Source organism: Malus sylvestris, chromosome 11 (assembly GCF_916048215.2).
Source record: "Malus sylvestris chromosome 11, drMalSylv7.2, whole genome shotgun sequence".
Taxonomy (NCBI): domain Eukaryota; kingdom Viridiplantae; phylum Streptophyta; class Magnoliopsida; order Rosales; family Rosaceae; genus Malus; species Malus sylvestris.
The window spans coordinates 27,036,953-27,108,148 of NC_062270.1; the positions used below are offsets into that span (position 1 = coordinate 27,036,953).

At 38.1% G+C, this 71,196-nt stretch overlaps 6 protein-coding genes, 1 long non-coding RNA gene and 2 pseudogenes across 11 annotated transcripts in view; 7 read left to right on the plus strand and 2 right to left on the minus strand.

The window, feature by feature from the left end:
• Positions 1–166, plus strand: part of LOC126588672 (uncharacterized) — a 10,724-nt gene extending 10,558 nt beyond the window's left edge. For both annotated transcript variants that reach the window (XR_007611549.1, XR_007611550.1), the window contains exon 2: positions 1–166. This exon is cut by the window's left edge and continues 440 nt beyond it. This is a non-coding gene — a long non-coding RNA (uncharacterized LOC126588672).
• A 1,751-nt stretch (positions 167–1,917) lies between these two features.
• LOC126589594 (DEK domain-containing chromatin-associated protein 4-like) lies at positions 1,918–9,047 on the minus strand. 2 transcript variants are annotated; one of them, XM_050254943.1, is made up of 12 exons: positions 8,882–9,047; positions 7,343–8,182; positions 7,212–7,245; positions 5,806–5,885; positions 5,586–5,645; positions 5,342–5,452; positions 4,853–4,933; positions 4,679–4,762; positions 3,609–4,074; positions 2,956–3,068; positions 2,677–2,707; positions 1,918–2,382 (listed from the first exon to the last, which is right to left on the minus strand). In XM_050254943.1, exons 2-12 carry the CDS (start codon positions 8,126–8,128, stop codon positions 2,216–2,218), a joined length of 2,013 nt encoding a protein of 670 aa, XP_050110900.1. In that variant the 5' UTR covers positions 8,129–8,182; positions 8,882–9,047; the 3' UTR covers positions 1,918–2,215. The 2 variants fall into 2 exon arrangements, with proteins under 2 accessions (XP_050110900.1, XP_050110901.1); XM_050254944.1 differs by having other exon boundaries at positions 7,343–8,179; positions 8,882–9,043.
• Positions 9,048–17,598: 8,551 nt separating this feature from the next.
• LOC126588366 (two-pore potassium channel 1-like) lies at positions 17,599–20,783 on the plus strand (annotated as a pseudogene).
• An 8,453-nt stretch (positions 20,784–29,236) lies between these two features.
• Positions 29,237–30,145, plus strand: LOC126590339 (uncharacterized). The gene has a single exon (XM_050255817.1). It carries the CDS (start codon positions 29,237–29,239, stop codon positions 30,143–30,145), a length of 909 nt encoding a protein of 302 aa, XP_050111774.1.
• A 6,664-nt stretch (positions 30,146–36,809) lies between these two features.
• LOC126588563 (WEB family protein At5g16730, chloroplastic-like) lies at positions 36,810–40,490 on the plus strand. The gene is made up of 2 exons (XM_050253664.1): positions 36,810–36,984; positions 37,505–40,490. The coding sequence occupies exon 2, from the start codon at positions 37,527–37,529 to the stop codon at positions 40,296–40,298; it is 2,772 nt and encodes a 923-aa protein (XP_050109621.1). The 5' UTR covers positions 36,810–36,984; positions 37,505–37,526; the 3' UTR covers positions 40,299–40,490.
• Positions 40,491–41,638: 1,148 nt separating this feature from the next.
• On the plus strand, positions 41,639–44,489 carry LOC126591078 (cysteine synthase 2-like). 3 transcript variants are annotated; one of them, XM_050256639.1, is made up of 6 exons: positions 41,639–41,930; positions 42,030–42,104; positions 42,614–42,757; positions 42,977–43,360; positions 43,452–43,687; positions 43,945–44,489. In XM_050256639.1, exons 1-6 carry the CDS (start codon positions 41,676–41,678, stop codon positions 44,165–44,167), a joined length of 1,317 nt encoding a protein of 438 aa, XP_050112596.1. In that variant the 5' UTR covers positions 41,639–41,675; the 3' UTR covers positions 44,168–44,489. The 3 variants fall into 3 exon arrangements, with proteins under 3 accessions (XP_050112596.1, XP_050112597.1, XP_050112598.1); XM_050256641.1 differs by having other exon boundaries at positions 41,719–41,925; XM_050256640.1 differs by lacking the exon at positions 42,030–42,104 and having other exon boundaries at positions 41,640–41,930.
• Positions 44,445–46,330, minus strand: LOC126591080 (uncharacterized). Its single transcript, XM_050256642.1, has 3 exons — positions 46,058–46,330; positions 45,077–45,177; positions 44,445–44,933 (listed from the first exon to the last, which is right to left on the minus strand). Exons 1-3 carry the CDS (start codon positions 46,110–46,112, stop codon positions 44,655–44,657), a joined length of 435 nt encoding a protein of 144 aa, XP_050112599.1. The 5' UTR covers positions 46,113–46,330; the 3' UTR covers positions 44,445–44,654.
• A 9,223-nt stretch (positions 46,331–55,553) lies between these two features.
• On the plus strand, positions 55,554–57,524 carry LOC126590561 (uncharacterized). The gene has a single exon (XM_050256018.1). It carries the CDS (start codon positions 57,003–57,005, stop codon positions 57,492–57,494), a length of 492 nt encoding a protein of 163 aa, XP_050111975.1. The 5' UTR covers positions 55,554–57,002; the 3' UTR covers positions 57,495–57,524.
• A 9,792-nt stretch (positions 57,525–67,316) lies between these two features.
• On the plus strand, positions 67,317–68,671 carry LOC126590340 (uncharacterized; annotated as a pseudogene).
• Positions 68,672–71,196: the final 2,525 nt, after the last annotated feature.

The following is a 71,196-nucleotide window of genomic DNA, read 5'->3' on the forward strand; positions in this document are numbered from 1 at the left end:
GTTACATGTAATTGATGCGTCTAAGAAAAAGGCAAAATCTCTCAACATAATCAGTAGTTTCCGAACTCCAATTCTTTACCGAATAATCTTGTAACCATTAGGGATGGTAACAGTTTGGTTTGGGGACAGAAATGATATATATATCATTGGAGATTATCTACAACCATACCTACCGGATAACAAATTTTTCATCGGTTAACGGTTGTGTCCATCTCTGTCAAAAACAAAAAAATTATAATTATTCAATTGGTGCATAATAGTTTAGTAGATATTAATTTCGTCATTAAATAGCCATGTCTAATAATAAAAAACATAACAATGAATGAATTTTGTAGAGTATAAAAATAAGAATATTGAATAAAACATTGACAATGTGAGCTTTTGATATCTCCCATAAGCGTTATGTTTGGTGCATAAGGAATATAGTATACGGTTCAATGAATACTATTATATTATATACTAAATATATTATGTGGTGAATAATGAATATGGTAATAATGGTATGGCTTCACTCAAATAATATATATATATATATTACATATATTATTCGGTTCGGATTCAGAGACGGATACGGATTGCGGACTCTTATAACCATATCCAAAACTATATCTGATTAAAGTTCACAGTTTTTCCTAATATCCATAATATACACAAATTTTCATACCGACATCTGCTCCATTCGAGCGGTTATCCACGATTAATGGGTTTAACGGTTTGAATTGCCATCCCTAACCATGTTGAGAAGCCCACAACACAATCTTCGCTCACCATCAATGAGGGTGGAGGGGGATCTGCAATAAAACACTCTAACGCTCAAGTCAGTCTTTGTTCGTGATGCTTACCAAATATAGAACGATCTCATACCTCCTTTTTTTTTTTCCTTTTATGCTAGTGGGATTATTAGCCTTTTACATGCTTTCAAGTCTTGGCCTCCAAGTTCCACTTTCCTTCTAGTTCTCCATGTCCCATAGAGTGGGTATTATGTTGCATTATTTTATCCTCACTCCCTTATTTTTAAAAGCACGAGAAATGGCTAGTTTTTAGGATGCATTGACCCTTAAGTTTTGCACCCACAGCCTTTGATGCTTGTCTCATCTTTTCTAGATTAGGGAGGAGAGAAAATCGACCCCCACAGTTAAAAAGACGAGAGAAATAGTGATAACAAATTTGATTATGTTGTAGTCTTAACTAGGTTAAAAAGACGAGAGGCATTTCAGTCTCCTCTTGGCCACAAATCTGACTTCCACACCAGCAACGGGTTTCGAACCAAGACCTCCAGTTGCACATAAAATATAATTAACTCGGTCTAGAGCCATTCTATCTGTATATTTTGCTGATGGGATGTTTGGCAAGTGCTCCACTTCACAAGTGAGATTGAAACATCGGATCACTAGTCTAAATGCATTTACAAATAGAACTTCGCAGGGTGAAACATCGGATTCTTGTTTCTACTTCAATTTGGATTGACTTGAGAAGAAAACGAGAGGTACGAGGCTTGGGAAGCAAACAACACGAGTGAACATGTTTACATCTTTTGTAAGAAAAACAAACGTGACGGAATGACCAAATTGATACATAATTAACTTATGGAGGACAATAGAATTATACAACCCTTATTTAAACTGTTTAGTCCTACAAGGAAAGGCGCCGCGTCACGACAGTAAATAGAGGCAGAATCAAAATCTCAATTAATCAGCACTTAAAGTAGAAGAAATCATAGAAGTCGGAAGAACGGTGAGCCAGTTGATCCCAAAATAGATAAACAGTCATGACCTCAACAAAAAATGACCGGACATACCTGCGAATTCAGCACTGAATGACTTCAATCAGTTGCGCTCTCACCCCCTGCAAAGATGTAATCAGTTCAACACAGACCAAAACATCAAGCAACAACATCTGAAAATTGGGGAAACTTAATTGTCATCCAAAAGAGGTTGGTTATATTAGAGAGTAAAATTCATATTATAATTGCGTTAAGGTGTACATAACAAGCTGCAGTCCTGCAGCACAACTTGAGTGTAGTTTCACATCAACTGGTTTAAAATTCAAATTTACTAGTTTACTTGCCAGCAAGCAGAGAGCGCTAACGATAAATTACATCCAGCTTACCGTGACAGACTAAATGGTACATGCAGCATTAAGTTAAAAAAAGCAAAAAACAAAGAGACATAAATAGCTATTACTATGTCCATGCAGTCATGTTCCCTCTAATTGGTCAGGCTTCGACCTTCTCTTCCTTAGCACTCTGGGTTTCGTCTTTCTCTGCATCCCCTTCTTCTTCGTCTTCTTCATCTGCCTCATCAGCCAATTTAGTAAGCTCTTCCTGGATCATGACCTTTATGGCTGACTTTCTCAGGCTGAGATCTGCATTGAATTGCCCCGCTGAAAAAGAACAACGACAGGTAGGAAGGCAACAAGAGTTCACATGAGTATTGATCTGATCAAGCACTAAGTTTCAAAATGATAGCTAATCATTTCTTCAATCCTGCTGCAGATGAATGTTCACAATTTTTCTAGCCAAATTACTAGATGCATCTAGCTTGACAAAAATATAGCCAAATTTCTTCGAATAACCCATTTAGAAGCTGAGACCAAATTAATACAATTGGATTAACTAATGTTAAAAAAAAAAGCCATTTAAATTTTCAATAAAACAATAGAAACGAGAGTGCATACCAAGTTGCTTCAAAATGTCAGTGAAAGTAGCCTGCAAAATATAGAGAACACCATTTGTAAGTGTATGAGAACAACCATCACTTGCCACACACTGAGGTAATATAAAGTATAAACAAAGAAATATGATGGTCTCAGATACTTCTCCTTTTGATTGCTGATCGGTATAATGTTCTCAGTAAATATACGCAAACACCCTTTACAGCCATGTTTACCAGTTCATTCAAGAATATGCCACTACAACCATGTTTACTGGGCAGACAACTGGTACTCTAAGCTTACCGTATTGAAGTCAACTTCTTTGAGAATTTGACATATTGCATCTCTCAAATTGTCATCAGTTGGCCTCAATTTTTCCTCCTTGGTCTTGTCCTTAACTTTAGCAACTTTTTTCCCTTCAAATAAGCAATAGTATATAGTATTATCAACAAGGATGAAACGACAGACAAGCTCCAATTCTTGCCAAAAAATAAAAACCAATACAATCAATTGTTTATGAACAATATGTAGTAAACAACATTATCAAATCGTGCAAATAAAAAAAAGAAAAACCAGTTAAATCACTGTCCCTCAATATTTAAATAAGACGAGAAGACAACAAAAATGTACAATAGAAAGCACAGAAATCTATTAGCTAAAGAAACAAAACCAAGGGAGGAAACAAAAAACTAAAGTTATAATCTTTGAAGAAGTAAAAACAACAAATCTGAAACCAAAATTCCATAAGAAAATTGCTTTTAAGAATATATGCAACAATAAAGGAATGAACTTTCTGAGAGGAACAAATGCAGCAAAGAATTTAGAAAGAAAGATGTACTAGCACTTCAAAATCAAAAGTTAAAGAAAAATGTATTATAACCAAGATGGTGATGATGGTGATGATGATAACAAAAACAATGAGAATATCAAATGAAATGAGAGATTTCAATTTATACCAGTTTTTTCCTTTGAGGCAGATTTTTTTGGAGTTGATGCTTTGGACACTTTCACATTTTTCTTCTTCCTTGAGGATACCTTTGGACTCATATCACTGTCATCATCAACCGGAGTGCGTTTTAATGATGACTTCTTTTGTCTTTTACTAGGTGGTGGAGTAGATTTAGCAGAAACTGCGGATTTTTTTGTTCCAGCTTTTCCAGAAGATTCCTTCTTTCTGGATGATGATGATTTTGACCGTGGCTTTTTTTTTTCCACTTCTTTGTCAGTATCATCGGAAGAATCATGTTTCTCCTCACTTTCCGAATGCTCAGGCATAACATCCTCTGACTTCTCTGGAATGCCATTTTCATTTTCGTCTTCATCATTTTCTTCTTCTTCTTGTACATCTTCCTCTGACTCATCTTCTGTATCTGGTGTACTCTTGTCCCCCAATTTTGAATCATCATCATTCTTTCTACGATTCTGGAAAATTACAGAACAAATGTTCTTTTACAAATAAATAAGATAAAGAACAATAAATGGTACAAAGCCATCAATAAATGGTACGAAGCCCTCTACACAGACTGAAGTGCAAAAATCCAATGCAGGTTGCATGCATGTTTCTTCTCTAGATAAATTCTCATGGAACTTTTTAAATCTCATGAAATTGCAGTAAAATTCACAATCAGTAAAAACCTCAGCAACAGTGTATATAGATGCTCCCATCTTAAGATCCACCAATGCTACATAAACTGGAAAGAATTATGAAGCTACATTCTATACAAACTGAAGCCATGGAATAGTGCATCCATCAGACACTCTAGCAAGTTTGACAAAGGGACAGATAACATTCATTAGAAGACACAAGTTATACCAAAATGGCAAGACAAATGGTTGTCCAAGTGTGGTTGTCCAAGTGCAAAAGATACATACACTACAAACGAATACAAGAACACCTACTTCTGCTGAAGTAAAACTATTTACAGTTACAGCAAGACAACACAAAAAAATTATTCGCCAATTAGGCTATTATACTAATGCTCATGTCACAACTTTATTTATGATATTAGAGGATGAGAAATAGCACCTTTGCTGAGCGCTTTGAACTTGTGCCCCCAGAGGTTGAAGGACTTCCTTTAGTTGCCCTCTTGCGCTTTTTGCCCTTAGTTGGCTGACATTCAAACAGGAAATAGAATGTTGTTAACATACTGTGCAAGAAAACAAATTTCTCCAAGAGTGAAAAATTTGCAAGTAAACAAACCGTCTCTTTTTCTGCAAGGAGGACATCACTTGTAGCATGAGGAGCCACCAAAAACTCAATAAGCTTTGCAACTATATCCTCCTGCATTTTCATTTTACAGCTCATTTAAGCAACTATCCTCCCAAATTTGATAATAACAAAATTTGATTTTTAAATTAGGCTGAAAATTCATTTCTGATATGCCTCGCCTGCTCTCAAATGAGAAACAAAACCAGTGTTTCAGATAAAATCAGATACACTGTTGCATCTGAGGTCCATTCACTGTTAGATTATCAATTCATGTGGAATGTGAGGGCATACAATTTAAGTCTGGACTGAACAATGTGTATAATGTTAGTTAATCAACCGTTAAAAAACATCCCAACTGATGAGATAGTCGCTACTTTAGTCAGTTAGTGAACACGTGATAGATTCGCCACAATGAATAGAAAGATTTTGGGACAAATTTCCAAACCAAAAAAGTAGCTGCAGCAGTAAAAGTTAGCAAACCTTCCTAGTAGTAGCTTTGGAAACTGATACATTGAGAAGATCACAGAAGTCCAATAACTTCTCTTTATTACACTTGTCAAGTTTTTCTTTTACTTTAGTATTTTGCTTGTCCTGCAACAATGACAAAATTTGAACCTCACTATCGTATCACAAGTAAATGAACGCTGTTAAAACTTTAGTGATAACCAACCTCAAAGCACTAAAACATGTCAAATGCATGCATCAAAGATAATGCATCTTTTACCTCATTTCCACGCCACACAAAACCAGAGAACCTGGATATATTACTCTTGACCTCAAGTGCCTGCAAATATTAAAGGAAAGCCACATAAACACAACACTTCAATACTCAATGACTACATATGAAGAATACTAGCTTTGAAATCTCTAGAGAGATTTTATTCATGTAATTTAATTTTGCAGTAAGTACATTCTTGTCACCAAGTTAGCAGTAAAAGAATTACCTTTCCTCTCCTTCCAAAAAGAATAGTATGAAGTAGTTTTAAGTTATCATCGATTTTCCTTCTTGACAACTTGAAAGCCACTGAACGAGACAAACATCAATAATTTGCAGTGCCATGATTAATATTGATCCTAAAGGGGTTAAAACTCACCAATTGCAATATCAGATTGTTATGAATCAAAGGGACAGTAATTTAGTATACACATTGATGTATATAATTAAAAGAATAAGGAAGACAAGACCTAAATTCTTTGTTAATAATAAATTTGATAACATACAATGCATCACTTGGAAGAGTTCAATATGAATTTCTTGTAAGCAACTGGTCAAACAGGATGTACTTACCTGTGATTCCTCCCGCAACTCCTAGAACCCTATTAGTGTGACCAGAGTTTCTGTCTTGACTTTCATTTTTATGAGTCCAGCTTTTCCTTATCTACCAACAATTTACATAACCAAAATGCACCATTTATAAATGAAAGTATTAACTGCAGGTTAATTGTAGTCAAAACCTCTGTACTGTACAATTAGTCTAACTATTCATATTTTGACATGATATGGACAACCTGATACAGGACAAGGAGCAAAATGTGGAAATACAGTTTTGGGCATTTTGGTTATGTAAATTGTTGGTAGATAAGGAAAAGCTGGACTCATAAAAATGAAAGTCAAAACAAAAACTCCAGTCACACAAATAGGGTTCTCGGAGTCGCCTTAGGAATCACAGGTAGGTTTCATCACATAGTCCTAAAGAGAAATATATGCTGCACACTCACTGGAAAGGTCTCTAAATTCATTAATTTCATTGAAAGAAAAAGGGGCTCACAAGCCTTTTATAGAGTTGTACTAGGTTTAGATACTACATGTAATCCATGTTGAACCCATGGATACAGTGAACCAATATTAATTACTAAATTTATGAATCCTAGACACCACACTAACTCTGAACCAACATTAGTTACTATAGGACTACATATTACCCCAACACATGAGGTATAGATTTAGAAGACTCTTCCCTGTTGCAGTAAAGACCCTCTAACAGTAGCTCACATTCACTGGCTTGACCAAATAAGATTCCAGGTAGGAATAGCACCATGATTATATCCTTCCAGATTCATTACCACCAGATCCTTCACGCATCATAGAGAATGTGAAAATATCTTACCAAACAAAAGTGAGCAATGAAAGCTTTGACCCTTCACAACCCTATGAAGCTAAAAATATTTCAATGTAATTACTACTGATTGGAGTTTAAAACAGGAAAAGAATGTGTAAGTGGATTACTGGACTGATATAATGTCCATTTAAAAGAAATTAAAATGTAGAAGATTAACTTTCACAGAGAAAACCAAAATGAGGTTCATTAACAGTAGGATAAAAAAGAAAAGAATAGGGCAGGAACCGTACCATTAGGTATGTCTTTCAATGGCGTACCACGTCCCTACAATGTTTAAGGTAAAACAATAAACAAAATAATCCTCAGTAATACATAACCTGAAACTGATATCTATAGAACAGGAAACAAATAAAAAGAAGACCTTCTCTATATGGAATTCCCTGGCATTATCCTTTTCAATAGTTGCCACCAGCCTTTCAACTGATTTCCGCTCACGAACAGGGCGATCAATAGCAGGAGTCCTTTGCTCTGGCTCCTTCTTTTCTGCAACTTTCCTTTTCTTCTCTTTGGTTTTCTCCGCACTCTTTCCTTTTCCACGCTTCCTTGACCCCTTCTCCATCTTAGCTTCTTCTTCCATCTCTTCTTCCTTCTCTTCTTCCTTATCTTCTTCCTTCTCTTCTTCCATCTCTTCTTCCTTATCTTCTTCCTTGTCTTCTACCTTCTCTTCTACCTTCACTTTTTCCTTCTCTTCCTTCACCTGAAGCCCATCCACCTTCTCTTCTTCCACTTCAATTTGCTTCTTTTCTTCGGTCTCCACTTTTTCATTTGGAGCAGTTTCTTCTTCCTTTTCCTCAACTATGGGATCCTCTGTTTCTTTCACCTTTTCACCTTTGCTTCCATTCTCAACCAGAGCATTCTCATCATCTTTCTTAACTTCATTTGGACCAATTTCCTCTTTTATTTCCTCAACCTTGGGTTCCTCTGCTTCGTCTTTCACTTTTTCATCTTTGCTTCTATGGGTCTCTTGGCCTTCATTCCTTTTCTCTGCTTCATCTTTCTTATCACCTTTCTTATATACATCCATTTCTTTTACCTCAACCTTTTCGTCCCCTTTTTTCAAAGTCACATCTTTGCTGGTTTTCCCTAACTGTCTAGTCCCATTTGCCACCATTTCAGTGTCATTGGCCACCGTGTCTTCTTCACCCATGATCAATTAATCTAAAACAGATTATGGCCGTGGCAAAGTTGATTGGAAAAACTTCTGAAACAAATGTAGTATTCACTTAGGGGTGCATAATGTAGCATGCAAAAAAAACTCTCATTGAAACTTAGGGATTACCACCATAATTTCAAACAAATAAAACGCCATAAGTTTGGAAATAATCAAATATAAATCATCAAGCTTCAAAACTCCGCAGCTACCGCTGATTTTCTCAAACAAAAAATAATCAAAAGAGCAATAACAGAATCTAGGAGAAAAATGCATGACAACTAGAAAAATTAGAAAAATGCATGACAACTAGAAATCCCAAACTAAATCTGGACCAAGTAAGTAACATGCAGAGCCCAACACACAAATTTTGAATCTTCAGCTTCTACACTGCTTTTACAAAAGCAAGAACCTCAGTTTTTCACCAGACAACGTCAATAGAACAAAAAATCAAAGAAATCTGTCAATTCAGTTTGGGACCAAAAGACAAGCGAAATTCAAACTACAAATTTTCAACTTTCTCGGCAACCAAACAGTAGCAAGAAAAAAATTCCAATTTTGCACAGTAATCAGTAAAAATCAAGCAAAATTCACAACGTTTGAAGACTGTAACAACCAGTTGGAAACCCTAAGCTCTGCACCTGAATTATCCCCAACTCCATAGCCAAAAATAACAAAATTTACAGAAAAAAAAATAATAATAATTGGTAATTAAAATTGAATAAAATTTGATTTAGGTATGAAACTTACAGAGATTTGAGTTTTGTGTTGGTTGATTTGGAGCTCGGAAAAGTCTTCGAGTCACACTCTCAGTGCTTCTCTCTCTTACACACAATTATTATTATGCTTCGAACTTCTATTTTTGTTTTTGTTTTTTTTTTAATTTTATTTATGCTGTGGATATACTCGTAGTACTCCGGACTTCAAAGCCGGATTCAAAATGCAGTTAAATACCACGTCAGTTTGAGCTCCAATGCGAAAGTGTGTCCACGGCCCAGATCTGGTTTGGGGTGGCACCCAGCGAATCGACAGCCGTTGATTGATATTCGTTCTTTTTTTTTTCTTTTTTTTTTTCAAGGAAGAAATTTATTAAAATTTGAAGCCTCGATACTAAGGGTGTCCTTTTTTGAGAAGTATTTATCAAATATTATCTTTTAATTTTAAAAATGTCAGCTTTTAAAAAACTTATAAATATATTTAAACCATCACTTAATTTTTTCTCATCAAGGGTTTCTTTTTCTTTTTTAATTTCTTTCATGTTTCAATCCGTATCTTTCTTTGGTTCTTTGATTTTGTTGATTTTTTGGGAAAAAAAAAAGATAATGCTTAAATTTGGTTTCTCTGATTTGTGATTTTTTGCTATCAGTCTGTAAGTATTTGTCTCTGTAATTGTGGTGATCTGCATAGGTACAAAAGACGAAGACACGATGCAATGGGAAAAAATTAGGGTGATAAAAATTGTCAACATTTCATAATATCACTAAACAATTTCTTATTTATTCAAAGTAACAACATAATCACTTTTTGACTTATGTATTATCTTGGCAATATTATACATGGTCATAGGTTTAATTGGAACATCGGTGATTGCTACTGTTTGAGCAAATTAACAGAAAGCCAATCTAATATCATGAATATCCTTCGCCTGTTATTTACGTATCTTATTAGTAGGATGTTAGTTCCCATTTTTTTTACTAAAAAATTAAAACTGAGAAACCTGTGGTCTTTGTTTGACAAAGAAAATATAAAAAAAATTAGAAAAATATAGGTGAGAGCAACACTTGATTATGGCACAAGAATCTTTTAATCAACAACTAATTATTCACACAAATTAAGGGTATTTATGTCTATTTAAGTGAAATTTTATATAATGATTGAAAGTTTTATTAAAAAATGGTATTTTTCGAAATCAAAAGTGAATGTTTTGCCATTATTGATAAATACTCATTTTTTTAGTAAACCGCCAAACCCACCCGTGACAAAATGGGTTGGGTCGGTTTGAAATTTATTCTATTGAGCTCTGAACTACGACCCGGCCGTCCAAGAATGAAATAGTTAAAGCCCGGTTTGTAAACTTCCAACCCGTAGTGGACCAAAACGAAAAATTATTAGATAGTACTGTACTACCACATCATTCATGATACTTCCATTTAAAATTAGCTGGACATATATTTTAGAAAATTAAAAATAAATTAAATACTTGAAAAAGAAAATACAACGAGTTTCTCCACTAGTGGGTAAGACAATTGAAAGTGAGTTTCCTTTCTGATTTCTTTGATTTTCTGAGTAGCCAAATAGATTATGTCGTTTTTATTTGATGAAATTTGAAAGCGAAAATAATACACATGTCAAATCCCCTTCCCAGTTCTCCGCCCCATGGCTCCAAGTTTCCAACCCCTTGCCTGCCACTGGTTTCCATCGCTGTGGACTCTCTGTTTCTTTTCCTTCCACTCTCTGCAATTTCCAATGGTGAGAGACTAATAGTGTAAACTCCCAATAGATTAATCATATTGGTGCTTTGTGGCTTTCAGTGGGTTTTGACAAGGAACACACATTATTATCCAAAATCAAAGTCCAACGTCTACCCGCAAACCCGCCCAACTGGTACGTCCAATCGGAACAAAAGCTAAAAATAGAAAGAATTATAAACAGTGCAGGAAAGTTAAGGAGAATAAGGGAAGAATTTGAGGCAAAGGGAAAAAGAGATTTCATTCATTCATTCATCTTGTGTCCCTAAAGGGCTGATCATTACACATTTATACCTCGACAAAAGAGTAAAACCCTAACTAAGGATCATGGGCTTAAAAATGGGACCAAGCATTTATTCACAAAAAGGACATGTGATGAAAAAGAGGTGTGAGGCCCACTGGCAGGTCCTAATAACCCCTCCCCTATGAGAAGAGGCATGTCCTCAGGGCTTAAAATCTAGGTAGTGAGTGATGATTTCATCAGCCTCCTCCCATGTGGCTTCCTCAGGTGGAAGACCGGTCTACTGGATGAGCCATTTACTAATTGCAGCGTTCTTCTTCTTGAACATTCCCCTATCCAAAACCTTATCTAGTTGCCAATGCAAGAGACCTGTGGAATCAATGGGAGGCAGATTCTGGGTTAGAGTGATAGCATTACCAATCTTCTTATTCAACAAGGAGACATGGAAGACGAGGTGGATCTTGGAGTCTCGAGGCAAATTCAGGTGGTATGCCACAACACCAATGCGAGCCTTCACTTGGAATGGTCTATAAAAATTTGGAGCAAGTTTGTTAAATGTTTTTGTTGCTACGGACTGCTGACGGTAGGGTTGAAGTTTGAGATAAACCCAATCACCAACATTGAATTCACGGTTTGTGCATCCCTTATCATAAATTTGCTTCATACGATTCTGAGTAAGGTGCAAGTTTGCATGCAAGAGGCGTAGCACCTTGTCGCGGTCCTGCAAAGCTTTATCAATTGAGTGAATAGTTGTAGTCCCGGGCATGTAGGCCTGAATTGAAGGGGGTGGCATGCCGTATAACGCCTGAAATGGCGACATCTTAATGGCCGACTGAAATGTGGTGTTGTACTACCTTTTAGCCCATGGAAGAAGGGTAGCCCACTGTGAGGACGATCAGCGGAAAAACAGCGAAGAAAATGCTCCAATGCAAGGGTTGAGGACCTCAAATTGGCCATCAGATTGAGGGTGGTAGGCTGAGTTGCGACAAAGTTTGGTGCCTTGGTTTTTGAAAAATTATTTCCAAAAGTGACTAAGGAATGTGGGATCACGGTCAAATACAATTGACTTGGGCATGCCGTGGAGATGAAAAATCTTTTTGATAAAGGTGTCCCCAATAGAGGCAGCCGTATATGGCTGCTTGATTGGGATGAAGTGGCCATACTTAGTTAAATGATCGACAACAACCAAAATAACTATGTAGCCATTGGATGGTGGCAACCCTTCTAAAAAACCAAGTGCAATGTCCTGCCAAATGCCATTGGGAATGGGAAGAGGATACAGGAGACTTGGCGGTTTAATCGTCTCATTGTTCTACCTTTGGCATTCCGGGCAAATGGACACAAGTGCTTGATGTCCTTACGCATACATGGCCAAAGAAAGTTGTGGAAGACACGGTGGTAGGTTCGAAGGAAACTTGAGTGACCCCCTTGCAGTGAAGAGTGAAATCCAATATTTTTGTACGCCACTATGATGAAAGAGGGACAAAGACACGCTACTTGTAATGAATGATACCATTAACCAGTGAGAAACCTCGAACACTTGAGTTTGGTGTCTGGATTAAGGAAGGCCAGAGATGTTGGACTTATTGGTCTGTCGCATACGATTGCTGAAGTGCAGGAATGCAATCAACAACAGGGGAGGATAACCCCATAAGAGGGAGCAGTTCAAGCTGGCGGGAGAGGTCATCCGGGGTACCATTTTATGAACCCGGTCTATAATCCACCATGTAATTATATCCGAGGAGTTTCACCCGCTATTTCTGTTGTTGAGGTGTTGAAATACGTTGTTCTAAGAAGTGTTTTATGGGTTTGTGATTTGTCACGATACGAAAGTGTTGACCCAGTAAATAATGTCTCCAATTTTGCACAGCGAAGACGATGAGGAGCATATCTTTGTCATAGGTAGGGAGGCCAGGATTACAACCAGACAAAGCCTTACTAAGGTAAGCGATGTGGTGACCTTCTTGACATAGAACAACACCTATACCTATACCCAACGCATCTGTTTCAATTACGAACTGTTTATTGAAGTCAGGAAGTGTAAGAACTGGTGTAGTAGCAAGTGCCTGTTTAAGCTTATCAAAGGCAACGGTGGATTCAGCTATCCAAAAGAAATTACCCTGCTGTAGCATGTTGGTTAAGGGCTTAGCAATAAGGCCATAATGATGAACGAATTTTCGATAATAGCCCGTTAAACCCAAGAAGTCGCAGAAACCTTTGATGGACTGAGGTTTTGGCCAATCAACAATGGTCTGTATTTTGGAATTGTCAACTGCCACCCCCTGTTGCGAAATGGAATGTCCCAAATAATCAATGGTGGCTTTCCCAAAAGAACATTTGGTAAGCTTGACCCTCATGCTGTTAGAAGACAAAATTTGAAAAACAGTCTCTAAATGGGAGAGGTGAATAGCCAATGAAGGACTATACACAAGGATATCATAAATAAAAAACTAATACAAACTTATGTAAGTAAGGCCGAAATATCGAATTCATCAATGCTTGAAAGGTGGATGGAGCATTGGACAAGCCAAAGGGCATGACCAAGAGTTCAAAATGACCATCATGTGTGCGAAAAGCTGTTTTGGGAATGTCTTCTGAACACATCCGAATTTGGTGGTAGCCGGACCGAAGGTCTAGCTTAGAGAATATGGCAGCACCATGTAATTCGTCAAGTAACTCGTCTACCACAGGAATTGGAAAACGATCCTTGACAGTGGCTGCATTTAATGCTCTATAATCGATGCAAAGATGCCAAGAATCATCCTTTTTTTTTTCACTATGAGATCTGGAGAGGAAAATGGGCTACTACTATTCCGGATGACTCCCAAATGAAGAAGGTCATGCACTTGCTGTTCTATTTCAGCTTTTTGGAATGGGGATAACAATATGGATGTACATTGACAGAGGTAGTATTTGGTAATAAAGGGATTTTATGGTCAATGAGCTGTTAGGGAGGGAGACCCTTGGGGATGGAAAATAGGTGTTGATATTGTGTGAGGAAAGATACAATGGTGAGGTGGGTATTAGAAGGTGGGGAAAGTGACGGTTCGGTGGGTGGGGTGTGGTGGGTGGCTGGAAGGGTACTATGGAAATATGGTTATAATGAGTGATAAGTTGGAAATAGTGGGTAGGCAGTGATCAAGCCTTGAAGTGTATAGGTCGTGCCCTGAACATTGAAGATCATGGTTTTGTTTTTGAAATGCGACCTTATAAACCCAAGTGATTCTAACCACTCTGAGACCAAAATGAGGTCATAGGCAAGAATGTCTAGAAGTAGGAATAAGCCCATAAGGGTGTAACCTTGTAGTGTAATTGAGACATTAAGAGCTCTCCAAGTCGTTGTAACTTGTTTATGGGCGGTTGTGGTGAAGTGAACAGGGTCAACTTGTTCAGTTTACAAGTCTAATTGATGGGTAATATCAAGGTGGAACAAATTGCAAGCATCGCCTGAATTAATAAAAACAGAAATAGGGTGGGATTGAATAGAGCCTTTTAATTGCATAGGTTAACCCATGGTAAGACCCAGTATCGAAAAAAGCTCCAGCATGTGACAAGCAGTATCGGGAGGTGGGTGGTCCTCCGATTGGCAGTCATGAAATTCCGTAGTGTCATCATCTGGGCTGGTTGCATCAAGTAATACAATCATGGGAGCTTTGCATTTATGTCGTGGAACGTAAGGTTCTGAGCAATTTAAACATTCCTTTTTTCGTATCTTTTCTTGGACCTTAGCGGGAGTTAACCTCTTAAATGGACCAAGAGGGGGCTGTGGTGATTTAGGGGTGGGAAGGGCGGGTGTGAGTGTAGGGTTGGGTGGTTTTGAAAAAGGTAGAGGAAGGGTATGGTCGAGAGTATGCCGGATGGGACGTTCATTTGGCCTGATTCTTGGTTTCAAAAATTTTTGCTAATTGTTTAGCTTGGTGTAAGGAATCCGGTTCCAGTGCTAAGACATCATGGCGAATGTCCTCCTTGAGGCCACCCAAAAAGACATGTTTCAACTGATTCTCGGTCCAATCAATGATCCGACACGATAGCTTAGTAAAATTAGCAATATACTTATCCATAGTGCCTATTTGTTGAATGTGGGTGAGTTGGGATTCAATATTGGCCCTATCACCTCCACCAAAATGTTGGAGCAACAGGTCAACAAATAAGCTCCAATTATCTCGGCCATATCGCTGTTCAAAATGCCACATCCAAATAGATGAATCAGCACCAAAATTTCATGCTGCCACAAGTACCCATAGTCGACGTAACGTTCGGCCATGGCTAACCAGCCATAAGGGTCATCCCCATTAAAACGAGGGAGTTCCATTTTGATGTTTTTAATGGGATGGGATGTGTTTGTGTAGAAAGGTAGGGTTATAGGTGTGCGGGGTGCAGAAACAGGGGTTAGGGATGGGATAACACGGAATGAAGGAGAAATAGGTGAAAGAGAGGTGTATGAGTGGGGTAAGAAGATGGAGGAAGAGGGTTGTGGCTGCTGGGAGTAGGAGGGTCGACTTGTGATGGTAGATAGGGATGGTTGGGGTCGGGGTAAAATGAATAGAGGTGGGGATTAGGGCGAGATTGGGAGTTGGGGGGTTAGATAAGTCAAGACCTGAGAATATGATGGTTAGACCGAATAGGGAATGGAAGGATGGTTGCATGTTGGATGTAGCAAGGCATGTAGAGGTGGGGTTAACTGGGGAAATTGAGGTAGAGGGTTAGGGAGGAGGGTGAGTTGATTTAAGGAGATGCAACTCATCAAGCATCAAGGATTGGAAAGCTGCGAACTGAGTAGTCATGGTGTTTTGGAATGATGTATTGGAAGTGGTGATCTGATCTAGAGTCTTTTGGAAGGAAGCTTGCTAAGTTTCCAGGGAAGAAAATAAGTCACAGACATCTTCTACCTGGTGGCGAAGATACTCATAACGAACATCAACTGCAGCGGCTATGGCGTCGGGGTCAGAGCCCGGGAAATGGGTGTTTTTACCCATGGGTCGCTAGGCTCTGATGCTAATTAGTACGCCCAATCGGATCAAAAGTTGAAAATGAAATAATTGTAAATAGTGCAGGAAAGTTAAGTAGAATAAGGCAAGAATTTGAGGCAAATGGAAAAAGAGATTTCATTCATTCATCTTATGTCCCTAAAGGGCTGATCATTACACATTTATACCCCAACAAAAGAGTAAAACCCTAGCTAAGGATAATGGGCTTAAAAGATGGGACCAAGCATTTATTCACAAAAAGGGCATGTGCTTAAAGAAAGGTGTGAGGCCCACTAGCAAGTCCTAACACTAACCCACCTGAAAACATATTGGGTTAGGTGGCAAGTTGGTCAAATGATGGCCCGACCATCATGAGTCAGCTTACGATTTAAGTGTCAATCCCGCCCAATCCGAACCCATGCCAACCCAATCAAATTTGAAGGCCTCCATAGCTGAATTTGGTAAACAATACTCCCAGAAATATGAGTTTGTTACTGTAAGGCCAAAGTGAGGTAAAACATCAACCACAAAGTTTGCTTTCTTGAAAATGTAGTTCCATCTTATGCAAAGAAATTCAGAGGCCAGCCTTCTAATATTCATCACAATTGATTTAAAGTGCCAAGGAGTATCCCAAGCGCCTTAATTTTACTAAATAATACTTTGGAATAACATATCGCGATGCTCAATTTGCTAAGAAGTAAGCAATATTTTCGTTTCCACGTTAGCTTGAGATATCAAAGAAATTTTTTCTATGTGCTGGAAACGATGCACAGTACACCAAGTGTTTTATACATGTGGTTGAATTTTTTTTGTAATATCCAACCACCTGTAGTAAAGCATGGAATATTCAGATTCATAAGGGAATGTTGTCTGCAATGGGAGATCCTTATAATATATCCCTAAATCTTAGGACTAAAATATTAAAAAATCATTGTTCATTTTGTTGGAGTATGGCCATTGAAAAAACTAAAAAGTTGTCTCTACTTGATTTCCGAAAGTTTCAAAAATAAGGGAAGCTGCAACAATGACTATAAGCATTCACGTATATGGGTTCAAAAAAACAAGGAAAAAAACCAAAAAAGAGAAGTTGATGTGCAACATTTCCACATGAGTGAGGTTTGTTTTACACTCAAAATCAACAGTGGGTTCATTCTTCAAGTCCTTATATACATTCCTCACATTTGATGGTTTCTTGGTTTCTTTAAAAGATCCGACAAATCCCTATATATTAAGAACTTTGAGAACTCTTACTTTGGGCCATTAAACGCCTTTTGTCCCTCTATTTAGACTCTAGAGACTAGACTTCCTTCAGTATCCTATTAAAATGGCTCTAATGACCACTGTTATAAAAATCCCTGCCTGGGCGCTAGGCGCCTGGCTACCGCCCTGATTAATGCCTAGGCATTTGAAAATTAAGAAAGGGGCGCCTAGACCGCCTAGGCACCTGCCTAGCTTGCCCAGACCCGCTCAGGTCGCGACTCAGTTAAACACAAAATAGATAACTTTCATTTTGCATTTTTTTTTAATAAATTGTAAGAAACTTGTTACATACTTAAATGAACACATATTATATCCTTATTCCCCATGTTTTTGTTATGTTCCAATACTTCATAATATATTATATCATTCTATTTTATAGTTTATAAATAAATTATATATATTTAAAGTATATTTAGATACTTATTTATATGAAATATAATAGATTCACTTAAATCCATCAAAGTGCATAGGTCCTGGCCCGGCCCGCTGCTCGATTAGCACTTTTAGAACCTTGCTAATGACACTTGCCTGCTGAATCGTTTGTCCAGCACATGAAAAATCTCTCGAGCCATAGATCGCAATGCTGCTGAGGCGCACGTCGTACACGACGCACACGGATCAAACACAGCAAAGGGTTTGACGTCGGACGTTTTGGATCTCGTATTGATCCAACAATTCATCCACTTGGATCAGATCAGAATTGTGCTTGTCGGTGAGAACACGCATTCGCACAACCTCCTCTTTCCAAAAATAAAAAATAAAAAAGTACAGTAATGGGACATAAGACTAGCGATTGAGATGTTCCGGACTTTTCCAAGAAGTCTGAGTTGGCTCGACTGAGGAAACCAAAATCCCGACATGCTTATTCTGGTCAGTTTTCTGTTTTGTTTGCTGGTGGTTGTGTTTTTCCATGTTCTGATTCTAGAGAGAGTGTGCGTGCGTGATCATTCTGTTAAGTTAGTTATTTCAGTTAATCCGAAAGCAATCCTCATTCCTCAGGTTGATTAAGGTTGTTTTCATTTCATTTGCGCTTGTACTACTGATTTTGTTTGTTTGTTTGTTTCATTACAGCAGTTAGAATATAGGTCATTGAAATAAATCCCTAGTTGTTTTCATTTCACTTGCGCTTCTACACTGTGCTGCTGCCCTGTGTGTGTTGTGTGTTGTGCCACTACCTTGTGATACACAAGGTGGCCCGAATCGAAGTACATATGAGCGAGAATGTTGAGTATATATGGAAAGTCAGATCAACAAGAGCAGTAGTAGTGCTACATATGACATGGAAGAGACTAATCTAATAGTTTTGGTATGGGGGACTGAGAAATCTGAGAGAGAGAGAGAGAGAGAGAGAAAAAAGGGAGGGGGTGGGGGGTGGTGAGGAGGAAATACTAATCTAATAGTTTAATGTCAGAAATTTAGAATTCAGTGTCGGAGGAAGTATTTGTACAAAACTAGCAAATAGAGCTTGGTTTCTGAGAAAATCTTCCATTATATAACACCTATGCTAACTTGGTTCAAACTTCATTGTTATAAGGCTTCCAGTCCCGCCTGATCTGCGGTAGCAACTTCTTCGTAATCAAGTCGGGTCTCCGTTGTCTTCATAGAAATATAAACTAAAAACCAGCTAGGTTTTATTTCTTAGGCACTGCAACAATTACCAACATTTCAGAAAGAAAAATTTCATCATCTTTATTTTGAACATCCATCATCCGTCATCGTCATCAAATTTGACTCTGTCATTTTTAAAGCTACTGCCCACTTCTACTAGGGCATTATCATGGTAAAAAAAAAAAACATGCACATGTAAACCAAATTAAACCAAAGTTTGTGTTTAATTAACACAATGTGTTAAAAATTATTGCGTATGAAATCTTTAACAAGAAAATACTCCTTATTACTTGCTTATATAGGTTATAAGGTGTGCAAACAACAGAAGCACTCAAAGGCATCTGTAATCTTGGAGCCTGTGACATTCCGTGTAATATAGAAAAACATTTGAGAGCTTTCACACGTTGACTCTCCAGGAAAAAAAAAATCCTGATTCCACCACTGGAGCCTGCAGTAGTTATTTCAGTTGATCTGAAATTAACCCCCAGCTTAAGGTTTTCATTTCACTGCACTGCAACTACTGAGTTTGTTTCTATCAGTACACTTACTTATAAGCTTGATCCTTTGTGCATTCTTTACCAAATAAAATATGATCAGAGGAATTGGTGGATTGTGATTTAAGGGTTTCATATTTCCTTTATAAGCTAATTGTTTAAAGATTGAAACTTGAAATGTCGAAAACTGTTGTCGAATGGAGGTACATCTGTCACGACTTGGCTAAAAGTGTCTAGCTACATATTCCTATGCAGGTCTTCTAGTTTTCTGAATCATCGTAATGGCCTCGAATGAGAGTAGATCCTTGGTTTCAGGACTAATAGACCCTTTATCTCAAACAAATAAAAGGAATGCTCCAAAGGGTAGAAGAATTCGCCGTTGTAGAAGTGCTCCTCTTTCAGAGTATATAAAGTTAGAGGCAGGCTTTGCCTCAGGTCCACGTACTGAATCCTTTTGTTGAAATATACACCCAAACTTTCTCTTTGTAGCTGCATTCTTGACTGTCTACTTAGGCATAGGAACTTTATGTTTCTACCTCGTCAGGCACCAGCTCAAGGGAGAGAAGACAAATGGACTTCTTGATGCTGTTTATTTCTGTATTGTGACAATGACCACTGTCGGATATGGAGACCTTGTACCAAACAGTGTTCTTTCAAAACTACTGGCTTGTGCTTTCGTCTTTTCAGGAATGGCTCTCGTTGGGATGATCTTGAGCAAAGCAGCTGACTATTTGGTAGAGAAGCAGGAATTATTGCTTGTTAAAGCCTTACATATGAGTAAAAAAGTTGGGCATTTTGAAATTCTTAAAGATATTGAGACTAACAGTCTGAGGTACAAATGCATTGTGATCTTTATCCTTCTTTTGCTGCTCATAATTGGTGGCACAATCTTCCTAGCTATTGTTGAGAAATTGAGCCTTGTGGATGCATTCTATTGCGTTTGTTGTACCATCACAACTCTGGGTTATGGAGATAAGAGCTTTTCGACTCAAGCAGGGCGTGTTTTTGCAGTATTCTGGATATTGACAGGTACCATTTGTTTAGCTCAGTTTTTCCTCTACATTGCCGAGCTAAATGCCCAGAGCAGACAACGGGCATTAGTAAAGTTGATTCTTACTCGTAGGATGACCAACGTAGATTTGGAGGCAGCTGATCTTGACGATGATGGCTCTGTTGGGTACGTGAAATTTTTCTTCAAAAACGTTTGTGTATTATGGGATTATTATTTCTGAATTCTTATCTGCTTAGATGGTTTAATAACCAAATTTCGACGTGCTTCCTCCTCTTTCCTTTTACATAGGGCTGCTGAATTTGTCATATACAAGCTCAAAGAGATGGGGAAGATTAGCCAGGAAGATATTAGACTTGTAATGGAGGAGTTTGAAGATCTTGATGTTGATCAGTCAGGAACGTTGTCAACATCAGATATAATGCTTTCGCAATAACCTCAAATCAAGAAGTAACTCTGGCATCATGCTCTGAGTATTCTGAGAGGTGTCTTTGTAAGTTCGTGATTTGTATGATTGCTGACGCTTTCTGTGATGTGAATTTCTTTACTATGTCCAACATATCTCTTCCTATATAAAGACTAGGTTAAAATGGTTCTGTTCTTTACCGTGGTTTTCAGGGTTAATACAGTCATAGACATAAAAGCATTTTATTGCCAAATACTTGGTTCATGGCTTCTAAAGTGTTTTATTTACATGGGGGGTCAAATGCAGTTCAATTTTTTTGCATTAGGATAGATTTGGGGGCTGTGCATACGCGATGTGCGTGCAGTGTGGTGAGGACTAGTGAGAGCAGAGAAGGTTAAATGTGGTTTTAAGTGTACATTATGACATATGCTGGTTAAAATATGGGTTTACTTATGCAAATATTATCTGCTTCTGCATTGATACTTATCAGCATATATGCAATGTTCATGGTGTAGCATGTAGACATTTATCTTTTGTTTTGTTTGAATAATACATTTCTTCTTTGTACTTTTTTTGGGAGAGAGGCAATATGTCACTGTTGAATCTGAAACGAGTAAACACTACAGGACATGATAAATTTAGTTTTTTCGGAAATGGCAAAATCTTTGGCGCAAGGAGTTGACCCGTATCCTCTTGACTTGGTTCTTTCTTGTGTCGACAAAAGTTCATTGATATACAATAACCGGATTGTAGCGGGTATTGTTTAGTGTTAACACTGTGATTCTTCACATGGAATCCTATTACTCGTTTAGAATGTCACAGTGGCGTACTCGGAGCGTAAGTTAGGTCCTCCTTTTTTGGGTTCTTTGAGTTGTGCCAGGCAATAGCAATCCAATTTTTGGATTGTGATTTTGTGGATCAGATCTGAGCCCATGAAAACTCCGCAAGGCAGCTGGAAAATGCCTCTGATAGTCAAAAACTGAAATGATTGTGGGGGCCCACCACCATGTGGTCCCCACACATTTGGATGATCGTGCAATTTCTTGAAATCCTTCAGGTCGGCCAGATGGGAGATATTTCAAAGGATGGATCCACAATTAGGTACCATACCATCACATCACAGGCATCTAATGCTCACTTAAAATGGAAAAAGGATCCGCGCCAGATCCTTTTTCTACGGATCCTAGGAGTTTTGGTGATCATGATTGTTTATCGTATATCATGCGATCAGTTTTTATTAAATACTATTTATATTTAATTTTAAATTTTAAATTTTGAAATAATTTCTGACCGCACAATTTACTATGAACGGTTACGATCACGGACTCACTAGGATCTCTAGGAAAAGGATCCGACGAAGATCGGATTCTTTTCCCTTAAAATGCATGACATGTCCCACATTACACTTTAAAAACAATAATTATTATTATTATTAAGAAAGAGGAAAGAGTTCGAAAATTGAGAAGTTCCGATTCAACATCCTATCCACTAGAATATTGAATAACATGCATAACTTACATTACAATTGATAGAATATAGAGTATACTATACAAAAAATGATTTTAACTCACTTTTTTTTACCAATGCATACTCTTGTTTATTTTTATCTCTAAATTAAATAAAGCAAACAAAAATTAAAAATAGAGATAAAAAAAAGGAACTGTTATCGGTACTAAAAAAATCACATTTTGCACTCTAAACTTTCTATAATTAGAATGAAAAATACACTTGTAAAAAGTGTAGAATGAAATTTTAAAAGTGCTAATGACACTTTCCATAAAAATACATGTGCAAAAAAAAGAAAAATGTGTGCAAAAATCATTTCCGATATCATACCACTAGTATGTAAGCATATATTTTTGTTTTGTGGTATGAAATTATAGCGTGCCATTGATTAGTTTGAAACTTCTTCCATCAACCATTCCTTTTTTTTTTCTTTTCGGTGATCATATGCTATGAGCCATTGTTTGGTGTGGAATCCCCACGAACTATTGATGGATGTGAAACTTACCAAATAGATCTGCATCAACAAGAAAAACTTACCTATAACTGAGTAATGGGATAATTATTTACGTGGTGACTGTTGGAAGAATAATATTTTAATATTGTAAAACACATAAGTTTCACTTTACATGAATGATTATTAAACACCACATGTTTACAGCGGTGGATCCAAACTAGGGCGAGTGTGTGATTATCCTAACCTCATTATTATTACACATGAAAATGTTTAATCTTCACTATTAGTGTTATTTTTTATCATGGCTATCATCGAAGCAAGATGTCGGATAAAATACCTCAAAAGAGGCCGATGCATGGTAAGGAACCAACTGAGAAAAAAAACGGGTTCGGCCTTTATTTTGCTTATAAAATAAAATTTTCTTGAATCTGTCATTACACGTGAATAACTGATTCTAACAAATGGTACTCATACGCTAGACTTGAGTGAAGTAGCACTATAGAAAGGAGTGAAATAGCAAAAACTCAAAATCTTATACCTGAATATTGTAATGGCCCCTAATAGCAGTGATGCAGCGACCAAAATGCGAATTGGTTGATTGATAAATCCGAATACCAATCCTCAATTGGAGAATTGATGATAAAACAAAAATACGCGAACTTCGTAACTTTTCCTTGTGGATTCATTGATTGTCAAGGACAATACCAAACTTCACAAGTCCTAAACCTCTTGTCGATTCACCAAGAATGCCAAGAAATTTACCACACACTTTGTTGATTCTTTGAGCGAGAATGGCCAATGATCGTTGAGGTGTCTATTCCTCGTTAATGTCGTTAGGATATCCAAGTGGATAGAACAACAAGAATGAAAAAGCTCTCTCAAACTGCACTCAGTTTACAACTCAATTCATCATAATCTTCATCCTTCTTCTAGAACATAAAATACTCAATTTATAAAAGGGTAATGCTAGAGAGACTAAATTTGCGGAGTAAATGATGTGTCACCAATAAAAATAAGTACGTTTATCAACATTTATGTAATAAATCAATAATCAATTTTCATGATCTTTAGTTTCTAAAACTTTGTCTATAAATTTAGTCTCTCTAACATTATCCTTTATAAAAGCTCTAACTCCCTCTTAATATTACTCATAATTAATACATCATTACTAGAATGAATGAACTCATTAAGTTAACCCTACTTAATCTACCCACTAACATATATTTATTACATTAAATAAAGATTGAGTTATCCTAAATCAAGTAGATTAATACAACAAAAACGTTTTGTCGGTGTTAATGCGCTTGTAACTGTTCAGGAATCTATGCATAGTACACTGGTCTTATCTGTAAGTACAAGATTTCAACGGAAACGAAGATAATAAAATGGCATTAAGTCCAGGTACAACCTTGGAGAAGCTCCTCACTGCCTCAGACGCAATTCAATCACCCCATCAATCACAACAATTTTTAATTGCACTACATTTCGTTTCGTGTAAGTAACACAAGCAAATATAAAAATTATAGATAAACTAGGTTCTCATCTTTACTTTTACTACTTTATTGATTAAAATTTTATTCCTTTTCAATTTTTGATCAAGATCCTTAGTATTAATAACATTATTAATTATTTCAATAATAAAATATTTTTTATTTCTAAATATATTCATTTAATGTTAAAAATGTTACAATTAGTATATTTATATTTATGGCTAAATTTTTTATTACATCTTTTTATTTTTAGTTTGTACCCATTTTTAATTTATATCAATTTTCTTTTCAGTTTTTATTTGTAGCCATATATTAATTTCTTTTTGTGCCCATACTTTTTAAAGTTTTATTTATATTTGTACCCATATTTTTTTTATTTGTACCCATTTTTATTTTTGTTAAATGTACCCATGCTAATTATATGTACCAATTCATGTAATTTTTTCAAAATTTTAATCTTAAAATGTACTCATTCTTAAATATACCAATTTGTTATATGTAAAATGTACCCTTTTTTTTATATATAAAATCTATTCAATTTTTTTCTAATCCATTTTTAAACTTATATGGGTACATTCTTTTTTCTTTGATTTGAGAATGTGTCCATGTTAAGCTTAATTGAAGAAATTTATTAATATTATTAAGCCTAATATCTTCTCTCTCTTTTTTTGGTGATTTTGAAGAATGTACCCATGTTTATATATATGCACACACACACACAATAGTATATTTATATTTTAATATTTTTAATCCCACAAATTATGATTTTTTTATTTAAAATCTCATTAATATAAACAAATATAAATATAAATTTTTAATTTAAAAAATATAGTAACGTACATAGAAATAAATTATCGCATTAATTTCAGGGACTTGGATCAAAAATTGAAAACCAACAAGGTTTCAGTCAAAGAATATTCATAGATATGGACCGCATATTCTCTGAATACCCGGATAGGCACGTGCTAGGCGACACCCAAGAGTGACAAAAGCCATTTATTGAATATAGGAGTAATGATTAAGAGGAAATATACGTGAATAATCATTAGAATCTAATAGTAATAAACAAGTTTAAGGAAATGTCTAGAGTGCATGGAATACGTTCTAGTTCAGCAAAAATAAAAATGGGTACAAATAAATAAAAAAATATGGGTACAAATACAAATAATGACACACCCCGACCCAGATCGAGGCATGATGGCTGTCACATGAGGTAACGTAGCTATGAGCACAGTGCGGAAGCAATAAAGATAAGGAAATGCGAATAAATAAAAACCAACTAACTATAGCACTAGATAAGGTAAGGTGCAAGATGAGAATAAACGTGAGTTCACAATCAGAGCATAAGTAGCCTAAGTGCAATCCAGCATGACGAATACTAATTATATAACATCAAAGATAATTCTACATTGGTGATAATCTGTTAGAGCTACAGGGAATTCCTCGTAAGCCACCAACAAGTACTCCTAACTAGAACCTGGAGGGGCGCAAAACAGAAAGTGTGAGTGGGTAAAAACAAAGCTTTTCAAAATCATGTCATTTAGCAAAAGTTCTAACCCTTCGCCGTAAAACCTGTATAATTTTCCAGAAAATAGAATGCATATATACATATACATATCTCAAAACCATGCTTAGAAACGATATTCATAAGTATGCCATGCCAAATATCTCAAAATAACAGAATAAGTAGTTCAGGTGAAATAACATATCAGCCGAATCCACCTAAAGTGACATGTACGGTTGAATCTATAACTTAACAAGTATGCATGCACATAAGTCGGAACCACCTAAAATGGTTTGTACGACAGGACTGGGTGTAAATAAATAAATACGCTCTAGTGTTACGATCACGTGAAGACTGTGTGAATAATCGCGGGTCACCTACGAGTCGGAACCACCTAAAGTGGTCTCTACGACAGGACTGTGCACCTAACTTGGATCCAAGGTGAGCATATGGTGCGAGAAGTGAACATTACGTGAAGGCCTGTGCCCTGGCCACGAGCGGGAGCACTAACACCGGGGTGCAGGTTTATAAATTCTCAACACATCTCACATCATCATCAAATTACACATAAACAGTATACAACTTACCTGAGCGTCCACATCGTCAAATCGTATTTATGCATACTATACTAATTCATATTCTAAGTACAAATCAATAGTCATGGCAATTCAAAACATAATTTCATTTAAATGCATTTTCTTGGAAAAATACTAAGTATATAGGTATATACTGAAAACCAAAAGCACACTCACTAATATGTGGAAGGATCGTAACCCCCGAGCCTTGCTTGACTACGCTCGTCCTCATGATAGGTCTCACCTATATGCAAAACAACTATATAAATGTTATTTAAAGAACATACGCAAAACTAGGTAATAACTTCTCACACATTGCTCAAATAGGGTATTTGAATATACCACCAAGACCTACTCAACCTCAGGAACATCCCCATATTTTTAGAAAACTTTTCCGAGCACCCACGTGCCCTCATGCACCGGCCAAGGCACTGCCAGACGCGCGGCCCATGCGCAGGCACGTGCCTGGCACACCAAACGGATTCCCTAACGGCGTTAGGGAATATTCTGTTAAAAATCAGCATATACCGTTATAATTACCTGACGGCGTTAGAATATTCTGTCAACTTTGACGGAATATTCTCCTCCTTCTTCCTTGGTTCGCTAGAGTCCGGCGCCGGTGCTGCTGCTATTCCGGAAATTGGAAAAATCTTTAAAACTTCATATCTTCTTTGATTCTCAACCAAAATTCATGAATTATATACCAAAATGAAACTTAGGATGAGATGAACAAAACCTTACCACTTTTAGGTCCTAAAATCCACGAGATTTCGCCGGAAAAGACACGATAATCCAACCATCTCTGCAACTCACCAAAACAGGGTTTCCCGACGTCCAAATCACTTCAAATTTCTTCCCCGAGCTTCGTGAAGATGTTCTAAAGCTTTCTAGGGTCTTAAAATTCACTGGAAGGTCCACGATCACGATCGAATGAACAGTGCTCCAAAACTGGGTTTTCTGGTTCTCAGGAAAACGAGGTCTTCACGTCCAACTAGGAACATGAATGAACTCTAGAGCTGGCAAGGAACACAAAACCAACCTTCAAAGCCTTGATCCACAATTAGTGAGCTAGGTTCGAAGTGGTCTGTACGGTTGTACGGAAAATGGATGGAAGCAAAGAGAGAAGGAGAGAGAGAGAGAGTCAACGTGTGTAGGTGTATATGTGGTCCGGATTGGTCCCCAACCAATAACAAGAAAATAACTTACGTTCCAAACACTTACGAATAAAAGAAATGGGTCCAAATCCTAAGCTTAGACCCCACAACACCACAAAACGTTCAAGGGCACTTTAGTCATTTCACCATCGATAAAATATATTTCGAGACGGGCTGTCACAAATAAAACTTTAAAAAGTATGGGTACAAAAAGAAATTAATATATGGGTACAAATTAAAACTGAAAATAAAATTGGTACAAATTAAAAATGGGTACAAACTAAAAATAAAAATATATAATAAAAAATTTAGCCATAAATATAAATATACTAATTGTAACATTTTTAACATTAAATGAATATAGTTAGAAATAAAAAATATTTTATTATTGAAATAATTAATGATGTTATTAATACTAAGGACCTTGATAAAAAATTAAAAAGGAATAAGATTTTAATCAATGAAGTAGCAAAAGTAAAAATAAGAACCTAATTTCTCCTATTATTTAACACAAAGCTCTTTATATTTGTGCTATATAAGTTTTTTTTTCCCAAAAATGCCACATTGCCAGCAAATCAAACATCGCCAGCCTTTTTTTCCCCATAGTTTCTTTCCTCCTTTGAATAACAATGGCATATCAGGCGTGGGATTGAGCGGGGTGCCCTCCACGGAGGATCTGTCCATGCTCATCAGGCGTGGGATTGAGCGGGGTGCCCTCCATGGGTTTAGTGTGTCGGCAAATGGAACCCCGATCTCGCACCTGTTTTTTGCTGATGACTCGGTGTTATTTGGGCATGCGAATGTGGAGGAGGCGAGAGGCATGGTAGAGGTGCTGCGAACATATGCCCGTGGCTCTGGCCAAGCTGTTAATCTGTCCAAAAGCTCGATTTTCTTCGGCTCGAAGACCTCGAACAGGGTGAGGATGAAGATTGGCCGGACCATGGGAATCCAATGTAAGTCTGGTTTTGGTAGGTATCTTGGGCTGCAATCTGATTTTGGTCACTCTAAACGAGTGGTTTTTGAAGAGGTGCGGGACAGGCTTGAATCTAGGCTGGCGGGTTGGGCTGAGCAATTTCTATCACAAGCAGGAAAGGAAGTCCTAGTCAAGGCAGTGGCCATGGCTATGCCAAACTATGCCATGAGCTGTTTTAAACTACCCATTGGGGTATGTAGAGACCTGGAGAAAGCTATCCGGAATTTCTGGTGGAGGGGGAGCGAGCAGAGAAAGGGGGTCCATTGGATTTCATGGGAGCGGTTAATGAAGCAAAAATGAGTCGGTGGGCTGGGCTTTAGGGATATCCAGTGTTTTAACCTGGCGTTCCTTGCCAAGATTGGGTGGCGGCTCATCCAGAACCCGGGGTCTTTGCTCGCTACTGTTCTGCAAGAAAAATATTATCTTGGGAAGTGCTTTACTGAGGCGGGAAAGGGTAGGAATACGTCGTGGGGTTGGAAGGGTATTTTTGATGCCCGAAAGGTGCTCCTACACGGACTGCGGTGGCGGGTCGGGGACGGGGCATGCATCAACATTAGGGAGGACCCGTGGTTTCCTAGGCCCTCTACGTTTAAAGTTAAGCCTTTAGTAAGCCTACATGCTACTATGGTAAGCGAGTTAATTGACTCGGAGACCAGCTCTTGGAAACGAGATCTGATCCTGGAATGCTTTCACCAGGATGATGTGGGACCTATTTTAAGCATTCCCTTAAGCAAAACTGGGTGCCGGGATCGGATGGTGTGGCACCACAATGCGAATGGGGTCTATTCGGTTCGATCGGGGTACGGAGTGGCTATGAACCTCATGGAAAATGGTGATATGGGAAAGAAAGGCCGTGGGTCTACCAGCGACAAGCCAAAGAACTGCTATGCTTGAAATCTGATCTGGAAGTTAAAGGTACCTAACAAAATTAAAATTTTTATCTGGCGTTGTTGTAACAATGCTCTGGCTGTTCGTCGTAACCTGAAGCGGAGACATATGAGGGTAGACAACGTCTGTGGAGTTTGTGGTGCCATGGATGAATCGGAAACTCATCTTTTCTTCCGATGTCACCTTAGCCACCTATTCTGGTTCTCCTCTCCGCTTCAGTTAAATTCCTTTGCGCTGGCAGGGGCAGACTTCCTATCTAGCTGGGAGTTGTTCTGGACTCGGGTTAAGGGGAGGGACAACGCGGAAGAGATCATGCAGGAGTATGCCTTTGGGTTATGGAGACTGTGGAAAAACAGAAACGAGGTGGTTTTTAATGGGGTGCACCGGCAGCCCTCGGAGCTTTTAGAGGCTTGGAGTAGGAACATCTCTGAATTCAGAGATGCTACACTCTGCGAGCCTGTGGGAAAGCAGCCTGGGAGCCAGTCGAAGATTGCTCCCCTGGACCGTGGGGCCTGTAGATGGAAGAAGCCGGCGTTTGGGATCCTCAAGGTCAATACGGATGCCTCGTGGTGCAAGACCACCCTCCGCACGGGGGTGGGCTGGGTCTGCCGCGACTTCGCTGGTTTGCTTCAAGGTGCCGGAGGCTCAGGGGCTGCACTGTGTCACTCCGCGGCTGCCGGGGAAGCTACTGCGATCAGGACTGCCCTCTTGGCCTGCATTGACTACGGGTATGATAATGTTGTTATTGAATCTGATGCCAAAGTGATTATTCAGATGATTAAGCATGAAATTGATCTGGATTTCAGTATTGAATGTATTCTTGGTGATATTGAGGTGCTAGCGCGTAGGTTGAGGTCAGTTTCGTTCTCTTACGTGCCTAAGGAGGGCAATGCTACTGCTCACTCGGTTGCTAAGTTTGTTTTCAAGGAGGGTCGTGAATATGGGTGGGACTGTATTGGGCCTGAATTTTTGTTTAATATCCTAGCCCAGGATGTAAACCTTTCTATTCGTATCTAATATATTTCTATCTTCGGGGAAAAAAAAAATAACAATGGCATATCTTCTCCTCATCAATGCCGCACTGCCACCAAATCAAACATTCCCAGCCTTTTGTTTCTCTCTTTTGAATAACATTGGCAGATAAAAAGATGATTTTTGTTTATTTTTGTTTTTATTATTTTTATTTGAGTAAATTATAGCAATGGTCCCTCAACTTTAATCAAATTAGAGCAATGGTCCCTCAACTAAAAATTCATTACCATTGGTCCCTCAACTTATCAAAATGTGTAGCTATAATCATTTTCATCAATTTCGTAAAACTTTTGTCAAAATAAGTTATGTTGGAATAACCATTTATATAATTAGGATCCCTCAACTCATCAAAGTGTGTAATTATGGTCATTTTCGTCAACTACGTCAAAAATTTTGTCAAAACGAGTTATGATGGAAGGACCATTGTTATAATTTGGTTAAAGTTAAGGGATCATTTCTCCAATTGAATTAAAGTTGAGGGACCAATGGTAATGAATTTTTAGTTGAGAGACCATAGCTGCATTTTTTTATGATTTGAGGGATCAATGGTAATGAATTTTTAGTTGATGGATCATTGCTCCAATTGAGTTAAAATTAAGGTATCATAACTACAATTTACTATATTTTATTTCACACACGTTTATTTATTTTTGTTTATTATTATTTTTATTTATTTAATTTGAAGACTAAAAACGAAAGATGCTGAGAGAGAAAAGGATGTGCGAAAATTACGTTTTAATTTTGTTTGTTAAGCCACTCAGCCAGACATTCTGACATTGTTGGCACGAAGATAATATGATGAGCAAAGGAGAAAATAAGTGTACAGAAATGACTTTTTCAAATTTTTTTTGGTAAGCCAATTTAACTCTTTCTGCACACAAATTCGAATGGTTTTAATATTTTACAATTTTGTCTTGTCAATTATACCCAATATCAAAAGATTAAATTCCTTTGAAACTGCTTGATATATCTAGATTAAACCCAATTTCAGGTGAAAATTTTAGCAAATAATAAATTAAGAATGCAAAATTGAAAGCGACCCATATCTCATTGACGACATTATTCTTCCCAGAATTTTACAGGTCGCATTTTTGTCAACCACAAACCAAAGAGAAGGAGTTAGAAATTACAGAGATAATAAAAAATAAAAACAAAAATTACATTTCTGGTTCTTTCTCCTCAACTACTTTACTGCTGTGCGGCAACTCGGATTTGTAACTTTCTACGACATGGTCAGGTTGCCCGGCTACATAATCCAGGAGGCCTTCACCGGGTTTGCCACCGGAGGCGTCGGAGGCCGGTATCGTGGTCTTCCCGAAGATGACGACGGCGAAGAGGAAGAGCGCGGTGGAGAGAAAGAGGGGCCAGAAGTAGGCCAAAAGGGTTAGAAATCTGGGAGCTATTAGGGTTAGAGAGTAAAGGGCAAAGCAGAAAAGGAGTGCAAAGAGGAAGTGGAACTTGAACTTGACAAGCTTTTCTGGGATCTCCATGAGTTGGGTTTTGAAGAGAAGATTGAAGGTTTGAGTTCGATTATGTAGAGAGAGAGAGAGAGAGAGAGAGAGAGAGAGAGAGAGATTGTGGGGAGGTTATCTATCTCTCACAGTGCAGAGATTCTCTGAAGGGAAAATGCTTCGTCCTCTGAGCTTTTGTTTTGGAGCGAGTAAAATTGTTTATTTTTCCACAAAGGGTAAATAATCCTTTCATATTTTTATGGTAATTACCTTGCACCTTGTTTACCAAAATGCCCATCAAGTTTCAAATTCTCTTTCTTCCTATTTTACCTAAAATGCTCTTAAAGCATCTTCAAAGGAGGATGAGTCAAAAAGTCCATATCAACAATAATAGAATAAAAGACAACGTTTTCCAACTCAACTGTCAAATTTCTATATGAGATGACATGGATTGACATCAATGGCGCGTTTACTAATCCGTAATCAAATTGAGAGGAATCAGATTGAGGAGGAATTTGATTGAGAAGGAATTGAAATGAGGTGGAATCAGAATCAGATTCATGTTGAAATTGTTTACTAAAACTGTCTGAAATCGGAATACAATTTCATAAAGCTGTTTACTAATTCAGCAGAATCGGAATATAAACCAGTATGATTACTAAAATGCCATTGTCCCAAATCAAATATTTTATATACTTTTTTTTTAATAAAATTTGATATACTATATAATAGTAACAAACTGATTCTGCATTGAGTAACAAACTGATTCTGCATGAAGTAACAAACTGATTCTGCCTGAAGTAACAAACTGATTCTGCATTGAGTAACAAACTGATTCTGCATGAAGTAACAAACTGATTCTGCATTGAGTAACAAAATGATTCTGCATGTATTTACAGAGTTACTTTAGATCGATTGAATTTACTCTAGGTCGACTGAATTAATCAACTAACCGTTCCAGAACGTTAAGATATTGTAGCGTGAAAAGAGAAATAATAGTCTAGGGTTAAAAGGATAATCTTGGAAATAATGAAAGTAGGTGAGGGTATAAAGGGAAAAAGTTAGTATTCTGATTCCCCAAGCCATCCGGAATCCAAATACCTCATTTATCTTAGGAATCCAAATCAGCCAAATATTGGAATTGGATTCCAAAATTTGTGTGGGACCCACTAAATTTTGATTCCTCCAGATTTAGTAAACACTGGAGTATACCGTAATCGGAATTCAATTCCGTTTCTTGATTCCGATTACTCTTACGTAAACGCGACACAAGAGTAGATTGACATCATTTTTAGTGATTAATAAAAGTTTTTTGCCATTTTTATTCTTATTTTTTGTTCTAAAATACTTATTACATTTGCAGAAAATAAATAAAGCAATAGATAATAGTTTAAAAAAAATCAAAGTGCCAGATAAGACTTCAATTTAAATTTTTTGTGTAAAATTTGACACCTTCTTTGAAGATGTTATTTTTTTCTTTGGGTTAAACTATTAATTGCAGTTTGCACCATATGGTTTGAGACCATTAACAATTTGACTTTAGTCTTTTGAAAGTTAGCAATATACATTATCCACCATTAAAGTTCATGTTACAAAATGTTACACCATTTGTTAATGTATCTGTGTAAATATCAAATTAACTACTATTGTTAGATATTGCAATCGGTGAACTCATTCTGTATTTACATACATTACATTGGTATCACGTGGATTCACAGATACCCTCGACAGTAAATTAGAAATTCCGATACATATCAAGTGATGAAAAATTACACATGCGACACCAATCCAATGCTCCTTTTAGAAAAATCAAACCTCATCCATGATCACATACAAAAATTGTTAGAAAAGAAAAAGATGGAGGATTTCCGAACTTGAGTGCAAAAAGAAACACATTGCTAGCTTTAGTCGGCTTAGTTAATTCCAACTCTGCAAGTATGAGATTATTTTTTTTTTGGCAATAGAAAGGGGTGTTAGGGGTTATTCATAGGGGTGCAACTTGGGTTGGGTCCAACCCAAATCCGTCAGTGTCCAACCTGGTTCCAAACAACTTGCCCAACCCAACCCGACCTCAACCTGATCAATTTATTGGGTGGGTTGGGAATCCTTGTTTGCCCATTTCAACCCAAACACAACCTAATTTCTAGCCTGAATTCTCTCGTGCACATATTACCGGTCCCACTTCATATTATATAAGCAAGGTACAAGTTTATGGATGACTATGAATGATGGTGTTGCTTTTACGTCTAATTTAGTGGAAACTTTGGTATTCTCCTAAAATTTTATTTCAACTTCACATGGTTGACACATTAACGTTTAGTTTAACTTTTGTGTGGTGATGTAAAATTGAAGTTTATAATATATGTTGACGTTGTTTGGTACAATATTTGATTTTTTTTTGCAAATTAAGGAGTATGAACTTATAAGATTGGACTCGATAAAGTTAAGTAAACTCAAACCCAATCCCAATCCAAGTACTCGACCTCAATTTAAACTCAAACTTAAATAAACCCACATGAACCCGAATCCAACCCAAACGTGAATAGTGAATGTTGAGTTAGAATTGAATTGACCATATAACCCACCCAACCCATCCAAGTTGCTCCCCTAGTCACTCATCTTGTAATCGGGCAAGTGTGAATGCAGACTCTTCCTCCCGAAGCTCAATTAGCAAGTTTTAGGATGCATCTTATTTTTTATATTATTGGTTTCTTATGAAAGTAAAAAAATAACAAAGGGTATTAGGGTCATTTTCGAAGAAAACCAAACGTCTGGGTGTTGTTTTTCACAAATAGACAAATTGTTGTGCTGCTTGTTTTGAACCGAAGTCTTTGTTTGTTTCTGTGAAAGTTAAGATCTAACGCATGACTCGGTGGGCACAAAAGTTTTTCAAAAAGACAATAATTATTTTCTACCTTTTGAAATTGGTTCTAACAGTAACAGTAACAGTAACATGGATTAAATATTAGGAAATCCATACAACTTTCTTTTCTTTTCATTTGCTGATTGTGTCAAACAAGAGATATTTTAATGTAATCGGTACATGAGATAGTACATCATATATTACTATATAAATGGTGAGATATGTGTGCTAAAAAGTTAATAACTTAAAAAAATAAAATTTTCCACAATTCCCATTAAAACATATGATATACCACTTGTATTCCCGTCATAACTAAAAATTTCTTGTGTCAAACAAAAACGAGTCAAGAAAAAGTTCGTTTAATTTTCTAAATTTTTAATAGAGTTAGAATTGAAAGGACACAGAGTTTTTGACCCACTTTCTTTGAAAAATTGCAAGAAACTAAGGCTCTGTTTAGTATTTTTTTTTTGGTGTGATATCCACGCACTTCATTTTGCTTCTCACACATTTTTTTTTAATTTTCGACCGTCGGATCGGATGAATTGAAGAAGATCAACGGACATAAATTATCAAGGGGTGTGTGAGAAGTAAAATATGATGTGTGGATAGCACAACCCTTTTTTTTTGGGAATTGTTATTAGCATTCCAAAAATCTCATTTTACACCCCAAACTTTATATATTAAGAAAGAAAAATACACTTGTAAGGAGTGTAGAATGAGATTTTTGGAGTGCCAATAATACTTCCTTTTTTTTTCCATCAAAATCTACTTCACTTTAAATTTAGTAGCTAAAAAGTGTTTGGTAAAAAAATAAAGGGAATTGTTATTAGCATTCCAAAAATCTCATTCTACACTCCTTGCAAATGTATTTTTCTTTATAATTATAGAAAATTTGGAGTGCCAAATGAGATTTTTGGAGTGTTAATAACAATTCCCAAAATAAAATATAATTCTTATTTAAAAAGTAATGACTTCCAAACATCAGCTTTTAAAAGCAGTATATGTATGTTGCTTTAAAAGATGCCTTAATAAAAAGCTGAGTGGTGCATTTAATAAATATTTTCAATTGTTGTAACATCTTCATTAATTTTTTGAAAATAATATATTTACCCTTCTACACATATTTTTATTTCTTAGAGAATAAAGCGGCAGCTATCACCTCCGACAACCATTGTTGCTACTACCACAACCTCCACTAATGTGACCACAACAATAACCACCACTATGACCATTGTCACCATCATCATTACCACCACCACCGCCATCTCCACTATAACGATAACCACCACCATCATTGCCACCATCGCCACCTCTGCCACCAAAACCATAGACGCCACCACCGGCGCTACTATTGCCCCTACTGCCATTGTTAGCTCTGCACCCCGACCACCACATCCCACTATTAGCACCACCACCGTTCCTCCACCATTGCTGCTACCATCACCACCATTGCAACCACCATACCACAACCATTACCACCACTGTCCCCGCCACTGTTGTCATCACCCTCACTCTTAAAAAACAGTTGATCAAATGCTCATCTATTTTACTTTGCAACTGATTATTTATAAAGCACAACATAAGCAATTATTATTATTATTTTTTTAAATACAGCAATCCCAAACTGACCCTAACACTCGGATGCAATTTGAAGAGATGCATTTGTTGACTCTTTAATAAAAAGACTAGACGAGGTTGAAAACCAGGTCTAGGAAGCAAGCACAGGGACAAATCCTTTTCATCAAATGAAAATCTGTGCTCTCGTTTCGGCCCCCAGTCAACCGGTCCAGTCCAACTTTGCTATTTTACCAATGCTCATGTGGTCGATTAGAAACGCGCATGCAGCTGTGGAATGGTAAAGCGGAATACTTGATAAGAGCCGGCAAAAGCACCCAGCCCAGAGACTAACAGTACGGAAATTAGCCATGTTAACGACGCAAGTACGTACAGCAGCATCACAGACGACGATTCTCACTATATAGGCCAAAAGAAAGGACGGCTACTTAATGTGCATGGACATATATGGCCGTTTTGCCTTGTTTACACAGCTTCACCTAGAAAACAAAAAACAGAAATGATGAGTTAGCTACATACCATTTGTGATAAAAGTTCATAGACAATAATGGAAAACTTAACGGAATTGGAGGGTATGGAGATAAACATAAACGACGACTTTGATTGATATATCGAATGGCATAGGAAGGAGGGGCAAAAGATGTCAAATAGTGAGAGGTATTTCTTATTTTTCGGTCAATAAATAGTGTGAGGGTTAGTGATGGCTGCCACGCACAAGTGTTTGATGTTGACGATAAAACGGCCTTGTGTTTACAAGACAATGTGATTTGTTATAATTAAGCTTAAGAAAACACTTCCAACACCCACCAAATAGCTTCTCTCTCTACGTTTCTGCCTTTTCTCCTCATATTTTAGTGGCATCAGAAAATATAGAAATCGCCAGCTCCTACGATTTCTTGATCAGCATCAAACATGGCAATTCAAGGCTAATTAAGGTACGTACTTTGTTTAATTTTTCTCCAATTTCCGATGTTTTCTTTTATGTTCATCTCACCATTTCTTAGGCTTTTGCTGTTGTTGTGTCAAGTTTTTTCTCCACCATTTCATTGCTTTTTAACTTTTTTTTATAAAAAAAAATTTCTTGATGTGTAAGATTTTCTCCAAGGTCGGCCCTGGAATTTTGAGAGTTTTGGGTGAAACTAAATTAAGACCTTCACATGATTTAATACAATTAAGAATAGTAGAATTTTTTTTTATCGTGCATTACGAACGTTGTTTTTGTCTAAAAAATGTCATACAATGATGATTAAAAAAATTGTACATGCAAATTTCCTAATTTTTCACTTTGATTTAGAACAAGGTTTTATTGAATTTTTTTGTAAGAACTTCACATTCATCTGGATAACTATTTTGAAGGATCCAAGGGATTGACCATGCAAATTTTTGTGTAATTTATTTACTTGGTTTCCGTTAAACTTTTATTTTAGTTGATGAAGGATGCTTTTTGTGAAACAGATCACCCTTGGAGCTTTGGGAGATGCAACAACCAAAAATGGAGCAACCCGAAGAGGAGTTGAAGAAGGTGAAGGCGCAATTGCAAGCAGTGGAGGTAGAAAGAGATGGAGCTGTTGATGAACATCGAGAGATGAAAAAAGTGGCAGACGAGGCCAACATGAGGCTTAGTGAAGAATTGGCAACTCAGAACGATGTCAGGAACGACTCAGAATTAAATTTGACGGCGGAGTTGTTGTCGAATGCAAGGCAAGAACTGAAGAGCAAAGAGGAGATTATTGAGTCTTTGAAACTCGAGTTAGGGAAGGCCAAAGATTTGGAGCTCAAGTTGAGTGAGAGAGTGAAAAAGTTTGAAGCTCAAGCAAAGAGTTTAGTGTCTCAAAACGAAGAAAGAATTCGGGAGTTGGAGATCAAAGCAGACCATGCGAAAATCTCGGATGCTCATACGAAAGCTTTACTGTCCGAAAGTAAAAAAAGAATTCGCGAATTGGAGATGAAACTGGAGGAGAATATGAAGTCCACCGAGGCAGAAGCTCACACAAAGGCTTTGTTATTCACATGTGAAAAAAAAGTTCGTGATTTGGAGCTAAAACTGGCGGAGAAAACGGAAAACTCTGATCCTCACATGAAGGCTTTATTACTCAAAAGTGACGAAAGAATTCGGGAATTGGAGCTCAAACTGGCAGAGTATATGAAGTTTTCTAACGCAGAGTCAGAGAATGCGGAAACCTCTGAGGCTCAAACGAAGGCTTTATTGCTCAAAAGTGACGAAAGAATTCAGGAATTGGAGCTCAAACTGGCAGAGAATGTGGAAAACTCTGGGGCTCGTACAAAGGCTTTACTGTCAGAACGTGAAGGAAAAATTCAGGACTTGGAGCTCAAACTAGCAGAGAATGTTAGCGCCTCCGAGGCTCACACCAAGTCTTTATTGTCAGAAAGTCAAGGAAGAATTCAGGAATTGAAGCTCAAACTAGCAGAGAAGATGGAAGCCTCGGAGGCTGACACGGATGATTTATTGTCTGAAAGTGACGAGAGAATTCAAGAATTGGAAATGGAAATAGATAAAAGGAAGCAATCAGAAGCAAGAATTCTTGATTCATTGATCACCCAAACAAACCAACTTGAGCAGACCAAGGCTTTACTTGAAGAGGCAAAGTTTGAGATTGCCTCCTTTCACAAGAAAATGGAGAAATGCGAAGATGAATCCGATGAAAGTAGTCAAGATAGTAGTGCATCTCATCAGCATGATCAATCCGAATGTCATATTTCCATGAAGGAGGAGTTAGAGAGTCTCAAGTCTGAGCTTCAGATGACAAAGGAGAATCTGGGTGATGTCCAAAAAAAGGAGCAACTCTCTACGTCCAAGGTCGAGAAATTACTTGACGAGAGAAAAGTACTTAAACATGAATTAAAGTTGGCAACTGAAGCCGAAGAAAATGGGAAAACGGCGTTGGATGATCTGGCTTTTGCACTGAAAGAAGTTGCGACAGAAGCCAACCAGCTGAAAGATAAACTTTGCATGAGCCAAGCAGAGCTGGAGCACTCAAGAGCACAAGAAGAACATCTAAACGCGATGTTAAAAAGCAACGAGGAAAGTTATAAAACACTACTGGATGAAGCAAGGAAAGAAGCCGAAAGACACAAAAACATTGCTGCCAGGTTGAAAATAGAACATGAAGAGTCAGTTTTAGCATGGAGTGGGAAGGAAACCGGTTTTGTTAATTGTATTAGAAGAGCCGAAGAGGACAGATGTGCTGCACAACAAGACAACTTCAGATTGCATGAGTTGGTTCTAGAGACAGATAATAGAGCCATGTTATCGAAGGAAGAAAATAGAAAGTTGCGCGATATACTTAAGCAGGCGTTAAATGAAGCAAATGTTGCAAAAGAAGCTACTGCCATTGCTCAAGCCGAAAATTCTCGACTCGAAGATACTCTGGCTGGAAAAGAGGAGGCCTTGAATTTCCTTACTCAAGAAAACGAAAATTATAGGGTAAATGAAATAGCAGCTCATGAAAATATCAAGGAGTTAAAACGGTTGCTTATTGAATCGTCAAAGAATGAGGAAAAAGAGAAAATACCAACAAAGGAAAATGATTGCAAGAAAGAGGAGAAAGAGAAACCATTGTCAAGGGAGAAAGACTGCAAGAAAGAGGAGAAAGATAAAACACCATCAAAAGAAAAGGAGTCGAAGAAGGAGGCTAAGGAGAAAACATCATCATCAAAGGAATTGAAGAAGGAGGTCAAGGAGAAAAAACCACCAAAGGATGTGAAAAAGGAGGATACGAGTAAAGAGAAACCGCCATTAGCGGGGGATGCAAAAAAGGAGGATAAAGAGAAAACATCGTCCAAGGATGAGAAGGACGCTACAACATCTCAAAATGGAAGCATATTTGGCAAAGTTTTCAGTTTCAATCTTAAGGAGCTCAAAATTTCAAACACGCATGAAGAAGAAGTTGTTGACGGCGATGATGAGATTGAATTAGACGAGGCTCTCAAAGGGTCGATATTTGAGGTAGCCTCTCCGGGGTCAGCTACACATCACCGCGGAAACTCTTCTTCTACGTTCACAGACGATGGAGAAGGATTCCATTCAGATGATTGTGATCATCTAGATGGACCTCAAGGTGAAAATTCAAGGAAAAAGAAAGCTTTGCTACGAAGATTCGGAGATCTTATAAAGAGAAGCACTACTTATAGTACCAAAAAGGAACCATCCCCGGATACGAAAAAGGAACCATCACCGGATACCAAAGAAGAAACATCACCAACCAAAAGGGAACCTTCACCAGAATAGCTAAAGCTGTATTTTTTTGTATTGTTCTTCTAGTTTTGATACTCAGTAGTTTAATCTGATTCTTTCTGTAACATATACATCTAGAGTTTCGTTTAGATTTTCCGTACATATTCATCTAGTTTGTATGATTTCTACTTATAATTTGTTGTAATCATATAACGTATTTAGTTTTTTTTATCACAAAATATATAATTTTCTCATTTCCACCACAATATTATCTCTAACTTGAAGTGCATACAAGTCGTTGTTGTTTCTTAGAGAAATTGACTAACTATTATTCACAAGATTATACAGTGATACAATGATTCTTATGTACCAATGATTCAATTTTTAAGAAAAATGTAACCGTGTTTACGAAGAAATGGACCCAATTAATAAAAAATCTAAATCCTAAACCCTAAATCCCAAACCATCTCAAATTGTGTGTCATTTCTTTGTCCACATAAGAAATGCTAAGAGAACATTTTCAAAGTGAGACTCTTCAGGAACTTTTTATCACCTTACATTTTACGTCAATTTTCGTGCCAATAGGGTAAAACATTTGGCACAAGATGACAGAGTAACAGAGAGTTCATGAAGAGTCCCACTTTTGAAGGAGTCTTTTTAACATTTCTCTTCTCTACACTCAAAAGGAATCCGCTGTGAATATGTTGTTGAAGAAAGAAGTAGAGAAAGGAGGGGAGAGAGAATAAGAGCATCTCTAAAGGAGATGTCAAAACTGTCACATAGACGTACAACATTAGAAAATGGCAGCAAACTCTCTCCAACAGAGCCTTCAGTTTTTTACATGACACTAAGTTAATTGAAGGCAAAGCCTTTTGCTATCAAATTTGACAACAACTGTAAAATTCATTCAATAATTTTTTAATGGATGTAATGCAATATATAATAAATGTGTGTGTTTCAAGTATGGAACCAGATCCCCTCTGAACCCAAAGGAACTGAGCCCAAGGATCAAATGATACGGACCATTGAAATTTGATCTAACGACTACAAACGGGGAGATATCTAAAAATTATAATAATTATAACCGTTGAATCAAATTTCAATGGCCCGGATCATTTGATCATTGGGCTCAGTTTCTTTGGGTTCGAAGGGAATCCGGTTCCTTCGAAATTATCTCAATAATTAACCCCACAAAGAGATGCAAAGAAACCATAGAAAGACATTATTATTTAACATATTAGGTGGGGGGCAAAAAATTGTATAAAATGTTAAATTACCACACAAATCATCAAATGTCATTTTGATGTTTAAAATTTTCCTATTTCTCGCAACCGTTAGATATTCCAACGCCAATCTGGACCGTTTATTTCCCGGACCATTAAATGGTCCGGTGCGTTGAAGAAAAATCGCCAGGTTTGAAGTGGTGTCTTTATGTTTTTAGTAGCAAAAGCTGTCAGGGTTCGAACCGCCAACAATGGCGCCTGTGAGAAGCACCGGCGCTGTTGTGGCTGTAGTCTCAGTGTCTATGGCGTTGCTCTCTCTTTTTCTCTACAAGTCCAAGCCGTCCTCCAAAAAGACCGAACTATCCCTGCGCTCGAAGGAAAATCACAGAGATGGCCTCGTTGGTGCCATTGGCAACACCCCTCTGATCCGCATCAACAGCCTCTCGGACGCCACCGCTGTGAAGTAAGCAATAAGAAGCTTTTTCTCCAATTTTTTTTTTCTTTCTGGATTTTCATTTATTTCTGCAATTATTATTATTTTTTAATATTTGGGTTTGTTTAGATACTTGGAAAGTGCGAGTTTTTGAACCCAGGTGGGAGCGTGAAAGACAGAGTTGCTGTCAAGATTATTGAAGAGGTTAAAAAAACTTAGTTGGTTGACAAATTTGACGGAAACTTTTAAAATTTTGCATTTCGTGTATTTGTAAGTTGAAATTCGCGGAAAATATAATTGGCACCAGTGATCATTAACTTAGATTAATTTTTCTGGAAAGTAGGGTTTGTCGAAACTCGAAACTCGAAACTCGAAAGTAAGTTTTGACAAACTCTAACCTGCTGTTATGATCTTCACTACTTTTGTTGTCAAATTATTCAAAAATTAAGGGACCGTTTGAGAAAGTGAAAACTGAAAATAAAATGGTTACCAAACGACGCCTAAATATATTCAATTGCTCATAAGTTTGGTATTCTTCTTATTATCGCTGTTAGTGATACTTGACATTGTTGTTTAGCATTTAAATTGACTTAATATTGTTCTGGCTACTACCTTGTAGCAGTTTAGATAATCAGTTGTAATGAGTTGTTGACTGATTGTAATGGATTGGTTTTCTGGGTCACGCAGATGTTCTGATTTTTGGTTGTATACAGGCTTTGGAATCTGGAGGCCTCGCTCCAGGTGGAGTGGTCACCAAGGGGAGTGCTGGAAGCACGGCTATTAGCCTTGCCACGGTTGCTCCTGCTTATGGTTGCAAATGTCACGTGGTTATACCTGATGACGCTGCTATCGAGAAGGTATTTAGAGATGCATTTCGGATTAGCGACATTGATTCATAAACTATTAATCAGTTAAAGGTGCTGTTGGGGTTTATCTGATATGAGCAAACACCAGAAACCCAGTGGTACCATAAACCATGATCCCGCTGCTTCCAGTTTCTTTTTTTCCATCGAAATTAAAAATTAGGTTCTGCAGTGTGCTGAATTTGACTTCTGTTGTGCCAACATTTCTTTCAGTCTCAAATACTTGAAGCCCTTGGGGCTACTGTTGAAAGGGTAAGGCCAGTGTCAATCACGCACGGGGAACACTTTGTAAATATTGCTAGGAGGCGGGCTACGGAAGCAAATGAATTAGCATTAAAACATAAAAAAGGTGAACCAATGGATGGCCAAGCCCTTGAGCAGGTTAATGGTTTTCAATGTGATGAAGAGAAACAAAGTGCTGTTTCAAGTTATGCAGGTGGTTACTTTGCTGATCAGTTTGAAAATCTGGCAAACTTCCGGGCCCACTATGAGGGTACCGGGCCTGAAATTTGGGAACAGACTGGAGGAAATGTAGATGCATTTGTGGCGGCAGCAGGAACAGGTGGTACTCTTGCTGGTGTTTCCGGGTTTCTCCAGGTCCACTAGTGAAGCAGTTTTCAATTGTTTTATATTACTCATGTTATGTGGACATGTAGTTGTGTTAATCATATTTCTTTTTGTATAACAGGAAAAGAAATCTAATGTCAAGTGCTACCTGATAGATCCTCCTGGTTCGGGATTTATCAATAAAGTTACAAGGGGAGTGACGTACACCAGAGAGGAGGCTGAAGGACGAAGGCTAAAAAATCCATTTGACACGATAACTGAAGGAATTGGAATCAATAGAATAACAAAAAAATTTATGATGGCAAAACTTGACGGGGCTTTCCGAGGCACAGACAGGGAAGCTGTTGAAATGTCCAGGTCAGTGCAACACTTGTTTATATAAAATGGAAGCATTTGGAAATGAATTTATGCCAGCATCCTCTATGATTCCTAGTTTACGTCTAGTATATTTTTCATTTCCAAGTAATCGGTTAAACATTATTCTTAGTATCTGTAATCATATACCAAATAGTAAGATGAAAAATCCCAATTTCTTACATTCACCTGGCAATGTTAAACTAAGAATGGTTAGTTGTTTTTCTTGGCCTCAAGCTTGTTTTTCTGAAAACTGTCAGGTTTCTTATGAAGAACAACGGGCTCTTTTTGGGGAGTTCTTCAGCCATGAATTGTGTTGGAGCAGTCCGAGCAGCACAGTCGCTTGGTCCCGGTCACACAATTGTGACCATTTTATGCGATAGCGGGATGAGACATCTGAGCAAATTTTGCAGCGCTGAGTATCTGTCTCAATACGGTTTGACACCCTCGGCTAGTGGATTAGAGTTCCTGGGTGTTGCATGAGGATCTGCATCTGCCAAGGGCATCCATGTTTCTCTCTGCAGTTCCATCCAAAGGGCAGTAGCTTAAGTAGTTTTTCATTCGGTTGCAGTCTTCGTGAAGTTTTTAGACAGTATTTCTGAATACTTTAGCAATCGCACTCAATAGATTACATTAATTTCTACAGGCAAAGTGTTTGCATCTCTTAGAATGAGTTCATTCGAGAAGCGATTATTCATCTTACGTTGTTGATTTTGGGGGCATTGAGTTCTGTATTGAAATGAATGTTATGGCTCTACAATTTCGTAAGTTAATACATCGCTAATCACTTGTTTAAACAATCAAATTCTATTCCGATAGTTTCTGGAATAATGGTGGAAGATTCAACTAAAATTTTGTTGTCAAGATACATGGCTTCAAATGTCTCCATAGATATAAAAGATCAAAACCTCACACGATCGGGATGCCAAATTCAAATGTTTCGAGCAATTCAAAACATGCGATACTCTAATCACTGGGTGTTCCACTTCTCAAACTGAGACTCGTGACAGTGTGGGTCTAACCAATCCCTGTTAGAACCCTTTGCCATGCTGCTGCTTCCTTTCCCACCCACAAGCTCTCTCAGATTCTCCAACTTATTCTCTCGGCCTGTCCTGGTACTTTTCTTATCTGCTTCCTTCAGTTTCTGCTTGAACTTCTGCTTACGGCTACTAGGGTTTACCTCTTGCTGCTTTGATTGCGAAGGAGGAGCCCCGTGCGGTCCTAAATAGATCCTCTCTTCTTTTTTGGCCTGCATACAAGAAATGCAAAGTCAACAAAAAAACCAGTTCCGAGGTCTCCGAATTAAAGACTTTCTGGGCCATCAGGTACAAACGTGTAATTCCCTTTACTCATTACAAGGAGCTACAGCACTTGTAAGCACTTGTAACTGACCTTTGGAGATGGTGGTTTTGAAGCTTCTACTGTTGGAGCATTGTGATTACTGCTATCTTGCTCTTCAATCACCAAGCTCGGAATCACAAATCCATCAGTGTCTAATGCCAAAAACAGTTCAATATTAATCTCAAAACAGTTAAGTGCGCATCAATCAGAAGAGTACGTTACATTGCTGACACCACTAACTAAAGGTAATTTCAGCACAACCCTTTTCTCCTTCTGCACTCTGTTTAATTTTGACCCTTTGTTCTCCATTGATTTATTCAATCTAAAGGCCAGATCAAGAACATAAGTTGTGCGGGAGGAGAAAAGCGGTTCGAAAATCATTTTCCCTAAATAAATTCACTGCAATCAACCTTAACGTGTTACACACAACAGAGACAAACTTGTGCCACAAAGAGGTTACCCTAAAATACATACGCCTCTAGATAATTGCAACTATGATCAGTTTAAGAGTAGCACTTTCCTGCATCTTGGAGCAAACACTTTTCTCAAATTACGCTAACCGGTAGATACACAAAGAAAGTATATGCGATCCTAAGTTTCGACTCCAAAGTTAAACTTTCTTGCCAATTCACACTAAAACTCACAAGACATAAAATCCAGATACTACAAGTTACAGATCCTGTAGAGAAATCATGTAGCTAACAAATTATGCTGCAATGCCAAAACAACATCTATTTACCCAATAAATCTCCATTTGTTTTCCATTTTGTAACAAGCATATATTTTCTCAGCAAACAAACAAATTAAATGTCTAAGCATAAACCAATACAAGAAATCAAGCAGAATGCAGTAATTGGCTGAGGTTAAGAACATTAATCCAAAACATACAAAAACCCATCCAAATTAGGCAAAAATATTCGCATCTTTACTAGTGATTTTCCACTTTCCAACAAAATTTTCTCAGCAACCAAACAACGGGATTTTATGAGAAGAAGAAGGAAAAACAGATGCGAAAGGTGATACATAACATACCCCACTCATCTTCTTCTTCGAGAGGTGGAGTGGTTCGCACTGGAGAAGGGTCCATGGGACGCTGATGATCATGGATTTAACCAGCCACAGGGCGCAAAAGCCCAGATCAAGGTCAATCCACAAATCCAATCACCACCACCAACACAACTCCCAAATCAGAGGCTTCCGCAAATCTGATGAAACGCAAAACCACCGAGCTTTTCTTTTCAGAAAACCCTATGAAATGGATGCCCAAAAGGTTAAAACCCTAACCCATTTTGCTTTATCCTTCAAAAGAAAAAAAATAAAATTGTTTTCTTGAGTTTGGTGGCGGCTTTGGGCTAAAGGCTATTTTCGGGCTAATGCTAGGTAGATAAAATTTGTAATACATAATTTAAACGATGATAAATATGTTTATTTTTATTTGTGATACATAAATAGTATTGACTCAACCATATCATAATATTTCCACATAATCTCTATCTTTTCTTTCTAGTCTGTACTGCTCAACTTTATTCATCTAAGTTTCTAACTCTCTCTCTCGGTCTACAGTCTCCAGACTCTCTCTCTCTCTATCGGTCTCCCCTCCGGCCTCCCCTTCATTCTAGCCCCTAGCCTCTAGAGTCCAGAGTGCTATAATATGGTAAGAACTAAGATTTATAATTTGTTTTAGTTAAATTTACTTATAACATGAGAGTAATTGGTAGATACTAGATAGGTTTCCGCCCAGTATACACACACCTACACGAATTGAATCCGCCCCCTCCAAGCCAATCAAAAGGTTGTAGTTCACAAGGATCAATGGCTTCCGATCCATTGGTTTTAAATTTACAACGTGCAAGGTCTTTCCAACTATCGGCTTCTCAAGCCCGTTCACAAGTTCAAAGACCTCCTAAACCTTCGGCTAGTAAGTGTGCAAAAGGAAGGGGAATAACAAAGGTTTGAAACTTGAATGATGAAAGTAAGTTGAAACAACAAAACATTTTTATTGAATTGGATGAACAATTTATTTTTCATAATGTCATAATGCATTAGGTAACCATAATAGCCTTTTCAAACACCAAAACTTTTTTATTGAATTGGATGAAATGAGATACAACTAGGTAACCATAATAGTTTTTTCAAACAATGAAACCAAACTAAAACCGTATAAAACCAAACCGAACCGAACCAAATGGTTTGGTTTCATTTCGGTTTTAACCTCAAAATCACACTGAACCAAATGGTTTGGTTTCATTTAGGTTTGAATGATGTCCCTCTCCTTGGGTGATTAGCCTTTGCTTATGCAAAGAGGAATCAACAAAGGTATAAGATTTCTCAACTCACTTTGTTCTTGAGTTGAGTCTTGGTTCACCATAACTACTAGGCTTTGAATTTCATGGGTTAAGTTTTGTTTTTGAGTGTATACAAGCATGAGTCCGCCTTTTAATTGTTTATAGCATGCATAGATGTTGCTCAAATGAACTAGTTTTCACAAATTCTTCCTTAAAAAAAAAAGGCCAAATTTGTTGTGTGATCCTTGTGGTGTGATACCCTATTTTTAAATAGACCCATGTGATGAAAAAGCTATTAATTGTAATCCTGTGGCGAAATTCGTTATCAATCATAGTCCAAATTGAATTTTTCCCCATTGTTCTGCCATTTGTAGGGGCAAAATTGTTATCTTCGTTTTTATTCTATCAACTAATCATAAAAGCGCCACATGGACATAATTTTTTTTATTTTTAAAACTTTTAGAGCTACAATAAAAGAATAAATAAACAATAAAATTACAAGGTTCATATTATCAGACTTTCTCATTTCAAAAGAGCCAAGAGTCCAAATTCAAGATTTAAATCACAACGTGTTTAGATTAGAATATAAGTTATTATGCAAACATTGAATTTAGTTTTATTTTAAGAAGAACAGTTGTGGACGGGATGGCTAGGGTTATGTGAGAGAGAGAGGGGAAAGTGGTGGGTGGTCGTTGTGGCTGTGGCTAACAAGGGTAGGGATTGGGGAGGGATGTTTTTTTCCTTCTATTTTTGTTGATTATAAAAAAATGGAATTACCAAAAAGAAAAGAAAAAAAATGGAATGACCTTTTTACCCCTGCATGTAGATGAGATTTTGATAGAAATTTCAATTTTGACTACGATTGATAACAAACTTCACCATAGGGTTAAGATTAACACTTTTTTCACCACATGAGTCGATTTAAAAGTAGTGTCTCACCACAAGGATCAAGAAAAAAAATTTAGCCTTAAAAAAATAAGCTTTAAATTAATGAAGATCAAACTACCAATTCTATTTTCATTATTCGTAGAGTAAAAAATAATGAGAACACAACACAACACTTGAATACAAGACATATTGGATGTGCTTATACATGATTACATTGGTGCGTGAGGATGTTATTATAAGAATCTTAATGAAACACTTATGGTATTGTTCACTTTTAATGTTAAGGACATTTTTGCTGGAAGTATGCCTACAAAGCCACTCATTTGATGTAATAGCTTTTGGAATTCTTATTATGTTAAACTATTACATGTTTAATGAAGGGCAAAGTTTATTATTAATTACTATTTATTGTATTATGTGTTTAAGTAATAAGGGAATCCAAGGAATGTATTTAATACAAGAGAGAAGTGATCTAAGTAAGTTAGATTAACGAGACCTTTCTCTTATGTTCATTCCTAAAACGTTCACCGAGTAAGGATGAAAGTGAAGAAATATAAATGAAATGGATAAGCAATTAAATGGTTTAATTGAGAATGCTCAAGATTAATTAATTAGTTAATTAATTATACGAAAGGTTTGTATTGGGCTTTGAAGTTAGTTTCGGATCTCGGGGCCTAAAAGGGTTTTTGGTCCACAAGGCCCATTATATTTAAGTTGTATGACAACTAAAACCAAATGGGCAATTAGCCCAATGAACAAAGTCAAAACCAGCCAAGGGTGAGTGGTAGCAAACTTGGGTTAATTGCAAGTTTGCCACTCACATGTGAGGTGGTATAAAAGCAACTTTATAGCCATTCTCTCACTAGGGTTTTTTTGAGGCAAAGATGAGAAACCTTTTCTCTCTTTTTCTCTAAAGAGGCCGGCCACTTAGGGGAAAAATAGCTAGCAATCTTTTCTTCCTTTAACTCATCCATTTCATCTTCACACCTCATCCTTGGTGTGGAGACTTAAAGACACTAAACCTTTGGTGTTCTTGGAGATCCTTTCCTCACATCCTCAAGGAGCAAAGGAGTATCAAAGGGAAGAAAATCACAAGGAAGATCTAAGGAGTTAGGAGGTGACTTGAAGGCTCTCCACTTGGGTGAATCCCTTGTGTAAACAAGGATGAGCTTCAAGGGTAATGAATCTCAAAATCCTTTCTTCTCTTTAATATTGTTAAAGAGTCTTGTGGTTCACCATTCACTAGGTTTTGAAAGTCATGGGTTTTAGAATTATTTTTTAATGCATGCCTACTTTAAAGTGTTATTAGTTTGCTTATGTGTTCAAATGTTCTCAATAAAACAAAAAAAGTGGGGAAAATAGTAGGGTTGATTGCTAATTGCAATTACTTTTTATAAAGCATTTGTTTATTGGCCTAATTGCCTCAGAGTTGTACTCAACATGTAAATATATAAAGAAAGTTGGTTTTGTCTTCTCATTATTCAAATAAACTTCATGTGCATTGTGATGACTTTTTGTTGTCCCATTAGAGATTCGGGATCACGATCTCTCCTTTCTTTTGATTAAAGTAAATGAAAATTTTCTAAACAACTATCATCAATCAAATCTGAATTTAACAACAAGGATTTGGTTAGCGGTACTTGTTTCTGTTTTGTTGAACGAGTTTTCCCCTTCAACTCAATTGAATATAACAATTATATATTTTAACCATATGTAGTGTCTAAATCTTTTAGTGTGGCGGAGATCTTATTAGTGTGTTGTTTTGTAATAACTTGAATTCATTTGCAGATCTAAAATTCTAATCTTGAGAAGTTCTAGTTGCTTGGACCGCGTTAAATCGAAAAGAAGGAAACGCCAATGTAAAACATCCAAGTTTTATTTAAACGAAAACTGTGCACATAGTGCGCAAAATTTTTTCAGTGAGAAAATTTGTCAATCATTTGGTGAGTCTATCGTAATCTCTATTTATGTCGACAAATGCCAAAATAATCTACCGAGTGATGTCGAGACTCTCTATTCTATTTGAGGTACCATGCGAGGAGCAGAGATGATCTGCACATGACTTGGCTTGTTAATTACAAAGTGTTGACGCTGTGAAAAAATAAAAATATAAATGGCAGTTGTCGACTTCAAATAAGAGCACACGCTCTCAGAATCGTCAGGTATGGAAAGTGAATGTTCTTTACCAACTGCATGCACATGTGGTTTGATTAATATATGTGAGCTTTGATGCTTGCCTAGGTTTCATTTGCTTTCTAAGCTTTGAGTTGTTCTTTCCTTTTCTTGTGTTTGGTCCCAAAATAATATTTTGGGTTGAGCTCATGTGTGTCCTCGGTCCAATAAGAAGCATCAGGAATATCCTTATTTTTGAGCCTGTTCCAGTAGAATTTGGCCGTATCCTATCAGAAGATGGTTCTGCTTGGATAAGGGTAAAGTGGTCAGATCTTAGTACAATAAGGATTCTTCTAAAGCTTAAAAGGCTTTGAATCAGAAAAATGCCGAAAGTCAAGGGTTGAATCTGAATGATTAAGGAGCTTGGTTCAGAATCATATAGGAGTTAGAATTGGTCGAGACCAAATTAGATTGGGATGAGGAATTCCAATCCGAGTAAAATTCTAACTCGGTTATCAAGGAAATTGCTACTATAAATAGAGAAGGGAGTGCATCATTGAAAGCCCATCCATTTCAACACACAACTGTCCTACGTAAACCTCTCAAACACCTTGAGATTTTTATTTTCTTTTTTCCCATCAATGCATCTTCAGTTTGGATAAGCAACACTGTGGAGGCAACTGGCGACATCTTTAGTTTGGATAAACAACATTGAAGCCGTAGAATTAGCTGACCTAGGAGCACCTTCAATTTGGATAAACAACACAGCTTCAAGACCGACTGATTATCTATCCAAGTCTCGGTCAACAAGGATTTTCGAGTCCTTGTTGGAAGAGGTCATCTTGTCAGCTTTCTCGGTGAAGTGACGTGTTACCAGGCTCGACATATTAAAAGCCGAGTTTATTTTATGATTGGATATTCACAAGTGCATTTTAGAGTTCAGCATTCAGACGGCCTAACCACATTTACAATACACTAATCTCTTTCGAGTATTTATGTTCGTACAGTCTGGTACTAGTTTGGCGTACTTATATTTGCACAAATATAATTACTGAGACTGAACCCGGCCCGACGATTTGTGAACTTCGAAGAAACTAGCAACCTTGTCTCTAGGCTTTAGAACCCAAAGGCCGAGATGAGTTTTTTCCTCAGCCATAATTGCAAGATGCAGAAGTCAGCATTGTGCCCAATGCTACATCAACATACATTTTACTCCCTGGCCGAGCTCGGCCGACAAGTTGGCACACCTCGCATTCAATAGAAGGACGTAGTTAGCTTATTAATTACTCGGCTTGCGCGCCACGTAGGCTATGTAGTTTTTAGGCTTAACATTTTTGCATGCCCAATGGGACCCAGTGCTAAAGCTACAAAGTTCATGACCATTGATACACTGTCAATAAAAAAAAACAACTATGGGTAAATCGACTACTAGTGTAGCACCTATAATTCAAAGTCCAGTCTAAAGTAACGTGTCGCAGGCACATGATGTTTTTGTTACCGTGACACCTGAAGCCACAGGCACGGTTTATCGAGAAACAAAAATGAATCTCGACGGTCAGAACCATGCTGCCGTGGTCTTCACCCAGACTACCCGGGTGGCAAAACATGATTTTATCGAAGGCTTGGTAGAGGATTGGGATAACGACGAAGAAATTTCTGGTGCATTGTCTAAATATTTTTTTTCCAATGATGGTTAGAAGAAAGAAGTGGTTGTAGCTTTGAAGAAGATGAAGCATAGAAAAGCAGTAGGCCCAGACGATATACCAATCGAAGTGTGGAAAGTTTTGGGAGAGACAGGTATAACATGGCTCACTGACCTTTTCAATAGGATTTTGAAAACGAAGAAGATGCCAAATGAGTGGTGAACGAGCACTTTGGTGCCTATCTACAAGAATAAAGGCGACGTACAAAATTGCATGAACTATAGGGGTATTAAGCTAATGAGTCATACAATGAAGCTCTGGGAGAGAGTCATTGAGCATAGATTGAGGCAAGAGACACGGGTTTCAGACAACCAATTCGGGTTCATGCCAGGGTGCTCAACCATGGAGGCAATCTATCTCTTACGAAGATTGATGGAAAGATATAGAGATGGGAAAAAGGATTTACACATGATTTTTATAGATTTGGAAAAAGCGTATGATAGGGTCCCAAGAGACATTCTTTGGAGGATTTTAGAGAAGAAAGGAGTACGAGTAGCATATATCCAAGCTATAAAGGATATGTATGAAGGAGCAAAGACTGCCGTAAGAACTCATGAAGGACAAACCGAAAGCTTTCCCATAACTGTAGGATTACATCAAGGCTCATCCTTAAGTCCTTACCTTTTTGCGTTGGTAATGGATGAGTTAACATGACATATTCAAGATGATATTCCTTGGTGTATGCTTTTCGCAGACGATATAGTGTTGATAGATGAAACTCAGGAAGGGGTAAATGCAAAGCTTAACCTTTGGAGAGAAGTGTTGGAATCTAAAGGTCTTCGCCTAAGCTGATCAAAGACAGAATATATGGAGTGCAAGTTCAGTGCAAATGGAAGCCAAAATGAGTTAGGGGTGAGGATCGGAGATCAAGAAATACCAAAGAGCGATCGTTTTCGTTACCTAGGATCTATCTTGCAAAAGAACGGAGAATTAGATGGAGATCTCAACCATATAATACAAGCTGGATGGATGAAGTGGAAGAGTGCATCCGGCGTGTTGTGTGACCGCCGTATGCCACTGAAGCTTAAGGGAAAATTTTATAGGACGGCAATAAGGCCGGCGATGCTGTATGGCACAGAATGTTGGGCGGTGAAGCATCAACACGTACACAAAATGGGTGTAGCGGAGATGAGGATGCTTCGTTGGATGTGTGGGCATACAAGAAAGGATAAGATTAGGAATGAGGATATCCGGGGTAAAGTAGGAGTAGCCGAAATTGAAGGAAAGATGAGAGAAAATCGGTTACGGTGGTTTGGACATGTGCAAAGAAGGCCTACTGACGCTCCGATTAGAAGATGCGACTATGGGACAGAGGTTCAGGGCCGAAGGGGTAGAGGAAGACCTAGGAAAACTTTGGAAGAGACTCTAAGAAAAGACTTAGAGTACTTGGATCTAACAGAGGACATGACACAAGACCGAGCACAATGGCGTTCAACGATTCATATAGCCGATCCCACTCAGTGACTTGGATTTTCCAAGTCTCAAACCGAGAAGTTTTCCTCACTCGGGAAATTAAGGGAATACTACCTTAACCTACATGCTCCACTCACAAAGCTTCAACATACAAGCTTCAACAAAAGAAAATTCAGAGAACTTAGCGAAGAAGGCTTTGGTGTATTTAACACAATACGTTGTAATGAAGGAAAGCTATTTATTGATATCCCCGATAAGTCACAAATATGTACATATACATGAGTCAAAATAAACAAACAAGAGGAAGCCTTCACAAATGTTGCTTAGGAGAAGTCTCAGCAGTCGGTAGAGCCCCAGAAAGAGCAGGCACTGGAGGGGGATCATTTGGAGCCTCAGTACTGGACAGAACCCTAGAAGGAGGAGGCAGCAGAGGTTGATCATTTGGAGCTTCATTACGCGGTACAGCCCCAGAAGACGAAGGCAATAAATGCCTTTGGAACAAACCCACAAATCTCTGATGATCAAGTAAAACCTAACCATCAGATTCCTTCATCTGGTCAAGCTTCCTCTTCATGTTTGTAGCATAGTCATGTGCGAGCCGGTGCAACTGTTTATTCTCATGCTTGAGCCCTCTAATCTCCTGTTTAAGACTCATCACTTCAGCCGCCAATGATTCAACTTGGAGGGTTCGAGCAAATAGGCGTTGGGCCATGTTAGACACAGAACTTGCACATTGAACACTGAGAGCTAGAGAATCCTTAACAGCCAACTCATCAGACCGTTTGGAAAGTAGTCTGTTATCTTTGGGAGTGAGAAGGTTCCTGGCCACTACCGCAGCGGTCATATCATTCTTCATCACGGAATCCCCAACGGTAAGAGGACCAGTAGGGGAGACGAAGGATGGGCGCCATATGTTGTCTGGAGAAGGCGTGGCTGCCTCTTCAACAAGGTTCAAGTCAAAACGACGGTCGGAGGGGCCAGACATTTTCAAAGGTGTTGAAGAGAGAAAAGGTCGGACAAATCAAGATCTTAGAAGTGCAAGAATGGAGCTTCTACTGGTGGAGATTCAAGTGTGCTTTGGAACTTAATGCCAGCCTCTATAAAAATCTGCACTCGACGGAGCTTCAGAAATCGAAGAGGCGTTTGCTTTCTCAAAAGCTGGGCTGCTCAGAGACCACGAGACGTTTGCTTTCTCAAAAGTTGGGCTGCTCAAAGACCACGAAGGCCGATCTCAGAAATCGAAGAGGCGCTTACTTTCTCAAAAGCTGGGCTGCTCAGAGACCACAAGGGCCGATCTCAGAAATCGAAGAGGCACCTACTTTTCCAGCCTTGTCAGCACCTGTCAGCTTTGCGGAAATTATGGGCATTATGTCGAAGATTTCTGATGAAGTAGAAAGCACATGAATCTTACTATTCAATCACCCACTTCCCACACGCAACATTAGATCATGGGTACCACAAATAACTTTGCCAAAGTTCTTTGACAAAGTTGAGACACGTGAAGCTTGCAGCTCCCACTACACCGCTCTGACCAAGAAGGGTAAAAGAATAGCAAAGAAACAGCACTAACAAAGTTTAGACACATAAATTTTGAAGGTCTAGCTACCATATTATTACCCACAAGGGTAAAGGAACAGTACCACTGCTGGATAATTGGAAAGTCCCTGTGTGTCAACCTCTGTGCTTCGTGGCAAGATAGACTAGCAAACATGCCCAACCTTTTCCCACATTCGAGAAAACACTCCCAACAAGATTGCTTGCTCCAAAATCGATGAGGCACCGCCCTCCGAATCTCGAGAGCCAGACTCCCAACATGATTACTTTTTCAAAAATCGAAGAGACACCGCTCTCCGAATCTCGAGAGCCAGACCCTTAACAGGATTGCTTTCTCAAAAATCGAAAAGGCATCGTTCTCTGAATCTCGAGAGCCAGATCTCCGACAGGATTGCTTGTTCGAAAACCGAAGAGGCACCACTTTCCCAACTTCAAGAGCCGGATCTCCTTGGATAAAGCTTGTCTGTAATCTTTACACGCAACATCAACTTTCCAGATACCACAGACCACTTTTTCAAAGTGCTCTGATAGAGTTAAAACATGTGAAGCTGGCAGCTCCCACTGCCGTGTTATGACCAAGCAGGGTAAAGGAATATCATTACTACTTGTTGTTAGGGAGACTCCTATATATGTTGACCTCCATCCCCAACAGACAGGCAGACCTGCAAAAATGCTCAACCCTTCCTCATATCTGAGAGGGCACTCCCAAAGAAGCCTTTCGAAATATTCAGCTTTCTTTCCCCCCGATAATACCTCTGCAAACAAGCTATACTAGAGCAAGAATATCTCATATCATCAGGGTTAAAAGCAAGAGTATCCCATATCATGTTTTTTCCCTGTCTTTTCCTTTGGCCTTGTTCTTACCTGCAAGACAAGGAGAAAGAGAGCAATCAGTCAACGCTTGGAATCAAGCTTCCAGTCAGGAACTGACTGCCTGGAACCCCTTACTTGATTACTTACCTGGCATTGCTCTCGAGTACTCATCTTCAACATCTTATGCTTCCAGGGAAGATACCGCATCTGCCTGAGGAACATATAGGGCAAGTGAGAAGGATACAAGGAAGCATGTGGAGACAAGCGTAACAGCACACGTGCCGATACATCCACTACTCTGTCAAAAGCAAAAGTATCCCATATCAGCAGGGTCGAACGTACTATAGATTTGATGGACTTGTTTTGACCCTCAAATTCTTCAGTCGGCCTTATACTCTGGAGGAAACCAGAAAACCCTCCAGCCCAGTTCAAGAATAAGCATGTGGAAAGTTACTTCTTCAAAAGCAAAAGTATCCCATATCATATCTTCTCATTTTTCTTCTCTTTATCCTTCATGCTGCCTGCAAGATAGGGAGAATGTGAACAATCAGCCGGAACTCGAAATCAAAGTTCTGATTTGGGACTGATTGCTTGGAGCTCTGATTGCTTACCTTGTCTGTCACCTCTTTCAGCAGATCCCCTAGCTCGGCGACTTGGAGGACTTCTACTACATGGTTTGTATCGCGCTTGAGCAAGCCTGAAACTACAAGTAAGCTTCAAGTGAAATTGATACATTACCTTGTGCATCTCAACCAGTTAAAGATACCACCCCTGGATGGAGGAAGAGTACTTCCAGAGAAGATGCCACATCTACCTACGAGACAGATAAGGCAAGTCAAGACGATACCACACTCCGGAACTTAGAAGTTTCGTGATTACGAGATCATTCTCCCACAATATTTCCTAATGTCATTTGTATTAAATCATTCACTTGTACTCACTAAAAGAGAGCTTGAACCTATGTACTTGTGTAAACCCTTCACAATTAATGAGAACTCCTCTATTTCGTGGACGTAGCCAATATGGGTGAACCACGTACATCTGGTGTTTGCTTTCCTATCTCTATCCATTTATATACTTATCCACACTAATGACCGGAGCAATCTAGCGAAGATCACAAAAAGTGACCGTTTTCGCTACCTAGGATCTATCTTGCAAGAGAACGGAGAATTAGATGGAGATCTCAACCATAGAATACAAGCTGGATGGATGAAGTGTAAGAGTGCATCCGGCGTGTTGTGTGACCGTCGTAGGTCACTGAAGCTCAAGGGAAAATTTTATAGGACGGCAATAAGGCCAGCGATGTTGTATGGCACAGAATGTTGGGCGGTGAAGCATCAACACGTACACAAAATGGGTGTAGCGGAGATAAGGATGCTTCGTGGGATGTGTGGGCACACGAGAAAGGATAAGATTGTGAATGAGGATATCCGAGGTAAAGTAGGAGTAGCCGAAGTTGAAGGAAAGATGAGAGAAAATCGGTTACGGTGGTTTGGACATGTGCAAAGAAGGCCTACTGACGCTCCGGTTCGAAGATGTGACTACGGAACAGAGGTTCGGGGCCGAAGGGGTAGAGGAAGACCTAGGAAAACTTTGGAAGAGACCCTAAGAAAAGACTTAGAGTACTTGGATCTAACGGAGGACATGACACAAAACCGAGTGCAATGGTGTTCTAGGATTCATATAGCCGACCCCACTTAGTGGGAAAAGGCTTTGTTGTTGTTGTTGTTGTTGTTGATGGTTAGAAGAACAATCTTGGCAATTTGAGCAAATTTTTGGCCTAGAGATGAAAAACGTACTTGAAGCAGTGCGTGAGAACAACTCGGGGAATAATAAGTTGCTTGAAATTCTAGTTAACAAAGCTCATGAGAATGAGCCCGTCGATCAACCCAGGCAGCGCCATTTTTAAAGAATGCCCCTTTGGGAGGGGAAAGGTTGCCGCTGGTATAGGCCAACGTAGAATTCACTAAGCCCATGATGATTAATCTTGAAAAAAAAATATTGTGAGCCAAAATTCATGGATATGGTTGAAGTCTAGAGAATGATCGATTCGTCCTTAAAAAAAGGGCCAAAATTCCCAAAGTCTATCCATCCATACCTAGCCTTTGTCGAAAGGTTTGAATATCCCCGAGGATTCAAGATCTCAGATTGCAGTCTCTTCACTGGGGAATCATCCTCGTCCTCATTAGAACACGTGGCTGGATTCATTGCTCAATGTGGAGATGTTAATAGTGATTTCCATAAACTACAACTGTTTAATTTCTCATTGATAGGCATGACGTTCGCACGGTACATCAACCTTCCACCAAATTCTATACAAAAATCAGAATGAAAGTGTTAGTATCTTATTCGGCTAGGATGGCTCATTCATCTGATGAGTGATAAATGGAATTTCTTACCAGGTTCAAATCAGCTAGGAATTGATGTCGAGTACCCCTGCTCGAGGTCGAATTTTTTAGGCTCGTTCAGAATGGCCTAGATGTGGAATACAAGAAGAAATTCTTGAGGGCAAACTTTTGAGATATGTATGAGTTGGCTCACCACGTCGAGCAATATGATTATTTGCTTAAAGAAGAAAAAATCTCGAACACTCCAACTTATGGTACGATTTATAAGAATATAACAGTAAGTTATGCATCAGCCGGTGAAGGAAAAAATTATTTTAAACTAGTTCATTTGAGCAATATCTATGCATGCAATTAACAATTAAAGGCGGAATCATGCTTGTAGGCACTTAAAAACAAAACTTTACCCATGAAATTTAAGATCTAGTAGTTGTGGTGAACCCAGACTCAACTCAAATCTTAAAGAAAAGAGTTGAGAAACTTTTATACCTTTGAAGCACCTCTTTGCATAAGCAAAGGCTAATCACCCAAAAGAGAGGGCCTTCATTCCTTACTTCTTAGCTCCATGGATTTCTTGGAGGAGGATGGTTGAATGGATTCTCTAAGTTCCCAAGAAAGGGAACCTCTAAGTTTCCACACCAATGAGAGACTTGAAGAAGAGATGAGTGACCTTGGAGGAGGATTGATACTAGTAAATCCCCTCCAAGAGGGCTGGCCTCCTAGAGAGAAAAAGGAGAGCTTATGTTCTCTCCAATTTCCTTAAGAGAGAACCCTGATGAATTTTGGCTATAAAGTCCTTTATATAGTCACTTCACTTAAGTGACTAAAAGAACCAAAATACCTTTCATTCATGATATGGCCAGCCTTCTAAAGGCCTTGGGTTGTTAAGGCTCTTTTTAAGTCTTTAGTCATTAAGTTGTTATACAACTTAAGTTAATGGGCTTGACGGTTCTAAACCCAATGGACCTTGAGGTTCAATAATTACTCAAAAGCTAAAACAAACTTATTCTTTTGATCAATTAACATATTAATTAGTCATAGCCATAAATAATTAAACCATTAAATTATCCTTACTCATCTCTGTTGCTTCTTCAATCTCTACCTTACACAGTGTATGATCAATTAGGTTCCTTTTAGCTAGGTAGTGGGCGATTAGAACTCTTCAAATCGATTGTGAATTGAAACTTACTTTCAATTCTCCCTTTAGTGATTATACACCTTTAGGATTTCCACAAACCATGAGTGACACCTAGCAGTATGTCTGGCTACCCAAGCTAATTAGAAGAGGTGGATAACCTATTCAATTTGGAATTACAATGCAGTACGGTTTTTCTCTAATACAATACTCTTAACCACATTGCTTGGTTTAATAGTTTATTCATGTCTACTATCCAATGTGATTCTCTTACTTATATGATTACCGAACGTGATTTGGAATGACTTCCTAAATCTGATTCATACTTTGGCAAGAGATTCTTAATCATATCATAGAGAATTCTCCCTTAAACGGTTTGAAGGTTAGAGATCCCTTGTTGTGCATTCACTTGCCTCCATGGCTAAGTGGCTTAACTCGAACTATGTCGGGGACACCCTTTGACGGAGTGACTTTGACATAGTCAAAGATCAACAACCTAACCATAAAACAACTATGATGCCTCAGGTCAGATGACTACTTTGCATTATCCCAACCATGAGTTTTCATGTGACATGAGTATGAGAACTCTTTGTTGATCGTGTTCGGTTGACTCATTCTCTATTGAGCACCTATATGATTGTCTTGGTGTTAGTCACACCAATGACTCGAGACTAGTCATTCTCTTTAAGAGAAGACATAGCACGTATTGATCTTAACGTACTGTCAATCCCCAATTGGCAATCCTATGATCAGAAACGTTTAGGATATGTATACGAAAGAGAATGGTCTCATGAATCTAACTTCTTTAGATCACATTCTCCCAATTACATATTCCTTGGACTTATCGTTTAGGCATATAACATTTATATGAGACAACTTTAAACAATAATCTTTGCCCTTTATATTAAACTAGATTAGTTTAACATGTGAAATGTTCGTAAAGTATCATCATATGATTGGCTTTAAGGCACATTTCCAACAGCCGGGGTGACGAATGCCAATATGTTAGTATAGATGCGGCCGAGATAGTGAGTGACAAACTTTATGTATGCAAGGCACTGGCCCACGCTAGTTCTAAAGACATCAAAATGCATTCTGCCTCTGTTGAAGTAGCCGTAAAAACATCAATGGTGTACACTTTTAACATCACCAAAGCTGATGCTATCTTCGACCACTACTTAAATATGCACACGACAAATAACTACGTTGTGTTATGTGATGCCACTCAAAGCTGAATTGACAAAGGCAAACTGAAGTTCCTAGAGAAGACACAAATGTTGGTTTATGTTGATCATTTTCCTTCGGTAATGGTGAGCATGGTAGACGCTCATCTGCTGAAGGATAAGAAAAAAAATGAAAAACTGAGTACATCCCAACATACCACGTTCCAAAGCAGAATCCCTAACCGCGTCTGAAAGTTGATTTCTCATCCCAAAACAACTCGCCTAGTTTATTCTCGAATCCAGCCTATGTTGAGCCAGTATCTGACTCTTGTTCAAATAAGTTTGAAGGCCCAATGATCCTGTGTAGTAGATGCCAATCAAAAGTCATTATACCTAAGCCAAAACCGCAGAAACCTTTGACCGAATCACCACAACCCCCACCTATTGTTTCGGTGAAATCTTAACCAGTGCTCGGCTCAGGTCAACGCCAGCAAATGGTTTTTGACAGACTCAACCCTCAATAGAAAAATTACAAACTGCCTTCAGCTAGACGGTGACTTGATTTCGATGGGCCGTTTTATGATGAGGACTACTATGTACACAACTTTGGAAATTCAAGTACATCCATGACCCAACGTACCTTCAAACCACCTGAGCCACGCAACCATCGTTGGTATAGTTATAACTCTTCTATCGATGCATATACCATTATGTCTAAGTCCCGGAAACATCGTCGACAAATGATAGACTGCATGGCCTGTTGTCAAGCGGCTCAGAAAGTTTCAGTCACAAAATGGTAGCCTAAAGAAACGAGAAAAAAGGATGATTAACAAACTCCGACGATCATGACTGAGTTGCTTCAAGGGAAAAAAGTAATTGATCTTAATTTTGAAACTGAGATTGAAGAATTTGAGAAACGAATCAAACTTTTCCTCTGGCCTAGAGAAATGAAAGTTCGCATCAAGCATTTCAAGAAAGAGGCCGAGAGCAAACTTCCACCATTACCGCCATAAGAGCCATTGATTAAAGTCCGATGAAATCGCCATCCGTCATTTTTTGGTAAGGCACTAGAATATATGCGGGAATTTCACAAGCAGAATTCGGCAAACGACCTATATGACCTCCTAAAGGCATGTTAGAAGTCTTTTGATTTAGCTTGACCGGCCCCGATGCTGACCTAATTATCCAGAAATGGTCAGATTTGAAGATGAAGGCTAGATTCCAACACATTCGTGAGGCCAGTGTTCTCAGCTTCAACGTCGACCCATACACCGATTTAGACCTTAAAGACCTCATATTCTTTTCAAATGATCTGCAATATTTACGAAATCATTTTGAGGTTTTCTCGATCGTATCCTTATTCGGCTTCACGGACGAAGAAATGGAGCAAGTTAAAAGGTTGGAGCCCTATTTGGACACACGGGATGCTTGCATCGCATATCAAGAGCGGGTTTGCAAGGCTTTGCGAACACAGGACCAAGTCCCAGCGATAATCAAACCAGTTGCCGAAGCCGAAGATGAAACGGCCATGCCAGGTACACCAGGTGCACCTATTTTACCTATGGTTGAATGCGACGTAGTTGGTGTGATTAAAGATCAAGATATTCTGCCAAACGATCTAGAAGATGGAGATTGTGATCCAATGGGGCCCTTAGGCCTCAACAACATGGAAATTAGCATGGTCCATGTCCTATATGCAGAATTCTTATCAACATCTTAACCAAGCTTTTTGGATGGTGATGTAGTTGCCAAAGAGACCACATAAGTCGACTGCATGACCATCGAAAAGGTCGAACCAATTAGCAAGGAGGACAAGCTTTGAACAACCTTAGCTGAGATATTTCCTTGCTCTTTGGCCGTTAACCTTTATCACTTGAAGCCGTTGCATGTAATGGCTCATATTGAAGGATATCCGATATCCAAAGTTTTTGTTGACTGTGAGGCAACAGTCAACATCATGCATGTTTCTATAATGAAAGCTCTGTGACGCTCTAAAGATGAACTCATTCCATCCGGCGTGACCATGAATAGCTTTGTTGTTGATAAATCTCAAACTAAAGGAGTTATACCTTTAGAAGTAAATATCGCAGGTCGAAATCATATGACTGCGTTTTTTATAGTTGATCCAAAGATCGAGTACAATGCATTGTTCGGTCTTGACTGGATCCACCAGATTGCCTTTATCCCTTTGTCATTATACCAGGTCCTTATTTTCTAGGATGACAAATCAGCCGTAATTCATCCAACCAATAACAACATGTTCGAAGCCAACATGATTCAAGCCTGTTATTACGACGACCAGGTTGGCTGTATCACTTTACAAGGCTTTAACGAAGAATGAAGGCTGACTAGAATCTCTGTCAAGAAAGACATCGAGGTTGGTGCAGAAACCATTCAATAGGTTTTGGCAAAACTTGTATTGGCTTATTTAGCTGATTGTCCTGATGACTGACGCAACGCAACAGGACGAATGAAGGGTCATAGTTTCATCTACAATGGAATGGCTGCTGGCCCACTGGTACACCATTTTCAAGCAGCCAAATTTTGGCGTGAACTTAGTGGAGTTCCTCGTCGAAGGGAATAAAGGCCCAGAGCTGTCTTTCGATAAAATTTGGGTTGCATTGGCCGAGCTCGAAAATAATCGGCTTGAAGTCAAAGATCATTTAGAAGTGACAAATGTTGGAACAGTCGACGAACCTCGGCCTTTATTTATTAGTTCCTTGTTTCCTTAGCCTATGAAAGGTGAACTTTGTAAATTACTTGAGAAATTTAAAGATTGTTTTGCTTGGAGTTACCATGAGATGCCTGGACTTGATCGAGCACTGGTTGAATACGAATTGTGTATCAAACTTGGATGTAAACCTTTCCACCAACCTCCAAGATGATTCTCGACCGAAGTTCAGCTTGGAATAAAAGATGAACCTGTTCAACATTTAAAAGCCAACTTTATTTGGATAGCTTGATTCGTCAAATGGTTGGCGAATATTGTCCCAGTCTTGAAGAAAAGTGATGCTTTACGCATCTACATTGATTTTTTTAATTTAAATTTGGCAACCCTTAAAGATGAATATCCAATGCCAATTTCAGATTTATTAATTGACGCCGCAACAAACCATGAGATTTTATCTTTCATGGACGGCCACTCCAGTTTTCAATCAAATTTTTATCGTCAAAACATATATTCATAAAACGATTTTTCGATGCCCTAGGGCACTAGGGACTTACAAATGGGTTGTCATGCCTTTCAGACTTAAGAACGCTGGTGCCGAACACATTTAGAGGTTCTTCGGCGAACTTTCCTCCGCATGCGCTAGTATAAACTCAAAATGAACCCTGCTAAATGTGCTTTTGGTGTATCTATAGGAAATTTTTTGGGTTTCCTTGTGCATCATCAAGGAATCGAGGTGGTTAAGAACAAGGCTTATGTGATTATCGTTGCTCCACCCCCGATGACAAAGAAATAGTTGTAATCCTTGCTCGGTAAGATCAATTTTCTTCACCAATTTATTTCTAATTCTGTGGGAAAAATGAAAGCTTTTTCCATGCTCCTAAAACTCAAAGATTCTGACCAATTCGAATGGCGAGAAGAACATCAGGATGCCTTTACATAAATTAAGGTTTCTCTCACTAGCCCTTTTGTTCTCATGCCGCCTCAGCACGGCAAGCCTCTCAAGTTGTATATCTCAGCTGTCGAAGAATCCATTGGTTGTCTCCTAGCACAAGATAACAACACCGGTCGGGAACAGGCCATCCTTTATCTCAGCCGAAATCTAAACTTTACTGAAATAAATTATTCGGCAGTGGAGAAACTTTGCTTGGCTCTATTCTTTGCCGTATCCAAGCTCAGGGATTACATGCTCCCTTTTGTCACTCAAGTCATTGCCCAAATCGATGTTATTCGTTATATGCTTACTATGCCAATAGTCAAGGGTCGCATTGGAAAATGGACAATGGCTTTATCTGAATTTAGTTTGCAATATGTGTCCTAAAAAGCCGTCAAAGGTTAGGCCCTGGCTGATTCCCTTGCCCAACATCATTCTCCATACTGATTTAGGGGCAACGATATAGATATTGACATGGTGTTAACATGCGACAATTATTGGACGATGTATTTAGATGGGTCTAGTACTACGACCTCGGTTGGTGTCGGCATTGTCATCCAATCACCTAACCACTACAGATGGTATTACCAGGCCGAATATGAAGCCTTTGTTATCAGCCTTAATATTTTTCATGACTTGAAAGCAACTCAAGTACTTGTCCTCGGTGATTCAGAGCTTATGATTAACTAGCTCAATGGGACTTTTTGTTGCATGAGTTGTATCTGTCGCCCTATCATATGGTCATCAGTTAGTTAGCCGAATCATTTGCAGGCATTACATTTAAGCATATCTCTCGAATTCAGAATACTGGTGCTGATGAGTTGGCTCAAATTGTTTCTAGAGCACAACTCCTGAGGGACGAGGTGGGTCGGGTCACACAAGTTGATCGATGTCTATACTTGGCATTCCTTAATCAACAAACTCTCAAACTGGATGGTGTAATTCAAACACGAGTGATGTCTTTGCCGTTATTACTCGAATGAGAAGCTCTTGTAGGTATCTACATAGTCAAAATGTTGTCAGATGATTGGAGAAGGTCGATCATATAATATCTCGATAATCCTAGTGGTAAACATGACCGTAAGACAAGGGTACACGCTACAAATTATGTGGTATACTAGAACGAATTGTACCAAAAGGGCGAGGATGGCTTGTTGTTGCTATGTTTTGGCCTAGAAGAGGCCATTCAAGTAATTGCTGAGGTTCATGAAGGAATATGTGGTGGCCATCAATCTGGCTGGAAAATGCGTTGGTGATGTCAAAAGTGTATACCCTATCACATGGTCACCAACTATTTAGTCGAATCATTTGCAGGCATCACATTCAAGCATATCTCTTAAATTCAGAATAGAGATGCTGATAAGTTGGCTCAAATTGCATCCGAAGCACAACTCCAAAGGGGTGAGGAAGGCCGAGTCATACTAGTTGATCGACATCTATACTTGGCCTTGGTTAATCAATAAATTCACAAACCGAAATGTGTAATTCGAACACGAATGATGTCTTTGCCATCATTACTCGAATGAGAAGCTTTCATAGGTATCTGCACAATCGAAACGTTGCCAGATAATTGGAGAAGGTCGATCATATGATATCTCGATAATCCTAGTGGCAAACACGACTGCAAGACAAGGGTACATGCTACAAATTATGTGATATACTAGAACGAATTGTACGGAAAAGGCGAATATGTTTTGTTGTTGCTATATCTTGGCCCTAGAAGAGGCCATTTAAGCAATTGCTGAGGTTCATAAAAGAATATGTGGTGCCCATCAATCTGGCCGGAAAATGCGTTGGTTGCCTCGAAAAATAAGAGCACACACTCTCAGAATTGTCGAGTATAGAAGATGAATGTTCTTAACCAATTGTATGCGCATACGGCTTGATTAGTATATGTGAGCTTTGATGCTTGCCTAGGTTTCATTTGTTTTCTAAGCTTTGGCTTTATCTTTCCTTTCCTTGTGTTTGGTCCCACAATAATATTTTGGGCCGAGCCCACGAGTGTCCTCAGTCCAATAAGAAGCATCAGGAGTATCCTTATTTTTGAGCCTGGCCCAGTAGAGTTTGGTCGTATCCTATCAGTAGATGGTTCTGCCTGGATAAGGGTGAAGTGGTCGAATCCTAGTACAATAAGGGTTATTCGGAAGCTAAAAAGGCTTCGAATAAGAAAAGATGCTGAAAGTCAAGGGTTGAATCTGAAAGATCAATGAACTTGGTTCAGAATCCTATAGGAGTTAGAATTGGCTGAGACCAAATCAAATTGGCATGAGCAATTCCAGTCCGATTAAAATTTTAACTCGGTTATCAAGGAAATTGCTACTATAAATAGAGAATGGAGTGCATCATTGAAAACCCCTCCAATTCAACACACAACTGCCCTGCACAAACCTCTTAAACACCTTGAGATTTTTATTTTCTTTTTTTCCCGCCAATACATCTTTAGTTTGGATAAACATCACTGTGGAGGCAACCAGCGACATATTAAATTTGGATAAACAACACTGAAGCCGTAAAATCAGCCGACCAAGGAGCACATTTAGTTTGGATAAACAACACTTCTTCGAGACTGATTGATTATCTATCCAAGTGTCGGTCAATAAGGATTTTCGAGTCCTTGTTGGAAGATGTCATCTCGTCAGCCTTCTCAGCGAAGTGAGGTGTTACCAGGCTTGGCACATTGAAAACCAAGTTTATTTTATGATTGGATATTTGCAAGTACATTTTAGAGATCGGCATTCAGATGGCCGAACCACATTTACAATCAAGACACTTATCTTTTTCGAGTATTTGTGTCCGTACAGTCTGTTCCAGTTTGGCATACTTAAATTTGCACAAATATAATTATTGAGACCGAACCCAGCGCCGACGATTCGTGAACTTCGAAGAAACTAGTACCCTTGTCTTTAGGCTCTAGAACCCAAGAGTCGAGACGAGTTCATTCCTTGGCTGCAATCACAAAATGCAGAAGTTAACAACGTGCCTAATGCCACATCATCATACATTTTACTCCCCGGCCGAGTTCGGCCAACGAGTTGGCATCACCCGCATTCGACCGAAGGATGTAGTTAGGTAGTTTTTAAGGTCAACATTTTGGCACGCCTAGTGGGACCCAGTGGTAAAGCTACGAAGTTCATGACCATTGAGACATGGTCAATAAAAAAAAAAAAACTATAGGTAAATTGACTACCAATGTAGCACCTATAGTTCAAAGTGCAGTCCAAAGTAACGCGTCGCGGGCACTGGATCTTCATGTTGTTGTGACACTTGAAGCCACATGCATGGTTCGTCGAGAAACGGAAATTAATCTTGGCGGTCAGAACCATGATGTTGTGGTTTTCACCCAGACTACCAGGGTGGCAAAAGATGGTTTTATCGAAGTCCTAGTAGAGGATTGCGACGACGACGATGAAACCTCTGGTGCATCATCTAAATATTTTTTCCGACAATGGTTAAAAGAACAATCTCGGCAATTTGAGCAAACTTTTGGCTGAGAGATGAAAAGCGCACTAGAAGCGGTGCGTGAGAACAACTCGGTGAATAATAAGTTTCTTGAAATTCTAGTTAACAAAGCTCACGAGAATGATCATGTCGATCAACCCAGGCAACACCTTTTTTTAAAGAATGCCCCTTTGGGAGGGGAAAGGCTGCGGCCGGTACAGGCCGAGGTAGAATTCACTTGACTCAGGACGATCGATCTTGAAAAAACATACAGTGAGCCAAGCACCAGTTAGGCCGAAGAATAGAAACGACATCCGTGGATATGGTTGAAGTCCAGAGAATGATCAATTTGGCCTTGAAAAAAAGGCCAAAATTCTCGAAGTTTATCCATCCATACCCGGTCTTTGTCAAAAGGTTTGAATATCCCTGAGGATTCAAGATCCTAGATTTCAGTCTCTTTATTGGGGAATCATCCTCATCCTTGTCAACAAACATTTTACTTCTAGGCCGAATTGGCACACCTCGCTCTTGACCGAATGACGTAGTTAGCTTATTAATTACTCGGTCTGTGCACCACATAGGCTAGGTAGTTTTTAGGGTCAACACCTTGTTACAATCTCAAATTTAGTCCTCTCAACTATTTTACTTCTCACCAACACAAAAATAAGGGTGGTAATTTTGGATGAGAAACCACAACCAGTTGGGATTGGGAATCTCCTCCGTGACCAAGAAAACCTTCCGGATGTGGAGCAAGTCAAAGAGCAGCTGCTAGTTCATTAAGATGTTGAGATTTCAGAGTCGAGTCATCAGCCCATCACTAATTACTCCAACAACGCTGATGCCGGATTTTTCTATTTTCTAACACAAGAAGCAGAAAATAAAAAAATGTTGTAAAAGTACGTCATCAGTTGGTCGAGAATCTCACGGAAGCCAACAAAGCGGAAGTGGTAAAAATTTTGAGGACCAAGTAGAAGTTTCGGATGAAACGTTTGAAGTTTCAGATGATTGTTCAGTCTTTGATGATGATGATGATGATGGCCTCACCGAGATCAACCTGCAGTCCAATTTGCAACCAGTAGGAAAGAGGTGTTAGGAGATATGAGTGAGATGAATGAAAGAAAATCTGAGAGAGATTGACATTTCCGTGGGCTCTATCAAGTTTCCAAGGTTTTAGAGAGAGATTATTCAAGCATGATATATCATATCATATCACCGGCAAATTATATTTATTCTACAGGTCAATTTAATTCATGTTTTAAGTTTTGATACATGGCTAATTTTCTACTCTTTTAGGAGAAACTGATTTTTTTTCTTCTTTGATGTATAAACTCAAGCAATATTTCACACTAATTTATACTACGTTGAGGAGAACACTTGATTGTAAACTTGAAAATGTTCAATTTTTGAATTATTGTGCTTCTTTTGATTTAAAACTTGAATTCTTTTTACTAAGAAATTCTTCTTTTTTTTTTTTTTTTACAATTTATTGAAAATTTGCATTTCTTCTACAATTTTACTTGAGTTTAGTTCTTAAGCTCCGGAAGTTATATGGGATGTTCTCTACCAAAATTTGTATCCTGATTGAGTTTATTTGCAATAAATATCATTTTCTTTTTTAAAAAAGGACAGTACTTGAGTACTCAAATGTGAGTATCTAATTTACTAACCCTTTTAGTTGGCCCAATGACATCATGACACGTTATTTTAAAACAAATTAAATATACCCACTATTCTTGTAACCAAACGTCCTCAAACACCCACACTCCCTCACTTTTAGTTGGACTCTTTTTTTCTTTTCGATTTTGATACCTATTCCACTCACCAATCTCCCATAAAGACATAAATAAAATAACTGACGAAAATACAAACAAACATTTGTTGTGGCAAAACTAAACTTGGCTAATTTGTCCTTTCAGGTTTGACTCTTGGCAGCGAAAAATACTTTGTCTTTTTTTCTTTTTGATTTTAATATCCATTTCACTCACTGATTAAGATATAAACAAAACTACCGAAGAAAACAAAACACATATCCGTTGTAGCAAAACTAATCTTGGCTAAATTGTTATTCCAGGTTTGACTCATGGAGTGGAGAATACTTTGTGGTTTATTTTCTTTTTGATTTTAATATCTATTTCACTCACTAATCACCCATAAAGATATAAATAAATTTACCGAAGAAAACATACAACAAATCTGCTGTAGCAAAACTAATCTTGGCTAATTTTTTCTTTCAAGTTCAACTCTGGACAACGGACAATAGTTTTTGTTTTTTACCGAAGAAAACATAATACAAATCTGCTGTAGCAAAACTAATCTTGCCTAATTTTTTCTTTCAGGTTTGACTCTGGACAGCGGACAATAGTTTGTTTTTTTTTTCTTTTCGATTTTGATATCTATTCCACTCACCAATCACCTATAAAGATATAAATATAATTATAGAAAAAAACAAAACACAAATCCGTTGTAGCAAAACTATTATTGGCTAATTTGTTCAGCCAAGTTTGATAACTAACAACGCAAAATACTTTTTGGCTTTTTTTCTTTCCAATTTTGATAAATATTCACTCACAAATCACCCAGAAAGATATAAATAAACTTACTGAACAAAATAGAACACAAATTTGTAGTAGCAAAACTAAACTTGGCTAATTTGTTCTTCTAGGCTCAACTCCTGGCAATGGAAAATACTTTTTGGCTTTCTTCTTTTCGATTTTGATATCTGTTCCACTCAGTAATCACCCATAAAGATATAAATAACATTATTGAAGAAAATAGAATACAAATCTGTTGTAGCAACACTAAACTTGGCTAATTTGTTCTCCTAGGTTCAACTCCTCGACGCGAAAAATACTTTCGGTCTTTTTTTTTTCTTCTGATTTTTATATCTATTTCACTCACAAATCACCCATAAAGATATAAATAAATTTACCGAAGAAAATAGAATTCAAATCCACTGTAGCAAAACTAATCTTGGCGAAATTGTTCTTCCAGGTTCGATTCCTGGCAGCAGAAAATAGTTTTTATTTATTTTTTTCTTTTTGATTTTGATATCTATTCCACTCACCAATCACCTATAAAGATATAAATATAATTACAGAACAAAACAAAACACAAATCCATTGTAGCAAAACAATTATTGGCTAATTTGTTCAGGAAGGTTTAATACCTAACAACGTAAAAAGTTTTTTGGCTTTCTTTCTTTTCGATTTTGATATCTACTTACTCACTAATCACCCATAAAAGATATAAATAAACTTACTGAAGAAATTAGAACACAAATCCGCTGTAGCAAAACCAAACTTGGCTAATTTGTTCTTCCAGGTTCGAAAATCGTTTTTAAACTTTTTTCTTCTTTCAAATTTTGATATCCATTCAACTCACTAATCACCCATAAAGATACAAATAAATTATTCAAGAAAATAGAACACAAATCCACTGTAGCAAAACTAAACTTGGCTAATTTGTTCATCCAGGTTTGACTCATGGCAGCGGAAAATACTTTTGGATTCTTTATTTTTGTATTTTTTGTTTATATATCCATTTCACTCACTAATCACCCCTCAAGCTATAAATAAAATGACTGGAGAAAAAAACGCAAATCCGTTGTAGCAAAACTAAACTTGGCTAATTTGTTCATCCGTGTTCGAATCCTAGCAGCGGAAAATACTTTTGGATTATTTTTTTACATTTTTCGTTTTTTGATATCCATTCCACTTACTA

Bases quoted from the DNA above. Each gene is read 5' to 3' on its own strand.
- LOC126589594 (XM_050254943.1), bottom strand. From the start codon at position 8,128: ATGGGTGAAGAAGACACGGTGGCCAATGACACTGAAATGGTGGCAAAT. The intron at 7,246-7,342 runs GTCTTCTTTTTA...TAAACATTGTAG, and splicing joins GGGAATTCCATATAGAGAAG to GGACGTGGTACGCCATTGAA. The intron at 3,069-3,608 runs GTATAAATTGAA...GCTTATTTGAAG, and splicing joins TGCCTCAAAGGAAAAAACTG to GGAAAAAAGTTGCTAAAGTT.
- LOC126590339 (XM_050255817.1), top strand. From the start codon at position 29,237: ATGAGGGTAGACAACGTCTGTGGAGTTTGTGGTGCCATGGATGAATCG.
- LOC126590561 (XM_050256018.1), top strand. From the start codon at position 57,003: ATGAAGTGTAAGAGTGCATCCGGCGTGTTGTGTGACCGTCGTAGGTCA.
- LOC126591080 (XM_050256642.1), bottom strand. From the start codon at position 46,112: ATGGACCCTTCTCCAGTGCGAACCACTCCACCTCTCGAAGAAGAAGAT. The intron at 45,178-46,057 runs GTATGTTATGTA...TTTTGGCATTAG, and splicing joins CGAAGAAGAAGATGAGTGGG to ACACTGATGGATTTGTGATT. The intron at 44,934-45,076 runs GTCAGTTACAAG...TCTTGTATGCAG, and splicing joins CAAAACCACCATCTCCAAAG to GCCAAAAAAGAAGAGAGGAT.
- LOC126588563 (XM_050253664.1), top strand. From the start codon at position 37,527: ATGCAACAACCAAAAATGGAGCAACCCGAAGAGGAGTTGAAGAAGGTG.
- LOC126591078 (XM_050256639.1), top strand. From the start codon at position 41,676: ATGTTTTTAGTAGCAAAAGCTGTCAGGGTTCGAACCGCCAACAATGGC. The intron at 42,105-42,613 runs GTTAAAAAAACT...GGTTGTATACAG, and splicing joins CTGTCAAGATTATTGAAGAG to GCTTTGGAATCTGGAGGCCT. The intron at 43,361-43,451 runs GTCCACTAGTGA...TTTGTATAACAG, and splicing joins GTGTTTCCGGGTTTCTCCAG to GAAAAGAAATCTAATGTCAA.